General features: G+C 31.6%; 3 protein-coding genes and 1 pseudogene across 3 annotated transcripts; 1 reads left to right on the top strand and 3 right to left on the bottom strand.

Moving 5' to 3' along the window:
- Positions 1 to 14,829: 14,829 nt before the first annotated feature.
- LOC113849989 (putative disease resistance protein At1g50180) lies at positions 14,830 to 17,804 on the bottom strand. The gene is made up of 3 exons (XM_027480277.1): positions 17,384 to 17,804; positions 15,800 to 17,231; positions 14,830 to 15,076 (listed from the first exon to the last, which is right to left on the bottom strand). The coding sequence occupies exons 1-3, from the start codon at positions 17,802 to 17,804 to the stop codon at positions 14,830 to 14,832; spliced, it is 2,100 nt and encodes a 699-aa protein (XP_027336078.1).
- Positions 17,805 to 19,629: 1,825 nt separating this feature from the next.
- LOC113849990 lies at positions 19,630 to 24,989 on the bottom strand (annotated as a pseudogene).
- LOC113849991 lies at positions 21,330 to 33,838 on the top strand. The gene is made up of 3 exons (XM_027480279.1): positions 21,330 to 21,340; positions 32,959 to 33,114; positions 33,231 to 33,838. The coding sequence occupies exons 2-3, from the start codon at positions 33,107 to 33,109 to the stop codon at positions 33,814 to 33,816; spliced, it is 594 nt and encodes a 197-aa protein (XP_027336080.1). The 5' UTR covers positions 21,330 to 21,340; positions 32,959 to 33,106; the 3' UTR covers positions 33,817 to 33,838.
- An 11,439-nt stretch (positions 33,839 to 45,277) lies between these two features.
- On the bottom strand, positions 45,278 to 47,527 carry LOC113850445 (rhodocoxin). The gene is made up of 2 exons (XM_027480999.1): positions 45,677 to 47,527; positions 45,278 to 45,554 (listed from the first exon to the last, which is right to left on the bottom strand). The coding sequence occupies exon 1, from the start codon at positions 47,436 to 47,438 to the stop codon at positions 46,968 to 46,970; it is 471 nt and encodes a 156-aa protein (XP_027336800.1). The 5' UTR covers positions 47,439 to 47,527; the 3' UTR covers positions 45,278 to 45,554; positions 45,677 to 46,967.
- Between the last annotated feature and the right edge of the window lie 24,562 nt (positions 47,528 to 72,089).

The following is a 72,089-nucleotide window of genomic DNA, read 5'->3' as shown; positions in this document are numbered from 1 at the left end:
TAAAAAAAAAACAAATTAGGTTTCAGCGTTAGTAGCTTAGAAGTTAGGTTAGGCCAAACAACTTGAATATATGATACATTTTGTTCAATCAAATACTGAAACAATTTATAACTTTAATCCACAACTGACCAATTTTATCTATATGCATATGAATTCAAAGCCTGTTTATTCTAAATTTTAACCCAATCTATCCAAAAAGTTAAAAATTGAAATAAGTTTACAGATTTTTGGTTGAATCATAATTTCTTGCCCACCTATAACTAGTACTAATAAACAAATTTCTACCCCTAAAATAGATGTGAAAAAAACTTTCCCTGTAGCCTTTCTCTTCCTCCTCTCTCCAAGAACCCTTTTCCTACGTCTTTCAAGAAAAGGCAAAGGTGTCATTATCTCTAATTCCTATACCTATAAAGATAAAGTATTAGAGTCAAATGACCTAGATCTAACCCTAAGTGATAAAAAAAAAATTGTCAAGTTTGTTTTAGATGACCTTAATATTAATCCTAAGGATGAGGAGAATACTGAACCATTTGATGTAAAACCTTAAATTTAATTTCTAAAATAAATAAATTTCACAAAAATGGGAATAATAAAAAAATTTCATTCTAACGATTTCTCAAGGCATAGTTCAGCAAAATATTTCAAAAATAAGGATGGATTACAATTTAAGTCAAACAATCGCTACAGGACTTAATTAATACATTTCAGTTTTAAAACAAAATAAATATTCTAACTCCTATAGTAGTTCCATCCATCCCTTCATTGAGCCCGGTGCTGATCATTTTGGTTACCTAAAAAATAAATGTAAGGATAAGTACACTACACTATCTCACACACATAAACAAGCATAGAGTCTCTCCTTACCCATTCCACATATTTTCTAACATATTTTAAATTATGCATCAACAAGTATAAGGCATTAATTCCATCATTTCCTTCTCAATCACAAATAGGTGCATTCACTACACCATCAAACATTCATCACACAACACCCATGTGTGCTCACTGTGGCACTGTGATCACAGATTTCTTATGCCCTCAACCTCAAGCAGTTACTCAATTCACACCATGGATGGTTGCTGGATAGCCCTGTCTCACAGATACAACGTGTGTAGTCATGAGTCCCTTGGCAAAGATGTTAGTTAGAGGCCGAGTCAGGAGAAGAGTGTGTGGCATGTAGTGCACCCACACTCACTGTTGGTGTCACCACTACCCTCTCTTCTCCAATGTGTTTCTACCACCTCCATCTTTCACACCCCAGTGTATCGCTGAATCATTCATAACTTCCAATATATTCAAACATATTCATAATCGCATTTAACATACCATTCACACATATTTTTAGCCATTCAAATTATTCAACATCCAGCGATGGCATGCTAACACATAATTCCATCCATAATATTCAATCACACAGTTTTCATCATAATTTCTCTTCAATCATTTACTTCATCACACATGACATTTACTATTCATCACACACATTTCTCAATGCCAATAACACTAAGTTCCACATAAGATTTTCACTATACCCTATTACCATCAAGTCATTTTCATCCAAATGCACACCTTTCTACGTGATATTTTAATCACAACTCTATAAATAACAATATAAATGGATTTTCAAGCAAAATGAGATAGGGTAAACTCCCCCTTACCTCAAATCGAAGACCCACAACATAGATCAACAATGAAAGTGTCCCCCACATGGATTTCATCCTAAATAGATAGAAAAATTTCATGAGAACTCAAAGAGAACTAAGAAAATAGAGAAGAGGAACGAAAACTAAAACCCTAGCCATTGAAACTTACCTCCAAAAGCTTCAAACGTGATTACCACCTTCAATCTAGCTCCCAAACGACTTTAGAGCTAATTCAATCGATAAGAATAAGTTGGGAATTAAGAGAACAGGGAGAGATCTCGAAGGGAATAATGGAAAATGAATTTCTCAAATCCTAAACCCTTCAAATACCCCTCTGGTCGCGACACTCTTGCTATAGTGAGATATTCTCGCTGCAGTGAAAGGACCTCGCTGCAGCAAAAATCTCATTAGAAACTGCACTCTAATTTCTGCAGAATCTCGCTATAGTGAGACTTCACCCAGAAATGCACCCCTCTCTGTTGCCTTCTCGCTACAGCGAGAAGCCTCTCACTGCAACAAGAACGCAATAGAATCACCCAACTCACCCAGGGCCCTCTCGCTGTAGCTAGAACACCCCTGTATATTTCAAACAATTCTAGCTCAATCACAATTCAAACATGTTCAATCTCCATCCAAAATCAATATTATCATCCATACTCTCGCACACATAGTCATACACTTCCACGTCATTACATATATTTAAACCATACATCACATACACAAACACATGCATATGTGTATATACACATCCAAACAATAACTCACGTATTTACATTAATAATCAACAACTTACAAAACTCAGGGGCGTTACATCTAACATCTCCCCTAATATTAAAATCCCTTTAGATGATTATGAATAATAGTATTATCCTTGGAAGTTCACACTTATTGTTAAACTCTTAGGAAAATCAATTATTTTTAGCTACTTAAACTAGAAGCTAGATAATATTTGGGGAAATAAGGCGTTAAAAATTCTTGATCTTTAAAATAATTTTTTCTAATCAAATTTGATAGCATAGATGATTATAAACAGACTCTTTTTGAAAAACCTTGGTTAATTTTAGATTACTACCTATTAGTTCAGAGATGTCTCTAATTCATGTACCTATAAAGATAAGGTATTAGAGTCAAATGACCTAGATCTAACCCTAAATGATAAAAAATTTTCAAGTTTGTTTTAGATTACCTTAATATTGAGCCTAAGGATGAGGAAAATACTAAACCATCTGACATCTCCTAAAATTTATGCCCTAATATTAAAATCCCTTTAGATGATTACGAACAGTAGTATTTCCCTTGGAAGTTCACACTCATTGTTAAACTCATAGGGAAGTCAATTAGTTTTAGCTACTTAAACTAGAAGCTAGATAATATTTGGGTGAGAAATAGGGTGTTAAAAATTCTTGATCTTAAAAATAATTTTTTTGTAATCAAATTTGATAGCATAAAGGATTATAAATAGACTCTTTTTGAAAGACCTTGGTTAATTTTAGATTACTACCTATTAGTTCAGAGATGGACACCATTGTTTAGGCCAAAAGATTATAATCTAAGAAAGATAGCAATTTGGGTTTGTATTTCAAATTTACCCTTAGAACTTTATAATAACAAATTTGTGTGGCAAGCTAGATTTTGTTTAGGGTCTATGTTCAAGGTTGATCCCCACACCTCCTTGATATCCAAAGGTAAATTTGCTAGGATTTGTATCGAGATAGATCTAAGAACAAAATTGGTTCCAACCTTTAAAATCCTAGGTCAAGAATTTAAGGTAGAGTATGAAGGTCTGCATCTGATATGTTTTAAATGTGGAAAATATGGGCACAAACAAGATCAATGTACTAATAGCTTTAGCTGTAGTCAGGTTGAGGTTGACTAAGGAGCAAATTGCACAATAAAGACGATAGAGGAGAAAAAGATGTGTTAAATAATACTGAGGTAGTCAAGGATTTCAAAATGGTTGACCAGGACAGTAATTATGGGTTAGAAAAGGAGCAGTTTGGCCCCTGCATATTAGGAAAAAAAAACCTGTTAGGAAAAAGGCAATCTCCCCCAACTAATTGGAGCCCCTATGAACTATAGCAGAAAAAGAGATTCCCTAGTAGGATCTAAGTTAGACATTCTTGGAAAGGCTAATCTATCTCAGACTCAAGATTTAAATACTAAAAATTTAAAGAAATTAAAACCTCTACCTAACATTAAACCAATTACTAGGGATCAGGGAAATAATAAAGTGAACTCAAAATAGTCTAATAGCCCTAATTTGAGTGAAACAACCACAAAAACCCTAAGTTTCCACACCTAGAGGTGGGAAAGCCAATAGAAAGAAAGATGGTATGATAAAACTGGATAAGTCAGAAAATCTAAGCAAGAAACAGGAAAAGCAAGTGACAAATGCTGAGAACGAGAGTAGGGATACCTTTCTGCTAATGAAATATTTCAAAATATAGTTCAAGAAAAGTCTAAGATAAGACACTCCATACAAGACCTCCTAGGCATGAATTCTGATATAATATGGAAAGACCAAGAGTCTCAAAAACAAACGCCAATAGAAAGACCACTAGATGTTTCTCTAGCAATGAACCTTGATGAAACAAATAACTTAGACTTTATTAAATCTATAGATGTGTTAAATTTGGATAATCACAGGCAGTTGTCTCAGCATCGTAAAGATGCAACTAAACCTAGTTAAATTGTTTATCAATTACCTTTTTTGAAACTATAGGGGAGCGCGAAGTAAGACTTTTTATAGGCTTATAAATGACCTTATTAGAATATACATACTTGACTTTATTACTCTTTTTGAACCTAAAATCAGCTTTAGTAGGGTTGACATGTTTTTAATGAAAATAAACTTAGATGGGTGTATAAAGATGGATACTACAGGGTTTGTTGGGGGAATATGGTGTTGTTGGAATACTAAAAAATTAGAGTAAGTACTTTAGAAAAAAAAATATACTATACACCTAAATATCAGTAATGGACAATGGAGTTGGATATTATCATCTATTTATACTAGTCCCCAAGAGAGACTGAGAGCTAAGCGCTGGAACATGTTATTTGAATTCAACTCCACTGTAGATAAACATTGGTGCCTTGCTAGAGATTTTAATTCAGTTCTTTACCAACATGAAAAATCTCGGGGAGGGGGGGGTAAACTTGCAAATGTCAGTCTAATCCACCAGTTTGCAAATTGTCTGGATACCTATGGGTTACATGATTTGGGTTTCAAAAGAAACCTTTTCACTTGGCTTAAAAGGAATATAAAGGAAAGAATTGATAAAGTTGTGGTAAATGACTCTTGCAGAATGCTTTTTTAAAACAGCTCCCTAATCTACATCCTTATTCTTAAATCTATCCATGTAGGCCTCTGTCTTTAAGTTAGAGATGAGGATAGTTTTGAGGCTTATAACAAATCTTTTTAAATTTCTATCCCATTGGATACATCATAATGATTTTGCTAATCAAGTTAAAAAAATTTGGTAGCCTCTAAATCATGGAATGAAAACATAACCTGTTTCCAAAAAAACTTAACTAATTGGAATTTTAATATTTTTAGAAATATTTTTAAAAGGAAAAGGCGGTTACTAAATAGAATTAGGGAGAGATCTCCTGTAAACTAACCCTAGGTGAAAATCCCTGCCTAAGCAACCTTATGAAAACTTTGTGAATTGATTACCAAAAAATTCTTGACTAGGAGGAAATGTATTGATCTTACTACTACAAATCAAAGTGGATAAATATGGGTGATAACAGTAACAACTTCTTCCATAAAGCTACCTTAAATCGTAGGCAAAAAAACCTTATTGAAGCCCTTAGAGATGACTTCAACATTTGAGAATTGACCCTAAAAAACTCCAAACCCTGGCTGGAAGTTACTTCAAAATTTTCTATTCTAACCCTTGCTCTAATCAATGTCTCATCTTTCTCACCTCTAAAGGAATTTGAGAATGTTGTCCTAAATTATGATTTGTCTTTGGCTGAGATAAAAAAAATTCCATGTTAAGCATAGAGAATCTTAAATCCCCTCGTCTAAATGGTATACATGCTTTATTTTTTTAAAAATCAGTGAAAATTTTGAGTCCTCTTCATCTATAATTTTGTGTCCAATATCTTTAATAGCCCATCTAAGGTTGCTAAAGGTAATGAGACGTCTATTGTCCTTCTCTCAAAAACTGAAAACTCTGATCATATCAAAAAATTCAGGCATATCTCTTTGTGTAATGTTAGCTATAAAAGTATTAACAAAATTTTATCCAATAGAATTAGAGGAGCCTTACCATGTTTAATTTCTAAAAATCAAACCAGCTTCATCCCCAGTAGTCAAGGCATAGATAACACTTTAATTCTCCAAGAATTAGTCCACTCTTTCAATAAATTGAAAAGGAAAAATGGATATATGATGCTTAAATTGGATTTAGAAAAAGCCTATGATAAACTTAAATGGAATTTTATTAGGGATACCATTAAGAAGATTGAGCTAAAACTTGAATTGAATGAGCTTATTTATCAATGTATTTCAACCTCTTCTATGTCCATCATTTGGAACAGTAGTAAAGATCCTGTCTCCCCTTATCTTTTTGTTCTCTACATTGAAAAACAGGCCCTTATCTTTTTTCTGATGATCTAATTTTAGTTGCTAAAGCAGATGTGATAAATGATGAATCCATATGATGAATTCATATTTTACTAGTATTTTAATATAGTTTTTAACCCATTTGATAAGGAAAATATGTTAGAAAAAGCAGAAAAACTTATAAAAATAGAATGATTGAATGTTTTTCTTTAAATACATAGTTAATTAGCATTTGTGAATTTTTTGTGTAGAATTTAAGACATTTATCATGTTTTTATAGGAAAAATCTGAGCCAAGTGCATGAAGATGGAAGATCAATGGAATGATAGAGGAAAAGTGGCAATCTTGGACTCCAAGAACAAGATTTATGGAATGAAAGCTAGGCATAATCACTATTGTTAGTGAAAGTGATCACTCCAGAGCATAAATGAAGAAGATAGTCTGGGCGCAGTCACTCTTACCAGCGAAAGTAAGTGTTCTAGAGAGTCTCTCAGAAATACACACTAGGCGTTATCACTCTTGCTGGCGAAAGTGAGCTTTTCAGAGAACTTAAAAATCAGCAAGGTTCTACATGGTTACTCTTGCTGGCGAAAGTGGATGTTCCAGAGAGAAGTGTATCAAGACAAGTTGCACTGGCAAAAATGAACACGCGCACCACTAGACCTCCTGCGTTGCTACTTTTATCAACAAAAGTGAGCCTTTGTGGCTGTAACGCCTTATATTTCTTTTCTCAATATATAATAAATTTTCATAAAAAGTTAAATAGTAGAGTAAATTTTTCTTTCAAAAACTCTCTAAATAGAAACAGACATGGAAATGACATAAGGTTCATAGAGTAAAATTTCATTAATTCATAAGTACTTTAGAAAAACAAAGATTCTAGAATTTTCATCAGCAATAAAAAGAAATAGTAGTTTTACAACTGTTTCAAAAGAACGCTATAGAACTGAAAATATTCATTACATAACTCAAAATAACTAAGTCCTATAGCAGTTCTCATCCATCCATGCACTGTGAGCCTGGTACTATTCAACCTGGTTTCCTGAAAAATGTTGTGTAAGGGTGAGTCTCTACCCTACCACTCATACATAACATATACATTCTTCACAAAACACATCTTATCACGATTAACGAAAACATCATGGCATTACATATCACAAGGTTATATAAAGCATATTCTCATCTCAACGCACATTACATTACACAGATTCACAATTTCTTTTACTTTTATCCGCGCTTACCGCGCCCTGTGGCCACAGTTATCCGATGCCTCTATCTCGAGGTCTTACACATCCATGTAAATAGTCGCCGGATGGCCCAATGCAATACGGATACAACGCATGCAATAGACGGCCCCTTAGCAAAGGTAATGGTCAGGAGTCAAGTCAAGAAATGAGTGTGTGGCCATGTGGTGCATTCCAACACAATATTCCGTGCACAATCCCGAATGTCACTCACCACCCTGCATTTCCCCAAGATATCCCATATCGTCTCCATCTTCCACTTCCCCAGTGTATCTCTGTAACTATTTACATCATATCTTTTTCCATCTCATACTCTTTTGAGCATATTCACATGTTCACATATTCCATTTATCATGTTTACACATATTTTTCATTATATTTCCACATACTTTTCATCATATACATCAAACCATGGCACATTCACAATACACATCTTTTTTACATAAAACACAATATATTCAAACATGAAACATCCATCTCTTCGTATATTTTATATCACAAAATCATAAAATCATATCAACCATCCTCAATATACCTTATCATGCCCTATTTGAACATAATATCCCAATTTCACCATGTACTCATCATAAAATCACATAAACAACTAATTATTCTCACTTTTCACCGATTATTTCTCATAAAACAGGGATTATTTCACATATAATTACATACATGACAAGATCTATGAGAATACAAGTAATAAACATAACAAAATGATAAAGTAGAGCCCCCCCTTACCTCAAAACAGAGCTTTTACAAGGATTTAACCGAAGGTTTAACTCTAGAACGGAGGTTTTCCTAAGAACATCATGAACATCTATAAGAAGAAGAAAAAGAGAAACGAACGGTAAATCTAACTTCAAACTTAGAAAAACTTACTTGTAATCCTTTAGATCGAACGTAGAATCACAGATCTGAAGAAAAATCTAAGTTTAGGAGGTTTAGTATGGGAGAAAATGGCGAGATATGACTTTAGAACCTTTGAGAACCTTGGATAGGAGTGAAGAAATGAAAATTTCGTCTGCAACCCCCTTTTTATAGAAAATTTTCGAAGTTACTGTTCACCGCGGAATTACTGTTCATCGCCGGGAACACTGTTCACCGCCTTACTGTTCATGCCGAAAACACTGTTCGCGGTAACTGTTCACTCCGGAAACACTGTGCACACGTACTGTACACGGATTGTACGCGTACTGTACGCGGATGTGACGTCAGCCATGACGTCATGCGATGTCATTGATGACGTCATCGTCACTGTACAAAGGCGGTTTCACTGTTCATAGGCGGTTTACTGTTCATTGGCGATTACTGTTCATCGACACTGTTCATAGGCGGTTTTACTGTTCACTTTTTTTTTTTTTTTAATAAATTCTATCCAAATCTGTTCCAATTATACTTTAACAAACCTCATTTTATTTAAATCAAAATATAGGATGTTACAGTGGCCACTCTTGTGGAGCAGAGTGATGACGCACAGAGCAGAAAATTTTATACATACCAGAACAAGCTCAGATCTCGGAGTCTTTTGCTCATTTTCTATTTTTCACTTCATTTCTTCATTGAGAAAGAGTCAGAGAAAGGATTAGGGATGAACATCAAGCTCCAAGAAGAGGGATCGGATTGGGGATTGTTAAAGATGGATCTTCTACGTTCTTCTCTTTCTTCTTTTTCTTTCTCTTTCTTTGTTACAATGTTTGCTTAATTCTTTGTAGTTAGGAGTTTATGGACCTTGAATTGATGTATTGATTCGACTTTTTCTTCTGAACTTTGAGTTCTTCGATTAATTGAGTTGTTAATTCTGTTGTTCACGTAATCTTTGAGTGAGAATTCAATTGATTAATCAAAGAGGAACCTTTACCAATAGGAATTGGATTTGTTTCTCTTATCTTAATTAGCAACCAAAATCAGGGATTTCTTAGGGATAAGGGAACTTAATTATGCAATCTTATGGTTCTAATTCTTAATGCAACTTGAAATTGAACTTCACCTAAGGGATTAGGGTGGTTTAGTTTATTGTTAAGGTCAATGAGTTAAGGGATTAACCTTTGACTATTAATATGTGAAACTGATTGTCAATTAACCGAGTACTTGAATGTTCAAAGGTTTAATTGAATTAATATTGATATTCTTGTGAAATAAATTCTTAACTATCCTTCATTCATATCTCATCTCAACATCAAATTCTGTACTCTGTTTTCTGCAAGTTCTTTACCTTTTAATTATTCTTGTTTCTTGATTTCTGAATGTTACAACTCTTGCAAATTCTTATAGCTCAACTAGTTATTGTTCTGTGAATTGATAATTGATTTCCTAATTCCCTGTAGAGACGATACTCTGATCTTAAAAATTACTCATTACTTGCTGCAATTCTTAGTGCACTTGCTTAGTATTTAGAATTGTAACAACAATAAACACTGATATAGTCAACTTTTTCCTTGGTGAATTTTGATCTGCATTTGGCTTGTCTATTAATAAGGAAAAATCATGTTTTCTTTTTCAAGAACTGTGATTCTGAGTTATCCCATGAAATTAGCCTCAAATTAGGAATTAAGCTCTCTTCCCAGTTTGAAAAATACTTGGGTATCGCTATCAATCACACCAAACCTGTGAAGCAAGATTTTAGCTTCCTAATTTACAAGATCAAGAAAAAACTCCCTTGCTAAAACATGAATATGTTATCCATGGTTGGTAGGATTATTTTGGCTCAATCTTGTATTATGAGCATCCCTTCTTATTTTTTGCAATCCATGATCATCCCCAAAGCTTTTTGTAATGAAATTGACAATATATACAAAAATTTCATTTGCGGATCCTTGGGAGGTAAGAAATATCACTTAATTGGGTGGGAAAAAATCTATAAATCTAAAATTGATGGGGGGTTGGGCTTTAGAAAAACTAACCTAGTTAATCAAGCCTACATTATGAAATTATGCTAGAGGCTCATCAGCTCTTCCCCCCCTCCCCTCCCATTTTCCTGTGGGCTAAGGTGATTAGGAATAAATATAAATTTACCCTTAGAAAGAACCTTAATACTGTAAACTATCAGAATTTCTCTCACCTATTGAGTAGCATTCTATTTATGTGGAACCTATTTTATAGCGGGCTAGGTTGCATCTTAAGTGATGGGTTAACCTCTAAATTTTGGGTTGATAGATGGGTTGACACCCAAAAAGCCTTACAAACTCTACCTTGCAACATATTCATGTGATTGAGTTAAATGAGTCTGTTGCTATGTTTGCCCATAATGGCTAGTGAAATTGGGATATTAAGACCCTACTCCCTGAATCCATATGCATTTTAATTTCTCATAATAACCCACTAGCCATGCAAGGGGTCAAGATCTATTATTTTTGAATTCTACTGGTAATGAAATTTTCTCCATTAAATCTGCATATAATCTCATTTCTTCCTCTGTTCGACTGCAGGTTTCATATCAAAATATCTTCAACCTTGTTTAGAAATGGGCAAGTTCCCCTAAAATCAATATTTTCCTTTAAAAATAACACATAGCAGACTCTTTACAAATTACGAAAGATGCCTTTGTGGGTTAACTAATTCTGCTATTTGTACCAGGTGTAATGAAGTTGTTGAGTCCGTTATGCATGTACTTAGGGAATGCTGGGTGGCACAGCAAGTTTGGAACTAGTTAATCCCTCCTGGCTAGTCTTTATTCTTCAGTAAAGGGCTATTAGCTAGTTGACCTTTAATCTATCCAAATGTAGTTTTCTTTCGTATCCTAGTAAGAATTTATTGTTTGGAATTTGTGAAATAGCATGAATAGGGAGATCTTTTAGAACTCTTCCCTTAACAGTGAATCTCTTCTTCAAAAATTTAAATTTTATTTTGATTTCCTTATCTTTTGTGGCAGGGATAACCATAGGGTGAGATCTAATTAGCACGAGATTGAAGCTTTAACCAAATGGTAGCCCCCTATGGAAATGTAATTTAAGCTAAACGTTGATGGAGCCTCATCCCAAGCTGCTCGAACTATTGAATGTGGTGGACTCATTAGGGATATCAAAGGCAGGCTCATTGCTGATTTCCACAATTCTTTGGACCTATGTTCCCCCATTATTGTTAAACTTTGGGACGTGTTTTGGGGTTTATAACTTGTTGTGAGTAAAAAGATTCAACTTATATGGATTGAATGTGATTTTAAGGAGGCTATCTCTCTTATAATTAATCTTCAGAACTATAATCACGCTCTATTTTTTGTTGTTAGTGAAATTAGGAAGTTACTTACAGGGATTAAGTTTATTTACTTTTGCCATGATATTAGGGAAGCTAATCAAGCAGCGAACTGGCTGGCAAAAATTGAGTCTAACTATGGAGTATCTTTTACTTATTTTGAGGAAACAATTTTTTATTATCCTTTTTAAATCTAAATTTCTTAAATTTTTGGGTGCCTAAAATTGTAACCTAATTCACTGTTTTTTATTGGGCTTTTAGCCCCATTTATAAACAAAAATAATAATAATTTATTCATCTTTTTTTTTTACATTAATTGATTTTAGAACTAATGTAAAAGTTATTTATTATATTAGTTTAGTTATAAAAGAACTAAGGTAAATAAATTTTTATAAATTTTTAAAATATCACCATCTTTTATTTTATATCAATACTTTTAAAATTGATATAAAATCTTATTATAAAATAATATTTTTATGCTATTATTTATATATATAATTATCTATTAATTATTATTTAAAATTTTTAATTTCTTATAAAATTTCCAATAATCACTTGTGAATTTAAATAATCAATTAGACAGTCAAAACTAAGTTTGACTACCAAAGAAAAAGAATGCTTAAGTAAAGAATGTTAATATCATAGCCATTTAAGTAAATTTTTTTCACATATTTTTTTTTATTGACCAATCTTTTAAAAATTTAAAATAATTTTAAAAATAATAAATGTATGAGATAAGTATTTTTCATAATTTTAATAGAATAATTAATCAAGAAAGTATGTAAAAGAAACTTTTTGCTGTTATTTTTCAAAAATAAAGCAACCTAACATCTTGCGAGGAAACAGGGATATTTGGAATTTTTCTTTTTAATGAAAATGTTATATAATCTGAAAAATATTTTAAAATATTTAAAATTTATTAAGAAAAATATTATAGTAAAAAAACTATTTTTAAGATTATTTTAAATCATTTTTTAATATAACCTACTTATCCTTCACACCAATTTTTTCACTTATCTAAACAATGAAATAATTTTTTTTTAATTTCTTTGGTTCTTGTTTTTTATATATCCAATCATCATTTTTTTTTATTTTTCTGTATATTGTTTATTTATATTATTGCCATATCATTTGTGCTTACATGATAAAATTTAATTAGAAATATAAAATATATTAAATTATATATTTTCAAAATTAATAAAAGTATATTGTTATAATAACTAACAAAAATATGAGATAAAGATATATTTATGATAAAAATAATTTATTTATAAATAAATTAAATTATTAATGCATAATATAAGTCTTATTAATTATAACACAATTAGTATGAAAAATTAAAATTATTTAATACTTTTGAATGAATATTTCATATCATAGTTTAACATAATTTTTTTAAAATTTTTAATTTCTTGGTATAAAAAAAGTTTAAGTGATTTTGATTTTGATTATAGATAAAATTTATTAACAAATTTAATTTTATACATCAAATATATAGAATAAAATTATTTTTTTTTCTTATTGCTGATTAATTTTAGTAATGTGATATTTATACAAAAGTTTCCTTTACAATGAATATTTTGTTTTTAATATTTCTTCATATTTTAACATGAAAATTTATAATTTATAATTTCTTGTTATCAATAAATTTTAAGTGATTTTTTATTATATATTAAATTTATTAACAAAATTATTTTTTGTACATCAAATATATAGATTAAGTATTTATAAAAAAATTTAATTTGAAAAATATATATGTATGATATTATTTCACAATTTATTACTTGTTTATAATTTTAAGTAAAATATTATAAATAACATTTAAATATTAAATATTAGTAGATTAACTTCTTAATTCTATCGTCTCCAACTTTTTTTTTTTGTTATTTCAAACATAACAAAATATTTATTAAATTTTATTATATTAAATTTATAAAAGTATAATAAATAATTTTTAATAAAATTGTATCATTATTAATTATTTATCTCATCTTTAAAAATTGAAGTTAATAAAGAGTTATTACCTCCAGTCCATTTTATAAAAAAAAAGACTAAATTTCTAAAATTAAAGAAAGTAATTAAATCACTTATATTTTCTATAAATATAAATTTTATTTTAAAAATACCTATGATATTAAATGTTGTAGTAGTAATTTGTACAATTAATGATACTAATAAAAAAATAAAAAAAAATTAACAATTAATACTTCTTAAATCTATCATTTATTTTTTATAATAAAAATTAAAAAATTATTTTATTTTATTTCTTATAAAAAAGATCGAGAGTATTTTATAGATTTAATTTTAAAAGTGTCCTTTCCCTCCTGTCCTATTCGGAGTTTTATTTATTTTTAATTATGTAACCCTTAACGTTCTCCTCTTCCTCGATGTCTTTAGTTATTCTTTTTACTAACATTGGATTTCTCATAGTTTGCTTGTCATGCAATACTTGTGCCAATTCCAAGTAAGAATAAATAAATTATTGGCTAAATAGGAAGTTAAAAGAAAAATAATAAATTAACTCGTAAAAAATAAGTTTTGGCAGTGTCCTTTTCATAGTTGCTCCCTACCTTTTTCTCTCAACAACCCCATGGAATCAAGTATGAATGAAAAAGAGGAACAAGAAGAGAGGATGTCGCTCGTAGTTACTTTCATAGTTTTTTTCCTCTTCTCTATGATTATGTTATCACCTGTGAGAATAAAATCTCAAAACTCATGCGCAATCTTGCCAGATTCGCTGGTGGGTTAGAGAGGGAAAAGGAGAAGGAAAAAAGCATTATCGTGTCCAATTTTGAGAAAAAAAGAATGTGGTCTTATGTGATCATTATTTGAAATGATAAATTGATATTTTATTCCATGTTATCCCATACAGTGTCGGCTTTCGCAAACATGTTTTTACTGAATAAGTATATATCTATTTTAAATTTTAAAATTATAAACGTTCGTCAATCTTTTACATTATAAAAAATTATTTTATTTTTTAATATTTTAAAATGATTTATCTTAATTTGTTTTAATTTTTTATTATATTTTATATAAAAAATATAAAATAAATATCGTTTTAAAAAATCAACCACTAAAATAATCAGCATTCATAATTTAAAGAATTATATTTACTCTCTTTCAATACTTGGCCTGGAACGTGCAATAAGTAATCTATCTATCATATTCTTCTAATTACTCACTCTACTACGAGTTTACAGCCATCCATCACTTCAACAATTCTTAGCATGCGAGCCATTCCTTGTGAGGGTTGCTGAATCTGCACTTTTCTTAAGGATGTCAAAAACCATATTTCAGATGGGAGATCATCCAACCAATGACATTTGTCGATGAGCAGACTCTGAAGGCGTGGCATTGAACCTTTGCCCAATGTCCATTTTCGAACAGCCAATTTTTTCATCTGAAACACCTCAAGTGTTGGAAACTTGTTTGCCAAGCATTTAAGATCAAAGTATGTAGTCGCTGAACCTCCGAATAGTCTCAAAATTTGGAGTTTGGTGAGGTTTCCCAAAGCATTCACCCCGTCATCATTCAAGTAACTAACGCCTGTTAATGTTAACTTGGTAATGTTTGGAGGAAATGTGGCCCCACACATTAGAAGGTCCATGGCATTGTCAACTGTCAACGCACTCAAATGACTCAATGGCTCTAAGCTTTGTAACAGTTCTTGTGGCCTACAATTCACGTTCCTTTCCATGCTGGCCCGTTTTGAGGGATCTGAGCTTGTATAGCTCTTCGATCTAAGGACAATTTGCAACTTGTTCAAATGACTTAATTGTTGAAGGGTTAGCAACAATTTGGGCAATTTATCCTCCTCGCCATTTGGATAGAAATACAACCCCAAATTTTTCAGTTTGGGGAACCCACCTTCCTCTATCATATACGTCGTTCGTGCGTTGAGTGCAATGCAAGAGATGGTTTGAAGATTCAGCATAACTTTGTTGTTGATTTTTGTAAAGTGTCCTCGTAGCACAATTGGGCGATTTGTATACAAATGCCTTAAATGCTTGAGCTTCCACATTCCACTGGGGAAAGAAATACTGTTCCCACGGCACCACTGCCCCAAGTCCAAGGTTAATAGGTTCTGAAGGTTGAATAAAGAAGCGGGAATATTGATGTCTCGATAATCCGACTCTATTCTCAAGTACCTTAGGTGGATGAAACCCCCTACGTTGGAAGGGATAGTATTGCAGAGGTTCCTCCCAAGATCTAACACCCGAACCAATTTGAAGCCTTTGAAGAGCCATTCCCACTCGCTACGAGAAAACTTGTAGGATAGGTTGTCCAAGTAGAACAAAGAACGAACACACGAGTGGTTGTTGTTGTTTGAAGAAATATAGTGGTTTATGCTACAATGGATGGACAACCTACGGGGTTTTGTCGGAGTTAGAACGTTAGTATCCATGCAAACTTCAAAAACCTTGTCCTTTTCGCTCTCGGATATGCAGAGGTCCCGAAGAAGATCGTGGATGCGACACTTTTTCACACCTCCACTGACTTTCAATCGTGCCACCTGAACCAAACTACGATCAATGAGTTCGTACAAGTAGTCTTCAGCAACATCCTCAGGATCCCTACTCCCCGATTCTTGAATAAACCCTTCAGCAACCCATCGTTCCAACAAAGGCCTTACAGGAATTTCAGAGTCTTCAAGGAATATCCCAAAGTACACAAAGCACGGCTTCAACCTTTTAGGGAGGTTGTCGTAGCTGAGTTTGAGTATATCCTTGACGCGAGTCTCATCTCGAGTAAGATACCAGTTGACATGACCCACCACTTTGGACCATTCTCTTTGTGACTTTTCCTTATTTGCTAGAAGCCCTGCCAGTACCACAATAGAGAGTGGCAAACCGCGACAACTTTCAACTAATTTTTTGCCCAGAGGAACTAGGTCAACAGGATATTCTTCTCCCCTGAACACTTTCTTGGAGAAAAGCTCCCAACTTTCTTCTTCATTGAGAAATGGAAGGAGATAAGGAGGGTCTCGGCTGGTATGCGAGGCCACCTCTTTCAAACGACTTGTAATCAATATTCTGCTACCTCTGGTGTCATTTGGAAAAGCATCTTTTACCTCGTCCCAGTCTTGGGTTTTCCACAAGTCATCCAGTACCAGTAAATATCTCTTCTTCTTTAAGTATTCCCTCAGCATTCCCTTCATTTCGTCTTTGCTCAAGCTAGAAATGTCTGCAACCTCGAGTTTATCTATTATTTCCTTATGCTTCTTGCTTTTCCATCGCATTTCTTTTGCTTCATCCTTGCTCAAGCTATCGCGAGGTTTATGGCTCTGCATCAAATGCTTCAGAAGGCCAAGCATAAGTTCCCTAGCTCTGCAATCATTAGATGCATAAACCCACGCGCGAACGTCGAAGTGTTGTTTCACTTCGTTGCTGTTGTACACCTTCCGTGCAAGGGTGGTTTTTCCTAATCCACCCATGCCAATGATTGAGACCACGCCACGCGCCGAACCCCCTTCCACGAGCCGCGTGATGAGTTGCTTGGAGTCACGGAAAAACCCCACGACCTCGTTTTCCTCCACGTTTCTTCTTCGCTCGTGGAGTGATTGCACCCTCTCCTCGTCTTCTCTTGCTATGGATTCTGTTAGCAATCATGATTAAAAGAATAAGATGGTACATGAGTTGCAAAGATGAAATAACATGGGACAATTATTTGATATAAGAATTATTATACTATTGTAAGTAAGTATTTGGTGTGATTAATTCTTCTCTTCCTACCTCTGTCATATTCTTCACCTTCTTGGAACTGGAGGTACTTAATTCTGTTCTGGCAAATTTCATTGATAGTGGCTTTTGTCTTGTCTATTTTCTCGGCCAAGTGCCGAAGCAACTTGGCATGGTTCACGACGTGAAGCGTTCTCTCCAGGATGCTTCTCTTCTTGTGTGCGGCCACGTTGGCGATGAACGTGTCCACAACGTCTTCAGCTTCGTAGGCAACGTCTCTAATTTGGTTCACAACTGTTTGCTCTATCTCGCTCTTGTGCTTCTTCCTCCCGAAGGTTTTGAGGATCTCGTTTATCATTTCGAGTTCGTTGTGGAGGGATCTGATTCTGTCCTCCACGCCAGAGAGTAACTTAGCTTCGTGTGCTAGAAGCTGGGACAAGTGATCTAAGAGGAAGGCAACCACACTATCTGCCATCACACCAATAAATCTGTGCTTAGAAAGTGATGAAATTTCGGTGGTGGTGAGGAGTGAGGAGTGAGGAGTGAGAGCTCAAGAACCAAGGGAAAAGGACTTATATAGTCTCCTTTTCTTGTAAATTTCTGATACGTGGCTTGATATTGTAGCTAGCAAGTCAATAGGATTATATCAGGAAATTGCGTGGAAAGTGTAGAAAGTCTGGAAAGTTATCCAACTGAAAGACTTGGAGTCAAGACGCCGTGGCAACAGTCAATGGAACGTACGGTTGGGTGCGTCAGTTGCACCTTCGACCTATCTACCTACATTATATGCGCTTAATTAATACTTATTTTCGAAGCTTTCTAATATATAAGAACAGTACGTAAAGTCTCTATCCATGTGGGTTGAAGAAAAAGCACGGTTTTAATAAAAGAAAAAGAGGGAGAGGGACTTTTTGTTTGGTTTGCAAAGAAAGGAAATGGAAAATAAAATAATTTAATATACCCTACCTCTGCTGTGAAATATTTGTTTAGAATATCTATGGAATTTGACTCGTGTAAGCTAGAGTTATGCCGCTTACGTACAATCATAAAATAACAATTTGAGATGCCGTACTACTACTTCAATTGGTAGTGATACTCTTAATCCCTCATTCTAGGGGTTTGATTTTGCTTATGGTACTTCATTTTTATACTATAATTTCTTCCTTGATGAACTTTATAAGTTGGATTCAAGGACGATGAGATTATAAAGTGATTTGATGAATTCCAGTGAACTTTCTGAGATTATGAAGTTGAGAGGTTCTTCATTTTTCATTATCTTCACTTAGGGGATATTCAAGTTCCCTCAATTATGCAGACTCATCGAAAGGGGCCCGGAAAACAAAAGAAAGAATATTAAGAAGAGAAGTAAATAAAAAGCGTACATCTCTCTTAAAAGGGACAGAAGAATACATCTCAAACATAAGACAAAGGTATAAAGAACTTAATTGAATTTTCTTTTCACTAATATTAACCCTTCATGTGAAATATCGGCTGAATGCGCACCACATAATCCATCGAGTATGAATGAACCAATTGGCAGATGAAGGTTTTTGAACGTGTCCAAGCTGTATAGAGCGGTATAGAGCCTTCAAGACGCAGCATAAATGACCCTTGACTGGAGATTAGGCAGCTAAAAGTTGACTTGATGAATATTTTCCTTTTTGTCTAAGAATTCTTACATTACAGTATTAGAAATTGATGCTGCCACTGCTTACAGTCAATTTTCTTATCCGGAATTTCAAGCCCATAATTGAGAATTTTATCTTTTATTTTTTTTATCAAATAGCGTAATTTGTAGCAAATTCTATAAGATAAATGTCTTTCGTTTATTTATTCTATTACCTTGAGCGTGCTAACCCGTCAAATTACTACAATTTACGACGTTAACTTCTGCACTTCAAGGTTAAGTTAAATTTGACCCCAAAAAAAGGGTTAAGCTAAACTAAAACTCCCAGACCCAAAGGGTTAAACTGAAGCTCCTGATTCGTATAACACCTAATGGAAAGAAGTTGTTACCTAGCAAAATATACATTTACTGAAGTTGGAAGTGTTCTGAGTCATTACGAAAGAGTCTAGCAAGTGCTCCAACCCTTTTACAACAGTTGATGCCTTACGGTTTCACTCCCTCCCATTATACTTGTATGATTCAACAGTTGCTCGCTACTTTTAGGTACTATGTATCTCTTTCCACTTTTCCCTTGAGCGGAAAAAGGAAACGAGCAAGGAACAGATTCCAATGTGTAATGGTGTATCATAGGTAGTGAAATTATTTACTATATTCATCCATTTATACACTCAGGCTAAGCACCAAGGCTTTCTGTTCTGGGAACATTTTCGCATTTCAGACTCGGCTCTCCGTACATTTTCAATAATGGGTTGAATTCTTTTGGACAGTTCCTCGGTTTCCTCTTCAACATTGTTTATGAAGCTGAGTAGTTTTTCTCGATACACAGCACACAGTTGATCTTGGCGCTCTAACTCCATAGTAAGTTCTGCAATTTTCTTATCTTTATCACCCTACAAGTAGAGGAAAAATGATCATTTGGAAAGGCATTCACCCCAAGATCTAATAGAATTGGAATAGAAAGTGAAAGATAATAACAAAAAGAACAAAAAAAAATTGGTCACAAAAGGTTCCTCCTCAGAAGAATTAATTCTAGAGAAACCAGGAAGTTGAGTTCATATGTAAGCTTTTTTTCTCAGTAAGTATATGCACTTGATAGGAATGGGTAAAAAGGGCCCAAGCCCAAATAGAGGGATGTGGAAATTAGCTCCAATTAGGGTGTGTATGTAGCATGTGGAAGGGAATGCAAGGAGAGAGGGAATAGAGTGGATACAGCATTGTGGTGGTTTCTTGTGAAGCAGTTTTGCTTGGCAGAGAAAGTCTAGAGCATTTCTCTGATGGAGCCAGAGGCTCTAGGCTAGTTAGAGTTTACCTCTACTAGAATATTGGTTCTGTAATTTGCATTTTAATCAATACAATCCTAGTTCTCAGTATAAATTTGAGGGTTCTAACAGTAACTTTATGTACCTAGCATCTAATTTAATATGTATCTAAAGTCATCTATAACTCTCCAACTATATGCATTACTTATTAATTATCCACCCCGGGCATTTTATATAAAGAGCAGAAAGATAAGATAGCACTATAATTCAACAATGATAACCTCATTTCTCAGTAGATTTCCTAGGATTGAATGAATATCACTTGGTCAAAGAGGTTATGAACCATGTTAACCACCAATCCAACTCAAAAGCTTAAATTGTTAGGTGGAAGCACATCATTGCTAAGATTTCCATCACCATTCTCCAGAAAAAATCCTTGTGGGGTCACACCACAGGGCTTGAGGTAAGGCAACTAAGTTTAATTTTCTCCTTTTCTAATAAATTTCCTATTGCCAACAAATTAAGAAAGTCAATCATGTGATGAAGGGTTGGCACCATTGCTACCCAAAACTAGAACATGGCTTAATCTCATACTCTTTCACTGTCATTCCAAGCTTGATTTCAATTGTAAGCCTCATAATAATACAAGGCATCTCTCTCCTATATTTACTCTCACATGAGCCTGCCCTTGTTTTTCTAACTGAAACTACTACTTTTTCTTATTTTTCTCTCTCACTAGTCTTAAAAAAAATAAACAGTTATCATTTTTTAAGGGTGAAGGATCAGATTACCACATAAACTACAACTAGTTCTACTTGAGCTGTCCAAGTCCATTCCCAATCATCTTCCAATAATTAGTAGATAACATCTACTTTATGCCATTACATTTTGTTGTTACTTGGTAGGGTAATATATAAGAAACAAGTAACTTCAGTCATTATCTACTAATGAAGGTTGATTATGAATGCTGGTAAAAAAAATGGACGACAAACTATTTTAAATAGTAAATGTTCCTGCATTCTTTTTTGGTATAATAGTTTTTTCGAATTTATATTTCTACATCTTCTTAGTGTACACTATGTATATATTTTTATCACAGGCTTGTTAATTGTGAACTCAAGGATGGTATACTATATGATATCATAGCAAATTTAAGAGTCAGGTGATTTTAACTTTCAAATTCAAATACATGGATGGGAAAAATAGTTTCAGTTAGCCAAGATAAGGGCAGGGGCGTGTGAGAGTCAATAGAGGAGAGAAGGTGTAGTTGGGATGATGAGTGGAAAAGTCAGAGTATTAATTAAATTGGAAAAAAAATGACATTATCCACTACTTTAAATTGTTTTAACACAAAAGGGTGCGTTTTTAATCCAAGAGAAAATATGGAGGATGATAACCTACATATATATGTATGGAGGTAGCAATCATCTGTGTGTGTATGCCTATTATCACTTTCAAATTGTACACAACAAGTTTACACCTAATAAACAATGTAGAATTATTTGAACAAGAAGAAAACACACCTCAGTGCTGAACCCATTAGCTGTAGCAATTAGAGGATGGTTGTGATCCTTTATAAATCTTGTGACAACCCATTTCCCAGACTTTTCCAACTTCACCAAAATTGTTGCCTTGCAACCTTCCCGGGCACTAGGTCTTGGCTTTTTCTCTGGCCCCAAAGTTCCCTTGTTATTTGGTGAAAATCCTTGTTTGTTACATCCAAGTCGGCGAGCAAGAGTCCTACCATCAATTCCAGAACGCCGTCGTTGCATAATGCGTACAACAAATCCTACCCGTCTGGCATATTCAACATAAAACTTCCTAGCAGCTTCTTCAGAATCAAATTCCATGCCCACATATGGCTCTTGAACCTCAACTCCTTCAAATATACTTGTACTCTCTTCTAGACAGCTATATTCTGCTTCATTTACCTTGTCCAAATCCACTACCAGAAAATCATGAGTCTTCCATTTTGTGTCATCAAGATATACGTTTTCAAATATTCATGGTCTTTTATACATAAATATTCAGTGTTTTTGAGTTAGCAGATGCATTATCAATCCACCATAAGTGTGTCCCACAAATTCAGTGAAAATTTGAAAATAAACCTTGGCTTAGATATATTTCATGTTTACTGAGTTTAGAAAACATACAAATGAAATATCTCCAGACTATTCAGAAATTTATTTTCAGCTAGACCAAGACAACTTAACCTTAGTGAAAGCTTGCTTTGAAGGACCAAAGCATATGAGAAAGGGAAAGGAGGAAGCAAGGAACAATAAAATGAATTTCATTTTAAAGAAATTGAGTCAAATTAATACGTAATACAAATAATGTAGTGTACAGGAATGTGCTTAGCTGGGAATTTTGTTTCAAAATCTCTCTTAGGAAGATTAGCAAAAAAAAAATGATTATTTCTTTAAAATAAGTAGAAGTGTTAGAACCATATATGTACCAGATATTTTGTCCTAGAGGAAGATTAAATGGCATAATAAATTTATCCAATGGAAATCCACTGATCCTGGCACATCCATCCCTCTATTTCCCTTTGGAGATGACAAAAAGACAATAGAAATTATTACAACCAACCTAAAGATTTACAAAAGCTGCCCATGGATGCAAGTACACAATGTTTGTAGGAATTATAAAAGAAAAGGATAAAAACTAAGCCTGTTAAAGAACAATGGAATAGAAAGGATAGAAAAGCAAGTTGTTTCTACTTGTTTATGTTATTTAAGCAGAAGACAATGATAATCTGACATTTAGTGTTTCATTTATTTTCTTTTTTCTTTTTTTTTCTTCTTCAAAATTTTGGGGGAATTTTTCTCAATATATTTCAGCTTACAAGTGCTTCTTTCTATTGATACCCCTGCCTCATCTTGAAAAACCAAGGGTTGGTTGATTATTTTATAACTAGTCAGTAAGGCATAAGCAAATAATTCCAATGTAAATGCTGCCAGGTAAGCCCGGGGCTGACATCCCATTTGTCCAGTTGAAGCAAGCTTACTAATGGGTAGTCATGGGCTCACATCAGGGATAGACAATATCCCAGACCTGTTCATATTCATTTGTCACCTATGAATCAACAGATTAGCAACCCTGCAATTGCCAACTCAGTCATGATTAAAAGCAATGAATTGGAAGGGGACGGAACAATTCTTCTCTTTCAACCTAGTTATGTTATGATTCTTTCCAAGCCAATGCACCTAAAAAATTGATGCTAGTATTTGAAACATGTAAAACCACAACTGATTCTTGATCAATATGCCTAGCAAAATAACAACTTATTCTGCAAACCTTGTAACAATATAACAAAACATAGTTTACTCACTTTTGCAAATTCATGGCAACCAAATTATTGGAGATCAAGGACCTAGACCTAAATAGGAGCACTTTTCATACTTTTCATTCATGTGGATTTATTTTGCCAATTCAAAATGTTTGATTCAGTATCTTACTCTTTCTTAAAAGTGAGAAAATCAAAAGGGACAGAGATCACTCTATGTTTGCACCCTCATGGAGTTGACATTGAAAAGATACAAGTAACGGTTAGGTGGATGAACAACTTAGGGCTTAGATTGAATACTCCTCCTAACTAAAAAGTATACTTGTGCCAGTGGATGATTTCAATACTCTTTCCTTTTGGAAAATATTTGACATGATCATCCCAAAAATCACTTAATAACATCCTAAAATTCATGGAGGATAAAACTTGGTTGTTGTTGCTGGTGATGATGAAAGTTGAGAAAACATTGTCCATAACTTTATACTAGCAGGCTAAGGCTGAAAGACCAGATGACCTGAATCTGCCATATATTTATGTGTTCAAATCTATAAGGGGTTGTCCCAAAAAAGAAGTCCATGCTTACAGCCTTGCACATTCGGATAAGCCCGAACAGAACAGCTATGCAAAAAGAACAACTGATGACTAACAAAAATAACGAATTTTTTTTAAAAGAAACAGTGGAAACATCAATGGAACAAAGCGGTCCAATCCCTCTGCATATCTGTTATAAAATTCCACTGGAAAAGACAATGACCAAAACCCTAATCATCCGCTTCAAACAATTAGGAAGCAGAACTTGATTATTAAATTGCTTGGATTGTCTCTGCCAGAAACTATTTAACACCTATTCTTCAAAATCTGCAACATTTCAACTTCTGAACTAATGTTACCACAAATTATCAAATCTTCAAAACCTGCCACAAATGCCTCATAGTTCAACGTTTTCTAAGACGCACTCACACTCTACCACCACAATCTTACGTTCTTCTCAAATATATTACTGGAGAGAAAAGAGAAAACGAAAATTTCTTTCTGATAAAATCGAATTCTAACAGACCGTGAGAGAAATCCCTTTTGACAACGAAGTAAGAAAACTTACGTAACTCACTCTCTCTCTCACACACACACGCGCGCGCACAAGCACGCACACACATAAATATATGTAAAGGCTTCCCCACAGATAAACCATGTTTGGTAAAGTGCAGAAGGTGAAAGAGGAAAATCTGAATAAGCTGTTAAAAAGAAAAACTGTGCCGGGAAAAAACAAAACAGAACAAACATGGCGCAACTTACTGTGAAACAGCAGAGCTCGGCAAGACTGATTTTATTTTATTTTTTCACTGTGTCACGTTTTGTCGATTGTTGGGAGCAAAGTAGGAAATTGAAGAAATCGGAATAACCATTAAGAGAGAGCGATCTTGGATGTTGTATTTATAGGTGTACCGTATAACAATGAAACGAGGTTTTGGGCAGTTCAGTTTTTCTGTTTTGGTGGATTTTCGGGGAACCCTTGTGCGGGAACCTATTAGAAACAGAGACAGAAGCAAATTTTGGACGAGCCCACAACTTTTTATATTTGCACAGGTAAGTGTTCAAAATTCAGTTTGCCTTCTTATTGCAAAATCATGTTTTGTGCCATAATTACGGCTACCCACACCGATGGGGTTTACTTGGTGTTACAAGATTTTGATGTCATCAAATTATTCAGAGATTATTTTGATTAGCTGTATTAAAAGAAATATACTTTTGTAATTCTATTTCAACTAATTTATAATGAATTTAACGCTACACGATTGGATTGAAAATAATTCATTTTTTAATAACTCAATTTTTTAAAAATATTTTAGCAAGATAGATAGACTATAGGCCATTAAAAAAACTATGCTTGAAAGTCAACAGTTTTTAAGTTTTTAGCAGCTCATATAAAGTTTAAATTTTTAAATTTTTAAATATATAAATGATTAGGCTTTTTTATTTAAATTAAATAATTTTAAAAACTATTTTCAAAAATAAAGTTAATTAAAAATTATTTATCAAACTTGTACTTTTTTTGACACGTCACTTGGTGTATTGAACTACATGAGCCATATAATTTTTTTTTTATTTTTTAAAATAATATCGTATATCTCATTTCAATACTAGTATTAATGACATACAAGTGCAAAAGAAATTTATCTTTTTCTTTGGGAAATACTATAATTTTTACTTTTGTGACGATATTACTGTGGTAGATATTATGCGAAATGTTTACACGTGACATTAATTTAAAAATATTTAAATTTATAAATTTTAAAAAATAAAATTAAGAATTATAAGAATTTAATTTTAATTTTAGCATTAATGATTAGTAAAAAAAAATAAGTTGTGATAAGTTTAATGACATATTTTTTATAATAATATAAATTAAATTTATAATTGATTGAGTTATAAAATTAAAAATTTTAAAAATAAGAATATGAATTTTAAAATAAAATTAGGAATAATAAAAAATTCTTATTATAGTTAATTTTTAGTAAAAAAATAGTTAAAATAAATTTAGTTGACATAACATGCATAAAAATAAAAATTAAATTCATAATTATCTCACTTATTAAAATTATAAATTTTAAAAATATTATTAAACATTGTAAGATATTTATTTTAATTTTAGAATTAATTATTAATAAAGATAATCTTAATTATTTTTTGTATTCATAGTTTTAAATATTTTTTTAAAATTTATAATCTTAAATATTTTTGAAATTCATAATGTTAAATATTTTTAAATTTAAATCTTAAAAATATTTTAAATTTATAATCTTAAATTTATAAATTTAAATATTTTTAAATTATAATTTTAAATATTTTTAAATCAATGACATGTGTCAATATCTCACCTAATATCGCACTTAACAACATGGAGATAGCATTATCGTCCAAAAAAATGACTTACTCGTTTTATACCTATCATCTAAGATATGCAATACCATTTAAAAAAATAATAAAAAATAGTATTGTTCCTAAAAATAATACACTCTGTGATGTAGCACACACAAGTTGTAGATAGATAATTATTTTTAATTAACCTTATTTTTTCATAAATAATTTTTAAAATTGTATTATTAAATAAAAAAAACCTAAATAATTATATTGTTATACATTTAAATGCGTGTTTACACAGTTGTGCATAGGTTCGAAGCATGAGCATGTTTATCACGATATGTTTGACTAATTTTTCAACATTTTGTACTCAAAAAGTTTCAATAATTAATCAAAGTTCTCAAAATACTAATTTGCAATGATTAATAGCATAATCAAAATAAAGCTTTATCAAATAAAGAATAAATACATACAAATAAGCTATAAGAGTATTCTAAAATATAAACTTATTAAAATTTAAATGCATGTCAAGCATTGCAAGTCTTATTACTTCCATCATATTATAATATTTAGTCTATCTTAAATTTTCTCTAAATCATTTTTCTTTAAGGTCGATCATTTATAAATATTTTTTCTAAGATAAAGTAAAAATAAAAATAAATAATATTCTCACTAGTACTTAAATTATTTTTTAGTTTTTAATATGATTTTTGTAATTATTTCTTTATCATTTATGATATGTATTGTTTAAGAACAAGGGTTAAATAAAAAATAATAATTTATAAAAATACAGGTATATATATATATATATAACATGCTATGTATTTATAATAAAACTCATAATATAATTATGAATAATTTTCAAATTAATAACTATGATATGTTTATTTTGTAACTATTGATATTTTAAAAAAAACTATGGAAAAAGTAATAACAATTGATTAACATAATTTATAAAAAAATATTTAAACTTATAAAAGAATATTATGTAAAATTTCTTACATCTATTTAATATGCTCTGTATTCATAACGAAAAAAACTATAATTACAATATTTTATCAAAAAGTAACTATGAATTGAATATATTTATTTCATAATTATTGATATTTTTAAAAATGAAAATTAATTAACATAATTTGTAAAAATTATTTGAAAATAAAAAATAATAATATTTAATTAAAATTAATTAAGAAATGTCAAAATAATGAGATTATTATGATAAAAAAATACACAAGAAGAAATAAACTCTATAAAATTCTTAATTATATCTTACATATATATTGATAAATAAAATAATATTTTTATTTTCATTTTCCATTTACAATTTGTATAAATTTTTTAACAAAATTATTTTAAACCAACAAATATATGTAAAATTAGCTATCTTATAGTATTAATATAAAATTTAAAAATATATTAAATACATGATAAATTAAAATGCATAATTATAAATTTGCATTACATAAAATTGATAAATTAAATAAAAATTTAATTATTAATTTTTACTTATTTTTGATTTATTTAAATATTTATTAGTTATTATTTAAATTTTATAAAATAATTTTGAAAAAAGAATTACTACCCATGTAAAATTCACTAAAAAAATTTAAAATAAAAAAATGTTAATATTAAACCATTTAAAAGAATTTACTAGAAAATATAATAAAATTTGTATCTAATAAACCATTTAAAATAAAAATCAAATGTATCTTCTGCTTGGGAAAAACTTTTGATTTTTTTTTAAAATAGATTTCGGCTTCACAATCAATTTTTAAAAAGTAAAGCCTACATTTTCTTCAAAAATTTTACTTAGGTTATAATAATTTACTTTGGACTTTTTTTAGAGTTATAGAAATAGGTTTTAGACCTAAATAATTATACTCTAGTCTAAGATTTAGTGGGTTCAACATGTGGCATAATAGTCTAACATAGGAAGAAAATACGTAGTCCATTCAACCTCTAAAGTAGGGTTATCAATTTTATAAATACAGTCTAACATATGAGATTAGGATAGCGAGTACAATTATTCAAGTTTTCTTTTTCATCTTCAATGTTATCTAACTTAGTTCTTTCTTTGACCATCATGTCTGCTTCTCCTTTTCTTCTTCTTTATCAACTCATCAAGTTTTCTGGAACTATTTTGTCTTTTTTCTTTTTTTTTCATAATTTGTTAAAGATCATTATAGACTTTGATTTGTAACACTTCTAATTTTGTAATATTAATTATTTTTATTTATATAAATCTAAATGTATATTCATGTATGTATTTTTAGATATATGTTGTGAACATATGTATATATATATATGTGTGTGTGTGTATGCATAACTGGTTGGGCTGAAAGTGGGCTAAGTGCCTAAGAGCAGGGCGTAATACTGGGCTGTTCTTGCTGCAGCGAGAGGATTCTTACTGTAGTGAGAGGGCCCCAAGAGAAAGGACTGAAACTGGCACCTTCTCGCTGTAGCGAGAGACGTCTCATTGTAGTGAGAAAGCAACAGTTTTGTGGTGCATTTCTAGGTGCAGTCTCGCTGTAGCGAGATTCTACAAAAATCAGAGTGTAGTTTTCTCTGATTTTTTCGCTGTAGTGAGAGGGCGTGTCGCTGTAGCGAGGGGACCTCGCTGTACCGAAAGTGTCGCGACCAGAAAAGGATTTAAAGGGGGTTAGGGTTTGGGGAGAGTTATTTCTCCCTCTCCCTTCGATTCTCTCATACCCACAGCCTTATTCCACTGATTAATTGCCTCCAAAGCCGTTCGGGTGCTTGATTGAAGGTTGAATCTGTGTGGGGAACGCTTGGAGGTGAGTTTTAAACGGTTGAGGTTTTTATTTTCCTTCCCCTTCCTCTGTTTTGGTGATTCTCGGGGTTCTCATGGAATTCTTCCATATGTTTAGGCCGAAAGCCGTGTGGGGAGCATTTTCGTGGTTAAGTTCGAATGTGGGTCTTCAATCTAAGGTAAAGGGGGACTCTACCCTACTCTTTTATGTGTGATATTATGATGTGGTTGAGTAGAGGGTAGGAAATTGCTGAGATATGTGATGTGGGCACTTGTGCCGTTCATACATGTGTGTGTGTATATTGAATGAATGTTGTGTGAAATGCGGGCTCGAGGGCCGTGTAATGTGAATGGAAATAGGCTATGTGCTGTGTGTGTGCTGTGAAATGAATGTGGGCCTAGTGCCGTATAATTGAATGAAATGTGTGTTGTGTGCCATGTGTAAGCATGATTATTGCATGCGTGAATGGAATATATGTGAATGGGGCGTGTAACGCCGTTGTAATATGTTGTGAATAGTTCAGCGATACACTAGGGTGTGGGAGATGAGGACAGTAGAAATACCTTAGGGAAAAGGGAGTGATGGTGACACCGACTGTGGAATGGGTGCACCACGGGCCACACACTCTCTTCTTCTCTATATCTCTGACCACTACCTTTGCTAAGCGACCTGTGACTGCCCACGTGGTATCCGTGAGGCAGGGGTAATCGGCGACCATTCATGGTGTAAATATGTGATCACAGTGCTGTAGTGAATGTGGCTAGCGTGAATATGCTTGAATTTGTGTTTTGTACTTATGGATGTGAAATACTGTCTGTGATTGTGTTTGTTTAATGTATGGAAAACGTGCTGGAGGTGAGACTCTACGTTGATTGTGTGTTTTTGGATGTAGAGTACTCACCCTTACATTCATTTTTCAAGTAATCAAGACGATCAGCACCAGACTTAGTGAAGGGATGAATGGAACTGCTATAGGACTTATAATATTATTTTGAAAACTGTTGTATTTGAATAAGTCTTATAGCAACTGCTTAATACATTTTGTAATCCCTTTCTTTATTTGAAATGTTTGATGAACTTGGATTGAAAATGAAAATTTTATTATTTTGAAAAATTTGTGAAATTCCTTATTTATTGAATTTAAATTTAAGGTATTACATGATTAATGGCAGAGATGCCTCTATTAATGTTTTGTAATGTCTTCCTTTATTAGTTTAGTATGAAGCTTTATTGCTGAATTAGTAGAACCATTGAATCCAAATAAAGCAATAATAATAATAATAATAAAGTTGTAGAAAATTTTCTTATGTATAGCGAATAGTTAAGAATTACAATGAATAAAATACCTGACTGACATTTGTAAAATTTACCTACAATGGATAGAGTATTTACTCACTACATAAATATGAATATAAGTATGAGTAAACACCTGCAAATTTTAATATATATACTTGAACTTTGTTCTACAATTATATATTGAAATTTTGTATTATTATACTACTTATGTGAAGTTATATAAGATTAATATAAAAATATATTTAATAATAAAGTAAACAAAAAAATATTTTAGTTTATATTTTTAATAGAAAAATTTATTTAATATTTTATATCATTTAATTAGGCTAATACAATTTAATATTACACAGTTGATATGAGATTGACTTTTTTTTATAAAAATATTATCTATATATAACATACATATAAAATATTTTTCATACCAGATATTTTTGTTAATAAAATCATATTGATATTTAAATCATAAAGTGAATGATAAATAATAAACATATTATAAATATTTTATAAATTTTATAATCACCTACTATTATTGTAAGATTATTTATTAATATTTAAATTTTATTTTTATATTTTAATTTAAAATAATATTTTTCTATGTAACATGTGTATTACAAGTACAACTATAATATATTAAATCTAAATAATATTATTCTTACTATTTATTTACGTTCAAAAAAGTTTTGAAAAAAATATAAAATATAAAAAAATATTGTTGATTTTTATTTTTTAATTTTTTCTTCAAATAAAAAGTATAATTTTTTTATATACACGTATATTTCTTTATTATTGTGAACATTTATCTTTTATTCAAATTCTTTCTTTTAAAATTTATATACATTATAAATATTTAATCCATTAAAATAATTTATAAAAAAATTATATTTTTGACAAAATACTTTCGTATAGTGCATGAGTTAAAAATACTAGTATTATATATATATATATATATATTAATTATATTATATTATTTTAATTAAATTCATTATTTTTCTTACAATTTCAAATTCAAAAGTTAAAAAAAATATATTTTATGTATCCACTTTTTGTTATCGTTTAGTACTTGAACTTCTCTGCCTAACTCTACTTTCATTCTCAATCTTTGTTCATTAAAACTTAGCAATTATGAAAAGTTATTCATTAGAGTTAGTTGTCAATGCTTCTACAAGTGATCCTATACGAAGGGCGACCCACTGCGCAAATCTATTTCGTTGTCGTTTTGATGTTGCCGATCGATAGAATCTCATACAAGATATATTTTTCTTTATAAATATTTTTTTTTAAACAAGCGTGAGTAATGAGTACAAGATGAGTATGCTGGTACTTAGAAAGTACAAGTACATGAATTAATGTTTATACTCACGCGAGTATGAAGTTATGTGCGAGTAATGCATGAATGAGTATGGAGTTAAGTACAAGTATTTTTTAAAATGCGAATATTGGAATGGGTACTATAGAACCCTACTCGTACCTTACCCATTACCATTCCTATGAATGATTTGAATCTAATAATAAAAGTACCATCTAAAATAGTGTCTTTGTTTTGTTTGATTTATTTATTTAATTATTTATTTTGAGTGAGCATGCTTATGTTTCAACGAAAGAATTGTTACATTTGATCAAATCTATTTAAAAATTTTGTTCTTTATTAACATAAAGCCTTTGCTCTAAAAATTTATTACCTATACACAAAAGATTAGATAAATCATGATGACCTAATTAAAAATATAATTTTCCATGATATTTAACAATGTTATAACAAAATAATTAACTTGAAACAAAAATAAAAATATTAAAAATTTAACAAAAATAAATAAATAGATGACGATTTAAAAAAAAATCAAGGTCTAAATCACTAATTTTATAATTTTTTTAATTGAAATTTACATGAGAGGATAATACACAAATTAAGAAATGTAATTAATATTTTTCATATTTATATTGAGTAAAATATTTATGAATTAAATAAAAATAAATATATAAGTAAAAATTTAATAATTGTATTATCTTAATTTTTAAATGAATAAATAAATAAATGAAGGAATTCAAAAGTAACACTTTTTAATAATATTTTCAACACATTTATTGTAGTTGGTGTTTGTTTTTTTTTTTTTTAAAAGGTACTTTCTCTGTATAATTATTCGAGTCAAGAACCACTTAAACCAAATCTTGTGAATATAAACATATATATTAAAATTTATGTTATTTAAACACCTTAAAATTGCTACTGCATATTGTTTCTTTATTTCTCAGGTCTTTATTTTTAATACATATATCCCAAAAATTGAAAGAAAAACCGCTAAAATATATCCCATTCTAACAGTACAAATAATGGTTTCCATTTTGTTGTGACGGTGAGAGTAACATAGATACAGATTACGCGTGTAGTGCTGAAAATAATAGTTGTTTCGAGCGTGAAGGCATCGTTTTATATATTGTAATGCAATGTCCTTGTCCTGCCACCGTTAATTTTCCTTTCCTTACGTATACCTTCCCTTTGCACGTTGAAACGTTCAGAAAAGCATAGAGAGCAGGAAAAACAAACAAACACAACCACTCCCGAAAACGAAAGCATCAACCTCTCCCCTAAGCAATTCTTGTATTGTTAACCCTCAGACCCAAGCAAGCAAGCCAAACCCTTCCTCTTCAACCCTCTTTCTTCGCCGCCATTGATTCCCCCTCATGGACGAGTATCTCTCTTCTCACTTCCCCCTCCACGCACACTCTTTTGACGCATCAACTAATTTTATTTCGCTAATTGGTTCTAATTCAAAGCACTTTAATTTTGGTTTTTTGAAATTGACAGATCAGAGCAATATCCAAAGGAGTATTACACGAGCGAACAAAACGGCATCAGCAGAAGGGTTTCGTCTTCCTCATCGTCGTCGACCACGAGCGTTCATGTGACGGCGCTGGACGGATTAGTGAATGTGAACTCGCTATTCACGATCGCGGTGTTCGTGGGGCTGTCCCTAACGACGCCAGGGCAGCGAAGCCTCGAGAACCGTTCCTCGTGCGATGCTGGTGATGACGTGGCAAAGAAGCTTCTTGTGTTCGAGGTGGTGTCCTTCAGCTTCTTCCTCTTCTCCTCTTTGGTGGCGCAAGGGTTGAAGCTGGCACTCAACTTGCTCAACAGCAAGGACGTGGATGAGGCCTTCAGGGCCCATATCAACCTAAAGGCCCTAAGATTGGGGATGTTGGGCTCCGCTATTGGGTCCGTCATGGGCTGTCTCTTCCTGGTCCTTTCTATGGTCAACGTCATCGAGATCCGCCTGGGGATGTTGTCTTGTGGCAGCAAATCCGCTGCTCACGCTGTTGCCGCTATGGTTGTTTTGGTCTCTTCTGCTCTCCTGCTTTATATTTCCACTGCTATCTATGCTTTCACCCACTAAAATTAAAAACGAAAAACAAAACTGTATGAATATCTTACTTGTGTTTCAAGATTTGAAATGGTTCTTAAATTTTATTTTTTTATGATTTCGTGTCGTCTTCATGTTTCTCTCTCATTTGGTTTCTTTTCTTGAAAAAGAATTGAAGTATTCCCAGAAAATTGTTTTGGTCTTGCTTTTGTATTTAGTTAATGGTGGTTCCGGGAAACTACTTCAATATTGCTGCTGAAATGAGATTTGTAGGTGAGAACTGAGAAGTGTTTGGGTTGTAATCAGATGCTTAGATGATGCGCTATTTGGTTTTAGATTGCATTTTATTGGTAAAACCTACTGCAATGTGGTGTGGTGTGATTTTGTTTAGACTTTTTTCAATATTAGTTAAGGTGGCATGAGAAGATTTGAGTAGGTGCTGTGATTGGGGGCGTAAGGTTTTCTTGTGGAAGTCACTAGAGGAAAATTTGATAACAATATATATACGGAAGGAACTTATTTTTTGTTCTAAACTGTGGTTGCAGGATTTCATCAAAGCTTTTCTCCATTTAGAAGATTGCTTTTATATGCTTAATCATCTATTTGGTAATGATTTTTTCTGTGGTTAGAATTTAGAGTTATGGTTCTGGTTTTCTGTTCATTAACATTTTAAATATCTTAACGGAACAGAATTTCAAGTTCATTGGATGTGGATTATTATTTTTTTTTAATGAAATTTTTTCGTTTTGCTTTATTACTTTGTTAGTAGTGTACTGCTGGGTTCGTAACTTGTAGTCCACCTCATTGTGATTGCATTATGATTTGTAGGAAATGAATGCTCAAGTACTTGGCAATATGATATTGTTTTGCCTTCTGTTTAATGATCAAACTTAGTCCATTGACGAGTGGTGTGGTCAATTGATTTCTCCAAATTAAGTTTATTGTGGCTCAGGTTTGAGTAAGAGCATTAGGCATTGTCTTGATTTTTTTTACATCCTAGTGTACCTAAACATCATGCTTAGTGTTAGTTAAGGATACTTATGAAGTTTAGGCTTTGCACTGTGATTGGCGGAATGTTTCTCTTGAGGAAACCACAAGAGGGAAATTTGATAATCATAATTGGGACTTACTTTGACTTAATTGAGTTTCTGGTCTGAACTGCACTTGCAGGACTTCATGAAAGTTACTGAATCTGCAATTGAGAAACAGATTTTTCGCATGTGATCAAAGCTTAGTTCTGGTTTTCGATTAACATACATACTTGTAATAGTTTGATGGCTGAGAAATTAAAGTTCGATTGATGTGGAGTTTTCACGCTCAGTAGATTGTTGAATAGAATTAACAAAACTTAGGTCCTGGTTCCTTCTGAACATCTTTATGTAGCTTTTGACTGATTGCCTCTTTTAAAGGGTATGTGATTAGATATTAAAAAAGCTTAAACGTTCATTTCCAATTCCATTTAGTTTATACTATTGGTGTGATTCAAAGCTTCAAGCAGTTGTTAAGGCTATATTTCTATTTTCTTTTATGCTACCTTATACTGAGGCTTGCTAAACTTAATTGGTATGGTGGATTGCACCATGAGGCAATGGTAGTATATTTTAAAATTTATTCTGCTTAAAACTTCTAATTTGATCATTGGTTATGTTCTTAATATCAATGAAATTCTAGTATTTTAAGTCATTAGTATTTAGCACACCTCAGCATAAAGTGCCATAAAAAAGTTGCTTCTAGTTTGCTTGGTCGCAAGTGAGAATTTTACGGTCAACCAAGCTAGTCAGCACAAGCTAAAACAGAAAAGAAGTCATGAATATCATGAATGATAATTTATCAGGGATGCAACTGAACCCAACTTGTTATTTTAAGGTAAGAGCCTCTGAGTAAGTGGAGGTTAAGTAGCAGTCATTAAGTGTGGGTATATTCACGTACCTTGAGGAAATGATAGTAAGAGAGTGATAGGATAGAGAAATGGAAAAAGTTAGGATATGATAAGAGAATGATAAGTTTTTATTCCATGTTTGATGTATATTAGGGAAATAAAATAGATAATATTATGTCATTATTTTTAATGTTTGAGATAAATAAAAAATGATAAAATAAAATATAAATGGTATTTAAATAAAATTTTACTGTTTTATTCAAATTAATATATTTTTCAAAAATAAGTTTTATTTAAAATTTTTACTTTTCAATATATATATATATATATACTATTAAAAAAATTATGTACATGTAATATTAAAATATAATAATTTTATTCAAATTTTTTACAACTGAAATATATTTTTAGGAAAAAATTATAATTAGAACAAATAATTATAAAAAGGTTTAAAATATATTTTATAAAATGATTAAAATATTGTTTACAATTTTTTTAAAATATACTTTTCTTTAAAAAAATTATAAATTTTTAAAAAATATATAATTTTTAAAAAATATTTTTTATTAAAAAAGTTTTCATATAATTTTTTTAGTAAAAATATTAATATTATATATTTTTAAGAATAATTATTTTTTTATAAAATTTTGAAAAAGGTATAAAATATGAGTAAGAATGTAATAGAGAAAAAGTTATTATATTTTGATGGTTTCAACCCTAGTACCTTTAAGGAAAGGAATTTGAAATATGATAATGGGATGAGATAGGATAATTTAGCTCACTGAGTCATGAATGTGTCGTCATTAGATCTAAATAAAGTAAGTAATTTGTATTTATTGTATTCAAATATGACAGGTAAAACATTCTCTTACATTAATCCATCGTAATTTTAAAGTTGCACTATTGAATTTCTCTCGGCTTTAGGTAACAAAATGAGAAGGAAGGTAAGGGAATGGATGTTTCCTGTTAAGTTTCCAAGGCTTTTACGTTTAGTTTGATGGAGCCTTAGCTAGGGGCTCAAGGCCTTGATTAATTTGTCAATATATTTTTGAACAAATAAAATATGTTAAAACAACACTCTTTTTGGTGGTGATTTAATGGATTCCAGTTCTCTTTGTACTTTTTCTTTGATTAGTAGTATCTGTTAATTTGCAATACGAAGTCTCATGTTCAGGTGCTTGGACTTAGATAAGGAAGGGACTTTGGTCGTAAATTTTGGATCCTTAGGATATTAAAAAGTAAAGTGCCAGTTTGAAAGAGCACAACCCTTCAGACCAAAAAAAGAAAGAGCAACAACTCGTAAGACTGTTGAAAAAGAAAAAGTAAATGAAATAAAGGCTAAAATTTATAAATAAAGTGACAAAAAAAGAGTAGGCAAGTGATTTCAATGATTCCAATAACTTTTGGGCCATCCATGAGAAATTACAATTAACTCATAAATAAAATATTATAGCGCGCGCACACAAAAAAAGTGGGTCGTCCCTGTTTCTTAGCCTTACGATCTAACTAAAATCACCCTAACCATCCCAACTTCACATGAACAATCTCCGTTGTCCTTCCCACTCTGCCAATAACGAAAAGCTGGTTCGGTGGTTGGTGATGGAGGAATACAGCAAAGGACTAACAGCATGGGCTCTGATGGAGCGTTGCATTGGGGTCAACAAGCATAGTGAAAGTGTAAACTAAAATTTTAAATAAGATAAATGACGATAATTTAATTTAACAAAAAATAGATCTTAAAATGCAGATATATTAGGTATACAAAAATTAAGGAGAGTAAATCATGAAATAGACTTTGAAAATATTTTATTATATTAATATAATTATCATTTTTAATGTACCAAAAAAAAAATTATCTTTAACATATTTTTAAAGACTAAACAATCCCTCTCTACACAGTAAAAGATTTAACATGACTATTTAAATTGAAAATTACAAAATTATGTTAAAATTTGAGTCCATAAGATTTATGATTTAATTCTTGTGAGCTTAGATTTTGAAATGTATAAACCTCTCAATTTTATTGTTAAATTCCTAAATCATATGTCTTCCATCTTTGACCTACAAATTTTTTCCTGAGAAACTAAATGACATTTTCTTTTTTAATTGGTATTACTTCAACATAATTTCTTACAAATTCTTTCAAATTTATAAAAACTAAAAAGAGATTGAATAATAGATATTGATATGATAAAGATACAACAACAAAAACATCAACAACCAATCCTTATTTTATTATGTGAGGTTAGTTATATAGATTACACAACGCCATTGAATTCAATTAAAAACTAAAATTTTAAAAATATAGTTAATCAAAAAGTCTTTTTTAATAACTTTATTTAAGATTTTTTTAAGTCTTATTCAACTCCTTTTTACCGAATTATGAGTCATGTAATCTACTCTCCTTTTTAGTGCTTCCAAAGATCTTCTTTACACATGATCAAATTATCTTAAACAATTTTTAGTCATCTTCTCCTATAGGTGCTACTCCAATATTCTTATATACTATTATTTTGTATCATGTCTTTTTTTGTGTGCTCACTTATTCACCTTAGCATTTTCATTTTTGTCACTTCCACTTTTTTCTCATGTTGTTCCTTTAAGGCCCCACATTCATTACCATATAGGATATGTGGTTATATTGCAGTACGATAAAACCTTACTTTTCTTCCAGGTCGATAGGTATTTTATGGTCACAAATAAGTCTTGATGTTTTTCTCTACTTTAACCACCTAACTTGTATTCTATGAGTAACATTTTTATTGAATTCTCTATTATTTTGTATAATCGATCCTAAGTACCTGAAACTGAAAACTTGTGGTATAATATCATCTTCAAGTTTAACTTTCAACTCATGATCTTCATCTTGTTTTTTAGCTAAACCTACAATGCATATATTATGTGTTACTTCTACTTAAATGAAACCTTTAGATTCTAAAGTCTCCCTTTATAACTCAAGTTTAACATTAACCCCTTCTTTTGAATTTTTGACTAACACTATATCATCTGCAAATAGTATGCACTAAGGGATAATATTTTGTATGTCATTTGTATACACATCTAAAACTAGATTAAACAAGTAAGGGTTCAAAGTGGAGCCTTAATGTTAACCTATTCCAATTGGGAAGTTCTTACCCTCTCATATGTGTCTTATATAGCCTAAATATATGCTTCATGGACCCTTTTCTTTTCTAAAGCTTTCATAGCACTTATATTAGTACTCATCATATGCTTTTTCAAGTCAATAAAAACTATGTACAAATCATTTTCTTTGTATCGATATTTTTCTCATCATTTTTTGTAAAATATATATAGCTTATGTTGTAGACCTTCTTGGCATAAAACCAAATTAATTTTTGCAATTTCAATTTCCTCCCGTATTCTATAGTCAATCACTTTTTTCCACAACTTCATAGTGTGACTCATGAATTTAACCCTTCTATAATTTGCACAATTTTAGATATCATCCTTGTTCTTAAATATAAGAATCAAAGTGCTTTTCCTCCATTCATCTAACAAATTCAAGATCTCAAAATTTTATTAAAAAGCTTAGTAAGTCCTATAATTATTTTCCCAAACTTGTTCAAACTTATATAAGGATGTTTATCAACCAATTTACCATTCTCTATACTCTTAAGAGCTTCTTTTACTTCTCAAACTCGAATCCTACGATAATACGTTAAATTTAGCTTGTTCGTTTGCATTTATAATCTTCCTATATTTCCACTTGCTCCTTGTCCTTGCTAAAAGGTTTATAGAAATGTTTCTCCCATTAGTCTTTGATGTCTTGATTCGAAACCAAAACTTTTCTTTCTTCATCCTTAATACATCTAACTTGATTTAAATCTCTAGATTTTCTTTCTCTACTGTTAGCAAGTTTATAAATCCTCATTTCCTATACTTTGACTAATGATCTTGATAGAACCGTTTAAAAGCCTTAGAACTGCTTCACTCACTACTTTTCTTGTCTTTTGATACCTTGTTCAAATTTCAGCATTATTGTATGCAGAGTTTTAAAGTACACTATTTTTCCTCTAATATTCTATTGCACACTTTCATTCCAGCACCATGATTCTTTGTCTTTTGATCCAAAACCTTTAGATTTACCTAAAATATTTTTAGCAATTATTTTACCTTCATAGCCATATTGTCCCAAATGATGTTAGCACTATATTGTGTTGACCAACATGTCCACTAAAATCCTCACCTATGAAAATATTTTCAATTTGTAGGATGTTTTGGATCAACCCCTCTCAATCCTTCCAAAACTTTGCTTTCAAATGGACTTCCTATCCAACTTGTGGAACATAAGCATTAATGATATTAATAGTGTCTTGTACAACCAATAACTTCAAAGACATTATCCTATTTTCAATCATTTTGATCTTTACTACGTTCTTTCTCTAATTATCATCCACAATTATGCCTATTATGTTCTTTCCCTTGACATTTCCTATGTATTAGAGTTTGAAACTTGAAATATTGAGCTCCTTAGCCTTATTTCCTACCTATTTTGTTTCTTGAAGGCACATGATGTTAATCTTTCTATGAATTAGTGTCCATCACTTCAAATGACTTTCTTATCAAAATACCAATATTCCATGAGCCAAACCTAAATATGTGTTTCTAAACTAACTTCTTTATCCATATTTGTCTAGCCAAATGTTTGGACCTTTACTCATTTAACATTACATCTAGGTATCAAGCAACGACCCTAACTCATTTGACACTAAACTCGATCCACACAATGTGTAAATTTCAGGTGACGATTTTAGCTCTAACATAATATTGTTCTGTCTTGAGACCGACTAAGAGGTCATAGGCACAGTTATATTGATATAATAAGGGTAAAATAATAATAAAAACTCTTTCTAATTTTTATACTATTTAAATTAACTCCTTATTATTTAAAAATCTACTAGTGAACTCCTTGTAGTTTTGATTGAAATAAAACTCTTACCTGTCTTCATTTTATTTAACAATTTTATGCTAAATTGATTTAATAACCTCTATATAAATTAAAAAAAATTAAACTCTTCCCTATCTATACTTTCAAATGGTGAAAAAAGAGTAAAGAAAACAAAAAATAATCTTGAGAAACCCTAAATTCTATAGGGTCAAAGTTTAAAAAAATTTGTAGGAATTTTCAAATAACTTAATATTCATTATAATATTATATCTTGTAGTGCAATGTGGTGTACATCATGTTAGTAGTTGTGTTGGTTATGCACTCCCTCTCTCTCTCTCCTTATATAAAGTTTGTGAGGACAACTAACATGGGTGAGTCATTTTTATTTTATTCTTTGTGTAACAAAAGATAAGAAAAAAGAACTAGTTGAAATACACTTATATTTTGGAGGCAATTTCAGAACAATCAAACATTTCTCACAAAAAATTACAAAATAGGCATTTGGAAGGGGAAGATCTAAATAAATTATCATTGATGCGATTATTCAATATGCTAAATCATGTGGAACCTGATGCAACTAATGCCACCTTTTAGTGGTGTATTCCTAATGTAAATATGGAAGATTGTGGCATATTATCCCTTATAGAAAATAATGATATTGAACTAATGAATGACTCACATCATTATTTTTATTGCAAGTGGAGAACAAGAATTTGAATTACCATCTCCACATATATGTAACATAACATTTCAAGAAAAAAGGTATGAATATTGGTCAAATAGATGATAATAATGAAGATGTTTTGCATGTGGTATAGTTGAAGCTAATGTAGAATAAAGCAAAAATAATAATAAGCCTAATTGGTTAGTAGGTTCCGAGACAATAAACAATGAAGATATTTTTATCATGAAGTGCAATGCTGGTGAACAATTATTAGTTCATATTGGGGATGCATTATGTGCTCATAGTGAATAAATAGACAACAAATTTGAGAGAAGTGACTGGAATGAGTCAACAAACAATTACTGATTAAGAGTTGGTAGACACTACTGAGTTTGATGGTGAGAAGCTTAATGAATATCTTGACTTGGATCCCAATGTGGAGTTTAATAAACATCAATTTGAGTTAAAGGTAGGCAAAAAATTTAAGAACTTTGGCATATTTAGGCAAGTTTTAAAGGAATGGAATATGATAGAGGGGCACAAAGTTAGCTAGATAAAAAATGATTCTTATAGAATTATTGCCAAGGTTGCACATGGGATCTATGCTTCTTAAATTCAAAAGACTACCACTTTTCAAATCAAGACTTTGAAGGGGGAGCATATATGTGAGAGAAAGTATAACAAGAAGCATGTCACAACAATGTACTTAAGCCAAAAGTATCAATTTAAAGTCAGAGATGACCCTCAATGCAATTTAATTTCTTTTTATAATGATGTTCGAAGAAATCTAATAATGGATGTCACATCATCTAAGGTGTATAGAGCAAAGAGAAAAGAGAAAGAAGATATACACAATACAAACATGGAGCAATTTCATAATTTGTGGTATAATCTATGAAGCATGATGAAGATAGAACTTGACAAGTCATCCCTTATCGAGAATGATACATTTGAAAAGATGCCTTCAATCTTGCAAGCAAGGATTCTTGGATGGGTGTAGACCAATTATAGGTCTAGATGGTTGCTTTTTGAAGATTTGTTTTGGTGGGTAATTACTATTTGTTATGGGAAAGTATGACAATGATAATATGGTGCTAGTAGCTATGATAATTGTTAAAGTTGAAAGGTATCACTCATGAAAGTAGTTTTTACGATGGATGATGTGGGCATGGGATAGATAATTGGACCTTTATTTCAGATAGGGAAAGAGGGCTAGTTCACGTTGTTAAAGAGCTTTTTTAAATTCTGAGCATAGGTTTTGTGTGTCCCATATGTATCAAAACTTTGACCAAAAATTCAGAGAAAAAGAATTAAAGGACTTCTTTTGGACATGTTCAAGTGCAAGTAACAAGCGTGATTGGAGGAGTGCGATGGAAGCATTGGAGAATGCTAACTAGATGAGCTTTGTGATGACTTCCTCAGCTCAGCGTCATGGAGAAAGCCCACATTATCTTCTTCCACGTTCCTTCTTTACTTGTGCAGTGACTGTACCCTCTCCTCGTTTTCTCTTGCCATGGATTCATTGCTTTCTTAGAACTCATCATACTTAACTTGTTCTCGCGTATGTCATTAAAACTAATTGTTGTCTTGTATATTTTGTCAGCTACATTTCGAGCAACCTTGCGTGACTAATAACATGGAGCAACCTCTCGAGGATGCTTCTCCTCTTGTGCATGACCACGTTGGCAATGAATGTGTTATAACATCCCGAGCTACCTGTGCAACATCTTTGATTTGGTTGACAACTTCCAACGTCTGCTTATAGAATTAAAAAATAGTGGACTCCTATGCCACTAGCTATGCCCTGCTTGGTCCTGTTTGTTCCAACATCCTCTATGCCACAAAGCAACTTAACATAGTGTGCCAACAACTGTGACATGTTATTTAAAATAAATGTAAACTACATTGTCTGCCATTAAACAATGGTGGAGTGATTGGTACCATTTCTGCCGAAAATAGAGTTAGATAATGCTAATTTATAGAGGGAACAGATAGTTGGACAAAAAAAATAAAAAGAATATAATAATTCATCTTTCATATAAATTTGCTTGGATTTAGAGTGAGTCAGGCAGGAAATAGTATTGAATCGAAAACTAGCTTGGAAAAATATGAAGTAGTTACTAATTTAGAAAGACTTGAAATCAAGACGCAGCATCAATGACAAAGGTCGCCGCCAATTGCAACATTTAGTTGAGTGCATTATTGCACCTTCAACTAATTTACGAATTCAGATCTCGTTGTGACAAGAACTAAACATTCAATTCCTTATTAACAAAAAGACATTTATTGAAAAATAATAATTAATATTGCCTTAAATTATATATGTACAGATAAATGAGAACAATTTTTCCTCTCTAAACCGAAATAGGAACAATGGCAATAAGACAAATGTTAAGAGTATTGGTTAAAAAATATTAATATACTTCTAAACATTGACGAAAAAAACTTTTGGTGCAAAGGATTGGTAAGATTTGAATTAAGGGGGAAAAAACCCTTCGTTATGTTTCCAAGAAAGAGGAGCGGAAAAAGAAAAGTGACTTGTTATTGTAAGACCATAAGACCATCAAGTTAAAATAATAATAAAATTAGAGTTCCTTTTACAAAGCTTTCTACGCACAAGCGAAATAAGAAGGTTAAGAGACGTATGAGATAAGATGAATAATGTAATCGAGAAATAAAAAAAAAAAATATTGTAGAAGTGTTACGTAGTATAAATTTATGTAAACTGATGCCAAATGAAGGAATAAATTCATTATTATCAGCTTTTATATAGATAATAGCTTCTCACTTATCAAACCAAACAGGTACATCTTAAAAGGAAAGCAATCACCCTGCTAAAACATTCATTAGCATGTTGACGTGGTAGACTCGTAAAGAATCCTTTCGTATGACTACCAATTGAACCTGAACTGGAGATCCAAACAAATTATCAAAATTCAACTATTTGATCAAGACCGGGATTTATTACCGGGGGGTTGTGATTCGTAATAGAAAACCAGAGTCACATATCTTCCTTTGCCCAAATAAAATTATATTTTTTAACAAGTCACAAAGTACATGTTTTCCCAACGCATGTCAGAATACAAAAAGCATCATAAATCATAATATCCACGGATGGCCTACCCAGAAAATGCTATTACAGGATAGTAGGATGAACATTGTTTTCAAGTTGAGATAAGCATTACATAATTTATGCTACACATACATGTTGAAAAATTATATATATATATATATATTAAAGACATTCATAACTAGTGTTCATAAGTCATAATATCAAAGAGAAGACAATACCCCCAATTAAAATAAAATATAGGGACGAACTTAGACAGGAACAAAAAACAGATATGAATAACTTATTTCAGAGATGAAAGGATAGAACAAAAGCATGGATAAAACAGAGCAAGGTTATTCAGGTGATGAGCTTGCCAGAAAATGACTGCACAGGGGATGGTGGGAAAGATGCTGGCAAAGGGTGGGGGTTCTTCAAAGATTTAGGATTTCGTCACAGGTACTGAACATAAATGTGGGTGGGAAAATACGGTTTTATATGAAACCACACGCCCCAAAAAAAAAAAACACACAACACTGTTGCAGATATAAAATAAGGCATTGCACCAAGCATAGTGCAGCACCTATTACACCTGTGGAATTTGATAATTTCCAGTGATAGCTCCACCGCAACATAATTCCTTACTATTTACAAAAGCGTTATAAATAGGAAAATATTGAGCTGTATGTAATTCTATTCCTATTCAAAGTATCTCTATCCTAAACGTATCAGGCAAAATTTTCTTTTACAAAGTAAAATATTCCTTGGATACAAGGTGTATCATGCACGTATTAGTAATTACATTGCCATTTTGGGAGTTCACAACTTCGTAAGAGAAGGATGGACCCAACCAAGCATGGGTAGGGAATCAGTAACAAATTCAGGTCCAGGTTCTAACCCACCTCATTACAAATACTCACACCACAATACAATGACTAAAAATTTTGGACAATTCACAAAATGATATGCAATGTCACTCTCTTAAATCTTAATCAAAAATCGATTTATTCTATATTCATTAAATAAGACTTAAAATTGAGAGGAAGCCATAGTACCTTTAGCTACACATAGGATATACAATCAAGGTTAATTTGCAGCCTGCTAGCAAATTACATCAATTGTGACTTAATAAATCATCACTAAATTAAATCATCATTATATTCTGAAGGATAAGCAATGCACGGAAGGTTAATAAAATTTATCACAATTTTTTGTTGATTTGTCACATTCTTCATGCACTAGTATATAACACTTCTAGAAATTCCTGCACCTGGAAGGGCACACATATTTTCAAAAGAAACAAGTGCTCCATTAAAATTCAAAACTACTTTAAGTAGCTTAAAGCACACTAAGTCAATCAAGACACACAATTTATATGGTTGAGATCCTCACATATCTTAATAATCACAGATAAAAGATGCCTTGCTGCTGCAAATAACAAACTTCTTTAATTAACTGCAAAAACAATTGCACAGCTCAATTTCGTTCAATAATAGGTTTCTGCATTATAGCTTCATACTGTCCTGATTCTACTTAATCATTCCCCAATGCATTTCAATTTTATACGCCGATCCTTGAGACAATAAGCACAAGATTATTCATGTTAAAACTTAGGCTCAGTTTGAATATATTTTTCAATAAATACTCAGTCAAAATTTAGTGAAATGAATCAAATTCCTCCCATAAGTTAAAATCAACTTATGCTTCTCTATTTTTTGAGAAGTTCTTTCATTTAACTTCTCTAAAACTTCAGGCGATAAATTGTTGTGAACTTTTGAGAAAAGTTTTATTCATTTTTCATATTATTTTTCTTCTCTTATAAGAAATCATCTACAAGCTCACCCAAACAAGGCCTTAGCCAATACACGAGTGTTTCAAAACAAGTTGCAAGGTTAATCTTCCAAAATTAATTTTAAACTGCAAAAAAGCTACGTTCAGAAACCGTTTGGATGCATCTCTTAAATGCCCTTAAGATTTGAATCTCCGGTCAAATATGTATATACTATTTTGCCACTGTTTCTCTCTAGCAGCCATGGTGTATAAGATCAGACATAATCAGTTTTTTCTCACATGAATGCATAGGGCTAACTATGGGCCTTCTCCCAATTTTCACATAAACAAGGGGAAAAATATCATCACAAATACGCAGACTTAAAATTAAGGATCCAAGGAAATATATACATCAGACGACTAACCAAGAGAGTGGTTAACATCATCCAAAGATGGCCAACGCATTTGCTCGTTCAATCACACTTGCAATCAACCATGGTACACTGCAAACAGGTTCATAACGAAACACTAATGCATAATTCTCCCAAGAAATAAAAGCTCTCATTGCCCATTTGCAAATTCCTCCACCTAAAAAAGGATTCTACATTTTCCCTTTTTCTACATCATCAAAAAACATAGGTGGAAGAGAATCAAGAAAAGCCACAAAACGACCTCAAAAGTCAAAGCAAGAGCAGTGGAGCCATCATTAACAATTCTACACATAATAATAAAACACACGATTTCAAAGAGTTATTCATAGCGGGCCAATCACAGGCTAGGGAGTTTAAAACGCCCAAAATATAATAATAAACCAATGCAAGGTTCAACAAGTTCTGCTCAGCTCTTTCTTCAAACGATCGCATTATTGAACAGAAGAAAAAAAAAAGATCAATTGCGGTTTGGAGGGAGCAAACTAGGAAGTGTCCCAGGGCTTAGGTTTGGGTAGGGCAACGACCATACCTTGAAGGTCGTGGTTGAGGAGAACCTGGCAACCGAGCCTGGAGTGTTTGTTGAGGACCCTAGCTCTGGAATTGCGTTTGAGGACATACTCTTCGTCGTAGGACCTAGGGGGGAGCTTTTCGAGCCACTCTTGGGCGATGTTCACCTCGCACTCCGCGGAGCAGGCGTCGATCTCTTCAAGGCGGTGGGCGTTTGGGTCGATGAGGCCCTTGTTGATTAGGGCCTTCAGGAGGGTATGGCCCGCCAGGCCCACCACCTCGTGCTTCTTCCCCTCGAAGTCGATTGCTGAAAGCTTCACGATGCGGTCTGATACCTTCTTCGAGGAGGAAGAGGAGCTTCGAGATATGAGGGATTTCGAAAACAAGGAGAGAGATTGGAGGCGATGCACTTGCGAGGACAACCTTTGCAGATTCGCGACTGCCATTGTTGTTAGAACTGTCGAGAGAGAGAGTTTGCCTGTGGTCTTCTGATTCCTAACAAGGAAATGAAGAAAATGGCGATGCCGTTCTGGGCCTCTCCACGGGCACTCAGAGGTTTCTCTATCAATTTTTTGATTGGGCCAGGCCATTATTCAATGGGCCCAATGCAAAGGATCTAACAAATGCAATTAAGGGGACTTATTTTTTTTATTTTTTTTACTAAAGAAATAAAGGAGCTTATTTTATTTTATTTCATTACCTACTTTCTTTTTTTAGTTTGCGAACTGATGTGCACAATAATTATGAGTTGACATGAATGAAGAGTAACAGCAACTGTATTAAAATATATGAATATGAATATAGTATAAACACCACCAAAGGTTGATATTTTGGGGGGCATATCCCATTGATCAATAGAATGTTGATAACAAAATGGATGGTGAATGAGTAAGCTATGGAGATAAAAAAAAAAAAGAAAAGGGGGGATAGTTTCACACTTATATTATACTTACTTTAAATCCTTTTTCAAGAAAATTATATATATTTTTAAAAAAATACCTATTAATTCAATAAATTTTTATTAGAGGATATAAGAGAGTGCAGAAGAACTACTATGAAATGAATATTTTTCTTTCAAATTTTTATCAAAACTATTTTTTCATGTTCAATTTTTTTATATGCCTATTAAAATTTTCTTTCATTTATGAGAAAAAGCAAGCCCTTTGTATTTTTACCGTAAATGAAAAATATAAGAGTTGAAGTCAAAAAATTAAATATAAAAAAAAAATCATTCAAATTATAACTATATAAATAAAAGGAAGGATTACGTCTCCACCCTCATACAAGTTTTAATAATATTTTGATATATATTTTTTATCCATTTTATACTTTTTTATCTTTCTTATTCATTAATATAGTCAAACCTTTAAAAGATAACTTAGTTATTTTATATAGGTGTAATTGTATTCAAGAAGAGCAGTAGATTTTTTTTTTCTTCGTTTCTTTAAACTAAAGTGAGTTATTTGTACAAGTTCCATGTAGAACAACCTGAAAAGGAAAAAAGTTTAAAACGAAAACATGTTATAAATAAAAAAATTATTTTGTATTTACTCCCTAATTTTGTCTATAAAAAATTATAAAATAATAAAATTATATTGAAAGTTCATGAATATATGCAAAAAGTATTAAATAATGTTAAAATTTGTGCCTTTTTTTTTATCTTTTTATTTTTTTCCTTTTCATGTGAGTGTTTTTAAGGATATAAAATGCAAAAGGCTAGTCATAAGTTAAAAAGTATAGACTAAAATTAAATTCTTACTATATATATATTTTTATTATTGTACAAGCAAAGACTAAAATCTTATGTTGTTAACAAAGATGTCAAACACATGTTAGTCAATTAGGATTTTTCTCTAAGTTTGAATAAGTGCTTTTAAGGATGTCAAATATAAAAGGTTAGTCATAAACTAAAAAATATAGACTAAAATTAAGTTCTTACTATATTTCATTTTTATTGTTGCAAAAATAAAGACTAAAATCTTATATTGTTATCAAAGATGTCAAGCACATGTTAGTCCATTGAGATTTTTCTCTAGATTTAAATTATATTCAACATACACTATAGATTGAAAAAGGCACTACAAAAGTTGAATTCTTTTGACATCATACCTACGAAATCTTCTCTTACTAACTTAAAGTAGGTATAATCTATAACTCTCTTTATTTTCTTAGTAACAATATTGACTTAGCCTCTCTCCTTTTTTGGAGGAGTAGATATTGAAAATTATATACATGTTAATGGCAATGAAACATAAAGATTCTCAAAGGTTTATGCAATTATCATATCTCAAAGTGTGCATACATGATAAGTCTTTATTTTGACATGTTTTGTAGCATATTTTTATGTGCTTGATTCTTACTTAAATGGATTTTATATTGATTGTTATATTAATTGTACAGTTTACATGAGAAAGTTACAATTGAGTTTTATATACATTTGAAAAATAGATCAAACACACTCATGCCTCAACAACCAATGCATCATGCTTCGAAGCATATGCACGACCATCCGTATTAGCGTGCATAAAGTATATATTTTGACACGTTTTATAGCTCACATATTTATGTTTGACCTTTATTTTAATTGAGTTTTACACTTTTATATATATATATATATATATATAATGTAATTTAACATAAAAAGGTCACAATTAAATTTTTGAGCATTTTGGACCCAAATTGGTTGGAAAATAAAGTTTTGCGGTAGTTAATACTAGGACTATCCAAAAATGCTAAGCCTGTTTGAAATCGGGTTACTCGAAGGCCCAAAACATGGATAGGGTCAGTTGGTTTTTTTAGGAGAAAAACGGATAAGAAAAAAAATGGGTTTAGATGGTTATATACGGTCAGATTCGGGTAAGAGAATTGAGACTAGAACTGACTCGACTACTTATTAAATCCTAATGATGCATATTTAAGGCTCCTTCTAATCTTCAGCGTGCCGCATGCCATTTTTTTTATCGCCCTTATTCAATTTCATTCTTGTGCTACGATTTTCATTCGTAATGGCCACATACTCTCATACTTTTGATCTTTCTCCTCTCATCCCTGTTCCTAAACTCATCTCACAAACTTAGTCATAGAACCCTAGCTGTCTTTTCTTTCTTCTCCCTCTTTTATTTTCGTTCCTAAAGTAAGTCCTATGCCTTTCAATCTTGCTTTTTAGAAAGGGAAAGACAAGGGATATTAGGGATAACGATCCAACTTGGAAAGATGAATAGGTGTGGTCAGAAATGGCAGTGTGTTTGGTGGGTGGGGTTAGAAGGTTCGAACTCAGTTGACCTTCCATATTGGAGATGATATTCAACAGTATCCCAACTCTGATCTTTTTTGCATAGCGACTCAGACTCATTCAAGTTCTCGTCTTGTTTGTACCATAGGTCATCGCCATTTGAATCTACCACCCTCAACTATTGCCGAAGAACAAGTTGTCTGTTGGTGTTCTCATGCCGCATAACTTACCCAATGGAATCCAAGTAATTTCATGGCTATTTTTTTTCATTTTATTTATTTTTACTCTTTCTTGCCATTTCATGGCTGCTGTGGAGAGATTTTTCTGCCATTTCCACTTTCCTTTTCCCTCATCCCTCATTTGTGATGTGGGTTTTTCTCTGCATGTTTCCTTCTTTGATCTTTCTTTTGATTTATTGTTTTTGTTTCCCACCTGTGAGTGCTAACTCCAAAGAACTTCATCTTCTTTCACCGTCGAATGTGAACCTTTTCCTTTTCAAAGATACCCATGTTGGGTCAAAAGTAGAATTCAATTTTCTTTTTACTATTATATGCCTTTACTATTCCCCCCAGCCTGTTTACTATTCTTCCGTTGATTTCTTCCTTTGTTGGGTTTATGTTAAGCTTTTTTCCATCCTTAGCCACAATTTTTCTTTCTTTTAAAAAGGTTTACTTTTTAGCTTCCTCTTCTTTTTCCAAGTTCTCAAATATGTAAATGTTTATTTTTGTTGGTCGAATTAGTCCATTTGTACCTTCCAACCATCCTGAAACTTCATTTTCATTCACTTGATTATTTTATAGTGTTGATATTTTTTTTACATTTCATATTAAGATCAATTATGTTAGAGTAGCTTCTTAAATGTTTTTCGAATCATTGCATAAAGTTTTCATGGATACTTCTGAATGATTTTGCAGTTGTTACATAGAATAATAATATTATTATTTGTGATTTTGGCCATTTTATCAACCCCTGTAACCTTCAAATATTGTTCCATTGTCTTGTTGAATGGGAAGTTATTATAACAGACACCATGACATTAGATTGTATATAACAATTTACAAATATTATACTAAATGTGAAATAAAATGAAACTCTGAAAATTTTTTAAGGGTTAATGATTTATGTTTTATATAAAATTATTATTAAATTAAATTTGATAAAATCTGTTTGGAATTTTATTTAAAAAGTTTAATTTATGGTCTATTTTCCACCTTTAAAAACAAATAAAGTCTGTTATTTCTTATTAGAACACTTTTTGTTTATATGCAGTATTCAGAAGAGTTTTCAATGATATTCTTTACCATTGGATGCTTTGTTGTAAATCTAGCTCGCAATATTTGTTACAAACTTGGTTTGTTTTACTTTTTATGATATATGTGTTTTACTTTTAAAATTAGACGTCTAAAATATTTTGGTCTCGTTAAGGAGTTAGAGTCTTTTTAGTATGGTTGGCAGGGGTGTGACCTCATGTTCCTCTATGACCCTCCTTCATTTTACCCACTCCTTATCCTCCATTAAAATGTATGAACTTTTTTAATTATTCAAATGGCAAAGTTAAACCATAATTCCTTAGAATTAAAGTTTGACGCTAACATTAAAAACAATTTATAGAAGTCATTTTAGAATGAAATAAGAAAATTAAGTGCTAATTTGACTAGTCTTTCCATTGTATTTTCTTCAATTGTGTTAAAGTATTTTATTAATTTAAAATATTGGTTTGATAACTCTTTTTTTTTATATGTTTCTTTTTCAGATTGGTTGCCCAATCATTTCTGTAACACCCAGGCGCTAGGTAAGGGCGGGGAGTGATCGCCGATGCAATGTGGCATGGCATGGACAAGGAACGGCTACCTGGCAGACTTCCGGCGGTAAGGGGCACATGAATGAATCGAACTTACATCATAATGAGAGAGAGATCCAAAGATTGTGTATACAGTTAGGGATAACTTAAAGGAATTGATTAGGACTACTTATACCAACAAAATGCATTTACTTTTTGGTGGCCTATCACTTAAGAACTCCAAAGTTAAGTGTGCTTAACTTGGAGCAATTATGGGGTGAGTGACCTTCTGAGAAATTTTCGAGAAGTGTGCGAGTGAGGACAAAGCACACTGAAAAGTTTTGTGTTGGTTTGTGGGGATAGTCATCAATCCTGAATAAGTTGCTGGGCTGTTACAATTTCTATCCCAAGGTAATAATATTTAATTTGTTTACTTTATTTGAAACAAAGTTTGAGTTGTTTAGTTTCTAATATTTCTTTTTTTTTCTTTTCAATTTGTTATGTTGAATTGATGCAAGGTGACTTTGACTGAAGGTGGTTTTGGATTGTTCATTATTTAGCTTCAACCCTTATTGTAGAAGGCGAACTTTAGCATTTTGGAGTTTAGGTTCTATATTATCATACTTTATGGTTTGATTATTTGTTCATTGTTTAATGTTGTCTACCATTGTTGGTTAGTTATATGTTAATGACTGAGCTGACATACATGTATATTGTTATTTACATATTTGTGATATATTCTCTGAGATCATTGCATGTTATCTCTCTGATGTATAATGGTTGTTGTCTTGATTCTATGTATGTATGTTGAATGCCCTTCTTTCTCTATTGTTTGTTCAGTAATGGTTTTTGAGAGCTTAATCTTTTTCTGATAGATGATGTTTTTTGAGATCTTGTCATGTCTTAATACCTGCTCTTCTCTCTCTAATCAATGATAGCTGCAGCCTAAGATTTTTTGTGTGTTGTGCATGCTACAAATTCTTAATCTGTTTGTAATCAATGACGTTTTCTGAGGACTTTTATTCACTTGCCGATTTTCCCCCCTCTTCCTTTATTGTTTGCTCAATTATAGTTTTTGAGAACTTAATTTTTCTGATTGATGATGTTTTTTGAGATCTTGTCATGTCTTAATACTTGCTCTTCTCTCTCTAATCAATGATGGCTGCAGCCTAAGATTTTTTGTGTGTTATGCATGCTACAAGTTCTTAATCTGTTTGTAATCAATGATGTTTTATGAGATTTTCATTCACTTGCCTATTCTGCCCCCTCTTCCTCTATTGTTTGTTCAATTATAGTTTCTGAGAACTTAAATTTTTTTCTTCTAATTGATGATGTTTTCGAAGATCTTGTCATGTCTTAATACCTGCTCTTCTCTCTCTAACCAATGATGACTGCAGCCTGAGATTTTTTGTGTGTTATGCATGCTACAAGTTCTTAATCTATTTGTAATCAATGATATTTTTTGAGATTTTCATTCACTTGCCTATTCTATCCCCTCTTCCTTTATTGTTTGTTCAGTAATGGTTTCTGAGAACTTAAATGTTTTTTGATTGATGATGTTGTCTGAGATCTTGTCATATCTTAATACCTGTTCTTCTCTCTCTAATCAATGATGGCAGCTGTATGTTGCAAGTTCTTAATCTGTTTGTAATCAATAATATTTTCTGAGATTTTATTCACCTTCCTATTCTGCCTTCTCTTTCCCCCTTCCTCTCGTTATTAGTTAAGTGATGGTTAGTAAGATAGTTACTATGAGCTGACAACATGCTTAAGATCAGTGATTATATATTAATACATAATAATTTTTTAATAATTGATAAAACTTTAAGTAATGTTAGTCAACACCTAAATATAACTAGTAGTTGTTGACCTAGACTTTTTCCATTGAAACAGAATAGAGGAGTTCGGTTAGCACATGTAATGTCCAAAATTTTAAGTGTCTGTTTTATGCTATTAATTGATTTTCTCGATTAATTTACATGAATAAGGTTAATAAGAGATTAATTGAATATTTATTAGATTCAAATCTATGTTAATTAGGTAGACTAGAATTAAAAATTTATAGTAGAATTTCCTCTTAGGAGAGAAACAAGTATAGTTTCAATAGTTTAAATTATCAGAATAAAACAATATTATTTGCCCTAGATCGAATGGTGGAGAAGCCATCCACCACACTTTGATCCAATGGCTCATAATCAACCTTGTGGCTCATTTGAGACCACAAGGTTTATGAACCAATCAAAATTTGCCAAGTAACTCCATTCATCATGGCCACTTGGATATTTTGCTTTTCCTTATTTCTTTATAAATTTATCACTTCTCTCCCTAATTCCCTTCTCCATCTTTCTCCTTTTCTTACTTCTATAAACTTTTCTCTCAAGCTCACCTACACTTGCAATTTAGAAACATCTTTAGAATCAAATTGGTGCTCAAAGGAGGTAGGGTTCTATCTTTGTTGTTATACTTATATGGATATGTGTGGCTGCCTAGCTTATGTTTTAAATATCTTAATCCATGATTTATGTTGTGTTTTTATTATGTATAGCTGGATTAATGGTGGGTTGGGTGAGTTTGAAGGTAGATCAAGTAGAAAAACAAAGAAGAGAAAGAAAACAACAAGTCTGAAAATAGAATTTTCTAGGGTTTTGTACAAATACACTATGTCAACCAATTATTTACCATTTAAATATTATGAAAATATTTTAAAATTAAACTAGACATCCAGAGCTTTCTATACATATAAATTATTAAGCAATTGAATTAGTATAGAATTAGTTATGAATTTTTGAAGCTCGGTTTAAGTTTTTGATTTTGATTTTGGGCAGGTAAGCTTGCATAAGACATAACTCGTTCCACATTACTTGGATTGAGGTGAAACAAAATTTGTTAAGAAGATAAGATATATTAGTTTATACCATAAAAATTTCAAAGTCCAATTCATTTTGAGCAGTTCCCAGAGTTTTTCTGAAGTTACCCCTAATGCTGTTGAGTTTGAAACAGAGAACCTATAATAACCAACTTTAGAACCTTATAGTTTGAGTTCTATTTAACCAAATGAAATGAAACTTTTTGGATAATAAAATTTGATTCCTTATTTAAAATGACATAAATTTAGCAGTCATACACTTAGAATTCAAATTTTGGTGGATTTTAACATTTTTGAGTGCTATTTTGGCTAATCACAAGATAGGTCATAGTAGAAAGCAAAAATCTTAAGCTGTAGTTGTCAAAACTAAATGGGACCAATTAGGTTAGAAAATAGACAAATAGAGCTTCAACATATACAAAATTCAGGTCTATTAAAGTCATATAGCAATAACTATAGTAAAAATAATACAAGGCAAAATTTATCCCTTTAAGGAAAGAATTATAAATTTAAAGGTTTTATTTATTTACTATGATATATGAATGTTTGTCTGTTAGCTGGCACTATTCATTGGAAAGCAAATATGATCTGTTATGTTGCACAAAGTTTGTAAGAATTATGGATAAATTGTAAAATTTCAAAGAGATATGTGAGATACAATATGAAAGTTATGAAGGTTTAAGATAATTGAAAGTTATAAGAAAATCCTATAGCACTTGGGCCAGCCCCGGATAAAAAGTTAAGGGGAATAAGTCAGTGGGAGCGTTGGGAAAAGTAAACCTGACAAATCCTGTATAAGAACGAGCTCGATTCTAATAAGCAGACTATTACTTAGGAGTCTTATGATCAAGAACTCTCAGGGGACCAAGGATAAGAACATATATGAGAAGTACATTATTATGTGATTGAAAGTATTTTAATTAATATTAATTCATTTCAATGTTGCTTTCAATTACCACTTTAAGTATTGTTATGTCACATGTATGATTTATGTTAAGTCTTTTAATCATTTATTTAATTTCTTGTATATGTGTATTATAATAATTATGATCTTGTGTATTATAAATGTTAGACATAAAATTTACTTGCTTCGGGCCATGTTTTCAATAATCATAATTGAAAGATTTCCTTATTGGTTTAACAACCTTTTTCTTTGTTAATAAAAATCTAAGCAACTGAGAATGAAAACAATGTCATATAGAAATACACAGCCCTACTGAGAATTTTCAAAATTCTCACCCTATTTAGTTTCCGTTTCATTCTTAGATCTACATGATGGATGCAACAATAGTGATCTACATTGAGTTCCTGGATATGTAGCTACACTATGATCCTACCTTTGACTCTTTTTATATAGTTGGATCGTGTCATTTTAGGGTTTATTTCTTTAGTAATAGGGACTTTTCTGTACCTCTTTTTCATCCTGCATTCAACCCTGCTACTCTATATTTCACATTTTTACTGTTTGTGACACATCTTGCACCTACAGATCATACAAAACCTATATCTGTTTTGCCCATACAGATTCTTGGAGATCCGCTTGAATCTGAGAGTGACCCATTAGAAGCCACAAACTCATCATCATCCTCCTCTGGACCTGACGATTATACTCTTGCTGGGCTTGCTATGGCCAATGGCTTTCTGTCTGAGTAGTTGGTGGAGTAGCTAACTTTGTATAATATGGCCCTCTTTTGGTAGGATAGTTTACTGGGCCATGAAAGTAGTTGTAGGATACTAATATTAGTTCTAAATTGTCCTATGAAGTCTCGTTAGGACTGCACTTTGATGACATGGGTCACTGATCTTTTTGTATGTAGTGGTCTGTATATGTATTACTGACTATATGTAAATAACCTTGTGTCCTATATATATAAATATGTCTAGTTATCTTTCTGTAAAATGTATGAGTTAAATTAATTTCTATGTTTATCTAGGTTATTCCATATTCGATTTTCTTTTATTTTTGTTATTATAACGTCTCGCTCTTTTATACATCCGATAATTACTACAAAATCAATATGAAATGAAGGAGTGGAATAAACAAAATTTTTATTAATGTAATGCAACTACTGCATTTAATAATTATGACTTAAGCATAAACTAAATACTGTAGGGTGTTATAACACATGCCTCTTGAAACCTAACAACCAGTAAACCAATTGGCTGTTCCCACTAGTTTTGCATCAACCTTTGCAAATCATGATGGTAATCCTTTAGATGCAAGAGCTCCTACAAACAAGAGGAGAGAAAATGCAGGTGAAACCCTTCCAAATGCTCTAGCAAAGAAGAGGAGAGCAAATCCAAGTGCTCCCAAGTTGACTTCAAATGTTTGAGGTCATTTCACCAAACTACCTTTATCAAATGATGATGACATTCCCTAGGCTACATGTAATTATTGCAAAAAAGCCTTCTATTATCACTCTAAAATTCATGGAACTTCTAGCTTAGAAGTCACCTTCGTACTTGTCGTAAATACACACATGTCCTAATAGTGACCCAAACCAAACTGTTTTGACTTTTGGGTTTGATAGTGATGTTTTAGGTGGAGCTAGCCTAAGATTCAATTTAGAAGCTTGTAGAAAAGTTGTTGCAAAGTTTGTGATTTTATATGAATAACCTTTTAGAATAGTCAAAAGTGAGGGATTTAGGTTACTTGTCAGTCAACTTCAGTCTCAATTCACCCTTCTATCTCACCAAACACTCACTAGGGACTATTATTAGCTATTTTTGGATGAAAAAATTAGACTTAAGGCTTTTTTTTTTTATGTTTGATTGCAGTAGAGTTGCACTCACTACTGATTGCTGGACTTCAATTCAAAATTTAAATTACTTAACATTAACGGCTCATTTTATTGATAAGGAGTGGAACTACCATAAAAAAATCATTAGCTTTTCAGTTGTTCCCAATCATAAAGGTGAGACCATAGGAATGCATGTTGAAGAAATTTTGAGAGAGTGAGGACTTAGAAATGTCTGTACTATTACTGTTGACAATGTGTCTTCCAATGACGTGGCTATTAACTATTTGAAAAATAGGTTGGAGCTCTTCAATGGGCTAGCCTTGGGTGGGGAATTTTGTCACATGAGGTGTTGTGCACACATTTTAAATTTAGTGGTGAATAATGGTTTAAAGGATATGCATGCATCTATACCTAGCATCAGAATTGCAATTAGATATGTACGGTCATCTCCTCAAAGGTTAGCCAAATTCAAGGAGTGTGTTCATCTTTTAAAAATTCCTTTTAAGAAGGTAATATCTCTTGATGTTTCCACTCATTGGAACTCAACATACCTCATGTTAGAAGTTGATGAAAAGTTTGAAGCTGCATTTGAGAAGTTAGATTTTGAAGATAGTTGTTTTAGACCCTTCTTTACAAGTGTAACTCCTCCATGTAGTAGTGATTCAAAGAATGCAAGGGTGTTTGTTAAGTTTCTATAAATCTTTCATGATGCAATAAAGGTTCTTTCTGCTTCCACTCATGTCACTATTCATACTATCTTTCACTAACTTTCTGAAATTCTCATTGAGTTGAATCATCCTGCAATGAATCTGCACACAATTCTTGCCACCATGGGTTTGGAGATGAAAAAGAAGTATGAGAAGTATTGGAGTCAAGTAGAACACATAAACCAGCTTTTTTATTTTGGAGTGATTCTTAATCCTAAATACAAGTTGACTTATGTTGACTGGTCTTTTAAAGACATGTATCCAAAAGACGTTGATTTGGTAAGGAAACTACCTATTGATGTCAAACATAAGCTTTTTCAATTGTACGCTTGGTATGCTGTGCTGCATGAGCGACAACATAGGGCTACACAATCTTCTTATGTTTCTTCAGAAGAGAATTAAGTTCAAACCTCTACTCCTCAAGTTGTAGCCTGTTTTGTAGCCTGTTTTGCAAGGGCTGATGCTTACCAACAACATTTAAGAGAGAAAAGTTCAATTGATGAAAAAAATGAACTTGAGAGATATCTTGTTAAATCATGCTTGAGTTTTAATGATAAATTTGATCTTCGATTATGGTGAAAACAAAATAGTTCACATTTTCCAATATTATCCACTTTGGCAAGAGATGTACTTGTTGTTTCAATTTCAACTATTGCATCTGAAAGTGTGTTTAGCACTGAGGGTAGAGTGCTGGATAGTTTTAGAAGTTCCTTATCTCCATAAATGACAGAAGCGCTCATTTCTACCCAAAATTGGTTAAAATCCTCTCTTTTCCATTTTAAGGATAAGGACATCAATGAGGACTTTAAAATTTTCAAGACTATTATATCATGTAGTTAATTGTTGTTGTTTTTGGTAATTTAATAAATAAAAATGTTAGTTGTTGTTTTTGGTGATTTAATATTTTTTTTGCTTGATCTTATACAGTTAAGACTTGTCAATTGTTGGAGGAGTTGCACTTGTGGCTGGAGGGATTGGACCTAAAAGTTCTATTGGTCTATTTCAGCCAATTAATATTAGCTAAAGTTGCCTATAGGGTAAGTTGTTTATTTTTTTTAACATACTACCTTTGTTTATTTTTTACTTTTTTTATTTAACTTTGTTTTTGTAACTTTCTTCCTTGGTATTGTTTTTTGTTTTTTTTTTTAGCAATCACTTTTTGGAGCTTGAGATATGAAAAGGCTATTTTGAATACATGCTATTTTTGAATGGCATATCAATTGGGTTTATTTTGGATCGAGGACTATGTGGAATCCTTAAGGACAAAGTGCAGGTTCTTGTCTTTTCATTTTAACATTGTCAAATGTGCAAAGTGATTTTCTGAATCAATTTTGAGATGATCTTTAATTTATTTTTATGTAGATATTTTTTGTTTTTGTTGAATTATTTTGGACAAGAACCGTTCAAGCCTTTTTATTTTATGTTGTTTATAGTAAGATGATGCTCCCTCTCTACTAAATACATTCATGTATTAATTTATAATATGCATGTCACTTTTTTTGTTTCCAGCTATCTTATAAATTTCACTTTTATGCTCTCAGCTTGAGGGTCATTTCAAAACCTAAGTCAAGATTTGCTTCACCATATCAAATCATCATTCTCAACATTTGCAACCATTATGGATAGATAAATGACTCATTTCCTTTTAATATTCATTCTCTTCATGTGCTGAACTTTATTACAAGTTAAATTCATTAACCTACTAAGGATTTTTATCACTATTTTACAGTTTTCCTCCATGGATTTACAAATAGGAAGCTAAATGAGAGCTAATTAAGGAGTTGGAGGAAATTGTCTTTTGCTAATCAATATGTTGTCAATTAATATTGACTCTGTTGGTTTGGTATTTTGATTTATTTTTCTACACTCTTTGAAAAGAGGTGTTATGTGTACTTATTATTTTATTTGAGGACTAAATTTAGGACCTAATTGATATTTCTAATTTTTCCTTCCTGAGATGCATGTGCATGAGTAAATTTGGATTGGTTATTATTTCATATAAAATTTGGTATATAAGGCAGATTTGAATTTATTATGATTTTAGTTTTATTTTTCAACTGAATTATGACTTGATTTTAATATAAAAATTCGTTCTAATATATTATTTGCCATAAGTTATTTTTTCAAAAATCCTTATGTACCGTAATTTGTTGGGAAAAAAATGCAATAAAAAAATAAAACTGTGCTTAAAAATGAACAAATAAGATTTTTGATAGTTTTTTATAAATAAATCATTTTGGGCTTAAATTGGCCTAAACCGCTTGTTCGACCCACTTAAACCGTAACCCGTCTAATTCAAAATTCGTTTAACCTGACTTTCTAAATAGACGGTTACGACTTTAATCATTTAGCGTCGGTTTGAGTTTTTTTTTTTTTTAGTTTATTTACATCTGAAATTGACCGAACCGACCGAATGGACAGCCTTAGTCAACATGCCAAACCCTAGCATCCAGCATAAGCTTGCATATGAGGTTGCACGACTGTGCTTAGCTATGGTTATCCAACATATTTAGGATTTTCAGACTTTATTAAAGAAGCCTTAAAGGCAGTGGCTAAGACATCCTTTCGAAGAAACCTTCTGATCTCTCTCTTTCTCTATTCTGCTCTCGATCCAATGACATACTCTTGGTAGAATTTGGAGCTTCAAGTGATTGTACTTGAAGACCAGAAACTCTTCTCATTCTCAATCTCTAAGGATAATCTAGTTTGCTTTTTTTTTTTCTATGATTTATTTATGATTGTTTAAGTTTTTTCCTTTAACATTAGTAACTAAGCGCATAGCTAGGGTTGTATGAATTCTTGTCATGAGTTTATGAGATTTTGACATTTGAAATTAAGTTTAATTTCTGTTCGTGATTAGTGTTTATCTTATTATGTATAATTGTAAATTGTGAATTAACCACTTGTTACATAACTTTAATTAATTGTACCTCAATTAATTAATGGATGTACCAAACTAATCTTTTCTTCCAATTGTTATTAAATTAACAAGTTCATAGGTGTTTTATATTTTCTTGTATTGATATTTTGCATGACCATTATGGATGTTAATTTAGAGAAAAAAAATATTAATATTACATGACCATTGGTGATGACAACCACAAACTGTGTCGCCAAATTAAACGATCTTGAATTGGATTTCACACAATAAAAACGAAATTATTAGGGCACAAGTAGGAATTGAAATAAGAAGATTAATAAAAAGTGAAAATAGAATAGAGATGGAAAATGGCGCCACAATCGCAAGATTGATAAGCCAAGGAAAGATCGCCACAAGAGTTTTGACCTCTTGATAAGATAAAAAAAAAATTGGCTCACTCAAGAACCTAGAGTCACACGCTCTCACAAGAGTATTAAATCTCAAATTGTATTCAAAACTAATTAAAAGTGTGTTTACAAGAGCTTATATATGCCTAATGCTTGTAAACTAATACTAACGCAAACCCTAATGGGCTTCTTGTACCAACAAGCCTAAATTCAAATAAACTAAATAAAATAACAAGTAATGACTAATATTAAAATAAATAAACTAAACATAATAATTAAATCCTAATAAAACTCGTTAGAGTTTAAATCTTCTAAGCATATGTAATTGATTATCTTGGGCTTTTCTAACTCTAAATTGAGCTCCCTTTCAAATAAGGCAGCAACAATATTTTCTAAGTCTCCATTTATTCTTTTTGCCCTTGCCCTTGTCGTTGGTCCTTGAAGCTCTTCCAATGCCTTCAAGTCTTTGTCTTCAATGGGCCTTCCTTGATTCTCATCAATCCCTCCTTCTTCAAGAGAATTTGCCCTCAAATTTGACTCTTTATTATCTACATCAAAGAGAGATAAATCAGATACATTAAAAGTAGCACTAACACCATATTCACCTGGTAAGTCCACTTTGTATGCATTATCCCCAATCCTTTCTAAGACTTGGAATGGTCCATCCCCTCTTGGCTGAAGCTTTGACTTTCTTTGTATAGGAAACCTCTCCTTACACATGTGTACCCAAACCCAATCTCCGGGTTCAAATACCACTCTCTTCCTTCCCTTGTTGGCATATTTTGCTTGTTATTCCACTTTCTTTTCAATTTGAGCCTTCACCTTTTCATGCAACTTTTTAACAAATTCAGCCTTGGCATTGCCATCCTTATGTACTTAAGACGCAACATTAGGAAGTGGCAACAAATCAAGCGAGGTGAGAGGATTAAATCCATAAACAACCTCAAAGGGTGAATGCAGGGTAGTTGAATGAAATGTCCTATTATATGCAAATTCAATATGAGACAAGCATTCATCCCATGATTTGAGATTTTTTTTTACCATAGTCCTGAGGAGAGTAGTTAAGGTACAATTTACCACCTCTGTTTGTCCATCTGTTTGTGGGTGACATGTGGTAGAGAATAGAAGTTTGGTTCCAAGTTTTTACCACAAGGTCCTCCAGAAGTGACTTAGAAACTTTGAATCTCTGAAACAATGCTCCTTGGTAAACCATGCAACCTTACAACCTCTTTGAAGTATAGGTCTGCAATATGTGTAGCATCATCTACTTTCCTACATGGAATAAAATGAGCCATCTTTGAAAATCAGTCCACAATCACAAATATGGAGTCCTTGCCATTCTTTGTCCTTGGCAAACCTACAATGAAGTCCATAGAAACATCAATCCAAGGGTAATCTGGAACAGGTAATAGAGTATAAAGGCCATGAGGATTTACCTTGGATTTAGCCCTCTTGCACACAATACACCTTTCACAAAATTTATAAACATAATGTTTCATTTTAGGCCAAAAGAAGTGTTCTTGCAATATCATTAAAGTTTTAGGTACACCAAAGTGTCCCATCAAACCACCCTCATGGGCTTCTCTCACAAGCAAGTCACGAATTGAGCATTTAGGCACACACAATTTATTCCCCTTAAACAAATACCCATCATGCTTGTAAAACGCATTATGAGCTCCCTTTTCACAAGATGCATATAATTCAGCAAAGTTAGCATCATGCACATATAGTTCCTTTACATATTCAAATCCAAGCAATTTTGTATCAAGCATAGAAAGCAGCACATAACGCCTAGATAATGCATCAGCCACTACATTCATTTTACCTTACTTATGCTTAATAACATAAAGAAATTGTTCTAGGAACTCTACCCACTTAGCGTGCCTTTTATTTAATTTCCCTTGACCCTTAAGATATTTCAATGATTCATGGTCACTATAGATCACAAATTCTTTAGATAAAAGATAATGTTGCCATGTTTGGAGTGCCCTAATCAAAGCATAGACTTCTTTATCATAAGTAGGATACTTCAAGCATGTTCCATTAAGCTTTTCACTAAAGTAAGCAATGGGATGTCCCTCTTGCGTCAAAACAGCTCCTATCCTAACATTAGATGCATCACACTCCAATTCAAAAGATTTAGCAAAATTAGGGAGTGCAAGTATCGGTGCATGCATAAGCTTATTTTTTAAAGTATTAAAGGCTTCCTGTTGCTCCCTTTCCCATTTAAAACTCACATTTTTCTTAACAACTTTATTTAAGGGTGCGGCAATGGTACTAAAATCTCTCACAAAGCGCCTATAAAAGCTTGCTAACCCATGAAAGCTCCTCACTTCACTCACAGTCCTAGGGGTTGGCCAATCTTTAATGGTTTTAACCTTTTCCTCATCCACATGCACACCTTTAGAATTAATGACAAAGCCAAGAAAAATTACATGATCTTTACAAAATGTGTATTTTTCAATGTTTGCATACAATTGTTCATGTCTTAAAACCTCCAACACACACCTCAAATGCAACATATGCTCATCAAAAGATTTGCTATAAATTAAGATATCATCAAAGTAAACAACAACAAATTTTCCTAAGAAGTTCCTAAGCACATGATTCATTAAGCGCATAAAGGTGCTAGGTGCATTAGTCAACCCAAATGGCATAACCAACCATTCATACAAGCCATATTTAGTCTTAAAAGCTGTTTTCCATTCATCCCCTTCCCTTGTTCTTATTTAGTGACATCCACTCTTAAGATCAATCTTAGAAAAATAACAAGCACCAAACAATTCATCAAGTAAATCATCCAAACGAGGTATGGGGTGTCTATACTTTATAGTAATATTATTGATGGCACGACAATCAGTACACATCCTCTAGCTTCTATCTTTCTTGGGTACCAAGATGACTGGTACAGCACAAGGGCTTAGGCTTTCCTTCACCCATCCTTTCTCTAACAATCATTCTACTTGTTTTTAAATCTCTTGAGTTTCTTGAGGATTGCTCCTGTATGCAGGTCGATTGGGCAAGATTGCCCCTGAAATCAAGTCAATTTGATGTTCTATCCCTCTAATTGGAGGTAGGCCGTGAGACACTTCTTTAGGGAAGACATCTTCAAATTCCTGCAAGGGAGAAGAAACACCACTAAGCAAAGTATTATTAGCAAAAGAATTAATATAATCACTATGAGGACTTTCATTACATAAAAGTAGATACATAGGCTGAGAGGCCAATAACGCTTTTCTCACTTCTTTTTTTTTTACAAATAAATTTTCTCTCATTTTATGTTGATTTTTTTCTTCACTTTTCTTTTCACTCTCATATTTTTCATTTGGAAGTGTCCTCACTTTTTCCTCTTTCTTTTTTAAGTTTCCCCTCAAGCTCACTCTTTTTCTTTTCATCTTTTCTCTCTTGCTCTCTTCTCAACCTTATGACTATTTGATCCTCACACACTTGACTAGGAGTCATAGGCACTAGAGTGATTGTGCACCCTTTATGTATAAATGTGAACTTGTTGGAATGACCATTATGAATAGCTTTCTTGTCAAACTGCCAAGGTCTTCCTAAGAGTATATGACTTGCTTCCATAGGCACTACATCACACAAGACTTCATCTTTATACTTGCCAATAGAAAAAGTAATTAAAACTTGCCTATTAACAATCAACTCCCCTTCATCACTCAACCATTGTAACTTATAAGGCTTGGGGTGAGGAGTAGTAGTAAGGTTCAATTTCTCAATAAGTCGAATATTAGCCACATTGGTACAACTACCACCATCAACAATAAGAGAACAAACCTTTCCAAATACCAAACATCTTGAATGAAAAATATTTTCTCTTTGTGTGGTATCATCCTCCTTAGCTAAACTACCCAAGAGACGCCTTACTATAAGCAAATATCTCTCGTGGCATAAAGCTTCAAACTCACTATCCTCTTCACTTGAAGCGTGTGATGATTGAGATGAACTAGCACTTGAGATCTCACCATTCTCTCTCAAAATCATGGTTTTCTTGTTCGGACATTGTGATGCAATATGACCTTTTCCTATGTCGAGAAGTAGAAGAAACAGAAGCATTAGTAGGATTAAAAGAAGTTTTAGGTGAAAGTTTACCACTTTGGACAGTCATGTCCTTAGTTAATGTTCCCTCCTTCTTCACTCCTTCCTTCTATCCTTTTGAGTTATAGGAGGAGATACTCTTCCTTAAAGTACCCTTTCTCTTTAGTTGTGCTTCTACTTTAATAGCTTGGTGAACCAAATCTGCAAGTTCCACATGAGGATGAAGTTCCACTATGTTACGGATGTCATGGTTCAATCCATTTAAGAAACGGGCCATTGTTGCTTCTCTTTCTTCAAATACATTAGCTCATATCATGGTGACTTCCATTTCTTTATAATAGTCATCAACACTTTTGCCACCTTGCCTCAAACCTTGAAGCTTTGTATGAAGCTCTCTATTGTAGTATGTAGGAACAAATCTCCTACGCATTAGGTTCTTCATTTCAATCCATGTATCTACAGGCTCCTCATCATATCATTTGGTATCAGAGCCTGGGCCGGAGCCGGTGGACCTTATCAGCGTATCCATGGCGGCTTAAGTGCTTTATCGGTGCGTCTGTGGTGGACTCTCTCGAAGAGGGAGGGGATGATGAGTCCCACATCGATTGGAGGGAGTGACTTATCAGTCTTTAAATAGTTGTGGCGTCCTTCCTTCTAGCATGAGGCCTTTTCCTAGTGTGTCATATCTGGGAGAAACAAAACTCTGAGGGATTAACCCCCAAAGCGAACAATATCATGCTAACCGGTGGACTAGGTGTATCATATCATGTTCTAAATTTTATAATTGATTTTACAATTGAATTCTTATTTTTATTTAATTTCACATCCTTTAAGCTCAAACAATTAAATAAAGAAATTCTTAGTAATTGAAAACAATCCTTATAGGTGGGACAATAATCTTGGAAACTTAATTTTATAACTCCTTTATTACTTTTCGACGGATACAATTATCCACGAATAATGTCGTGCTCTTTACTGACAGAATCAAATTAAGAGAACAATCACACATACTAAGGTTACGTATATATTGCCCTCTTATAACAAGAAAAATTTTAATGAGCATGGTTCAATCTTTGACTCAATTAAGAAATAATTTTAATCCAACTATAATTTAACTTCTTTAGTGAGCTTATTTTTGTGTGCAATATGAATAGTGAGCAATATCTACAAATACATCACTATTTTTAAAAATAAAAAATATTATTAAATGGATACAACCTATTTATGTGATAATTTATAAATTATATGATTAATCTCTTTGTTATCATATCTAATTGAACACAAAACATGAAATGTGTCACCTTATAAATTTTAATTTTATTTTCTTGATACCAAAACAATCATTTTCAAATAAATATCTTATTTATTTTATTAAATATGGTCATACATTTCGTAGTATAACTATATTAAGATGTTTTATAGATATTACTCCCATTATATAGAAGGAACAAAACTTGTTTAGATTTCTCACATTCATCCACATAATTTGTTTATGTCTAATTTTCAACTTTATAATCATCATGTTACAAGTGACATTTAATGAGATTAAACATAGAATTTATCATGTAAGAATCCTAATGACTTCAAGTCAAAGGACCTTGTAATATAAAAAAAAAAAAACATGTTTACACCATAAAAAGTTATGGTACAAATACCAATAATGCGAGAAATGGGAGGTAGAAGGGTGATTCTTCCCTCCATGAGAAGAATTTTAATTCATTAAAAGTGACTATTTTTTTTCTCTTTATGTCTGGGAATTTCTTTTTCTTTTTTTTTTCCTTTTTAATCATCTTTTCCCTCTACATCTCCATCTTCTCTTGTCCTCTCATCTTGTGTTCATTTTTTTTTCTTTTATTGCTTTTATCCTCTTGTAGTCACCTTCTCATCTTAAGTTCTGCTACATATGTTTTTTTGTCTCTCCCTCTTTGCATTTTCCCCTTTTGTTTGCTTTGAGTAGTTGTTTCTTTTAATCTTTCATCATTTCTACTCTATTGTAGTAAGGACAACATTATATTTGATGTTTATTGACCTATCCAATAGTTCAATGAACCTAAAGCACAGATAAAATCGATTAGATCGATAAATAAAGAAGTGACAAAAAAGTGAGAAAACTAAAATATTAGCCTCAAAACAAAGATCTATGATTATAAAGACTATTTTGCTCGAGATAGAATTTGGAGATGGTTTGACTATTTATCTTAATTTTTATTTAAATATCTTTGAACAAGCATCCTGTAATTTATAGTTGTGAACATTCAATTTTGTCTGTTTAAAATAATTAATCTAACCAATGTAAATAAAATTTTGATAATAAAATAAAAGCTATAATAATTAACATACTAAAATAAAACATATAAAATAATAGAAAATAAAAATAAATGTTTATTTTAATATAAATCATTTATAACAAAATGATTTATTTTGATTCATGTAATGATTTATAATAGTGATGTATAGAATACTCTATCATTCATTCGAAAGGTGCAGCATAGGCTCGAAGTTGCTAGTCTTTGAAGGGTGTTCATTGTCCTTGGTGGGTGATTTCTTACCTCTTGGTCCATTCCACCACCTATGTCCATTCTCGTGCAGCATTGCCCCTGTTATAGAAGGTAAAAAGTAAAATAGAAAATTATAATGATGTTAGAATTTGCACCTATTTGTATCTCACTTTTTATCAGTCTGCTAGTATCTTTGATTTTACTCGGTCTTAATTTCCAGATAGTTTAGGATAACTAGACGTCCTGGGACTCTCAAACTTGAGTTTGCTAATCCCTTCACCATGCGTAATTAGACTCTCAAATTCGGATCTGGTCAGTAAACCATTCTTTTTTTTCAAAGTTTTTCAAAATTTTGGTAACGACTCCTTAATTCTATACTTTTCTTGTTTCCCATATGTGGTTTTATCATTTTTCATAATTTTTTTCTTATCGTGGCTCCAGTTGCGTCAATAGTGTTTTATATTGTAGTATTACAAAATCATTCTATTATGACCATTATAAGTGTCTTATGGCTGGCTATTAACTTTAGTTCAATAATTTTTTTACCAAAAACATCATATAAATATGATATCAACATTTCCTATAGTTATTGGTTTAATCATGCTAAACCATAAAATTCACATTATTAGTAGGAATGACAATGAATAGGGTATAGGTAGAGTACTATATTACCTATTCTTGTACCTGTATTTTTAAAAAAATACCCGTACTCAACCTCATACCTCTGTGGATAGTAATTTTAATCCTCATACCTATACCTTTTAGGTACCCGCATACCCATACTTACCTCTATTACGCGCTTATCTAAGAAAAAAAATGCTTATAAAAAAATATACTTATATAATTTTATATAAGTAACATAATAATACAAAAATTTGATACGTATCTTAAGAACAAAGTTCAAGCATATATAGAAAACAAATATTCAAAGATCATAAGTGCTAAGTGCATTTTAATACATCAACTTTTAAAACTAAAGTATTTAAAAACTATAAACAAAATTTCACACATATTCTCAAGGTCATCTAAAACAACCAACTCATAAACTTGAGAGTCATGTACTGTCACTCTCCAAGACCTAAAAAAAAGAATATTAGTTAATTATTTATTATAAAGTCAAAATAATAGATATAGTTAGACTATTTTACTTCTTCATCAAAATTAAACTCTCTAAATGAGAGCAAACACTTATATTTTAGGTATATATATTGCTTTAGTCTAGCAATACCAAAAGAAACTAGAACATACATGTACATAATAAGAATTAATTTTTATATCAACCATGTAATAATTAAATCATATTAGCCTAATTAAATGATATAAAACAGTAAATAAATTTTTTCTATTAAAAATATGAAAAAAATTATTTTTATGATTTAGATTATTGATAAATATTTTTTTATGTTAATCTTATAAAATAAATTTAATTAGATAGATTTTTATATCTTTAAATATGCATTCTTTTATTTGAGTAACATGAATATTTATATTAAAATTTTTAACCTTTTATTTTGCATAGAAAAATATTTTAAAAACAAAAAATTATAAATCAAAAGATAATATTACTCAAAAATTCAAAATAGAGAATTTGTTCATTCAAAAAAATAAAATAATTATGTCCTATAATAGAATTCTAAACTGAGTAAAAAATATAAGACATGAAATTATATAAAATAAATAGTGAAATCTTTATCTTAACCAAAATTTTATAAAAGCATCAACAAAAACTTTCTAAAAACTAAAAGTGAGTTAGGTTTTTGTTTTCTTAAATTCTTAGTTGTTCAATTGTAAGTAAAAAATTATTTAAAAAATATTATATGAAATTAGAACAATAAAGATAATTGGAAATATTAATAATTACTATAACAGAGTTTTAGACTTATTTGTTAAAGACTTACTTAGTATGAAAGTTGTTGAACTTGATCTTTGAATTCTATGAGAAGTGATAGGTTAGACATTTATTTGTACGTCACACTCCTAAAATACAACTTTTGATAGGGCAAGTTGTAGAGCAACTCATATGATTACATAATTGTTAATGATTATAGAGAGAATATAGCCAAATATATAAAGTATTAAGTATTAACCATAATTCTCTCTTATAATGGGCTTTTGGGTTAAGGCCTCCATCATAAAAGTAGCACAATTAATATATATATATATATATATATATATATAAGATATGATCCATTAGGAATGGCAATGAATAGGGTATGGGTAGGGTACTATAGTACCCATTCCCATACCTGCGTTATAAAAAAATATTCGTACCCAGCCTCGTACCAGCGTGGGTAGCACTTTTAATCTTTGTACCTATACCCTCTAGGTACCCGCCCTTTTTACCCACACTTGTCTAAGAAAAAAATACTTATAAAAAAATATGCTTATATAATTTTACTGAACAAAATTCAATTATAGATAGAAAACAAATATTCAAATATCATATGTGATAAGTGTATCTTAATACATCATCTTTATAAACTAAAGTACTTAAAAATCATAAGTAAAATTGCACACACAATCTTTAAGATCTTCTAAAACAATGAACTTATAAACTTGACAGTCATGTTCTATCACTCTGCAAGACCTAAAAGAAAAAAAGAAAATTAGTTAATTATTTATTGTAAAGTCAAAATAATATATATAATTAGGCTATTTTACCTCTTCATCAGAATTAGATTCTCCAAATGACTGCAAACACTTATCTTTCAAGTTTACATATTGCTTTGATCCAACAATACCAATAAAAACTAAAATATACAAGTACATAATAAAAAAATCAATAATTAAGATATCAAATTAAAATTAACAAAAATATTTAATTATATAAATATATTAATAGAGTATTCAGTACCTTCATTTTCATGTTTCAGCTAACTTTGTGCACACATGAGTGCTTCCAAAGTATTCTTATGAAGTCGAGAACGATAAGGACTCAACAATCTACCTTCTGTGCTAAAATCAGACTCTAAAACAACAGTTGAAATTGGGATGGCCAAAATATCTTTGACAATTTTTTGCAATATTAGATATTTGATCCCATTTGATTTCCACCACCCAGTAATATCAAAACTAGCACTTCTAGACAATACCTTCTCTTCGAAGTAGATATTCAATTTAGACTTTGATTACATATCATTTGTATTATTAACAAACGAATCATAATCACTTAAAAAATTGTTAACATTAAGTATATCTAAATTCATTTCCATCTCATACTAACCATGTAATAATTAAATTGTATTAGCCTAGTTAAACAATATAAAATAGTAAATAATTTTTTTATTAAAAATATGAAAAAAATTATTTTAATGGTTTACTTTATTGGTAAATATATTTTTACAAAAGCATCCATAAAAACTTTCTAAAAAATAAAAGTAGGTTAGGTTCTTGTTTTCTTAAATTCTTAGTTGCTTCATTGTAAGTAAAAAATATTCAAATAAGATTATATGAAATTAGAAAAATAAAAATAATTAGAAATGTCAATAGTAATTATAATAGAGTTTTAAGCTTACTTGTTGAAGACTTGCGTTTGAATGAAAGTTCTTGTACTTGATCTCTGAATTCTATGAAAAGAGGTAGGTTAAATCTTTTTTTGTAAGTCACACTTCTAAAGCACAACTCTCAATAGAGCAAATTGTGGAGCAATTCATATGATTATATAATTGTTAATGATTATAGAAAAGACCTAACCAAATATATAAAGTGTTAACCCTAATTTTCTCCTCTTATGGGCTTTTGAGTTAAGGCCTCCCTCATATAAATAGCATAATAATAATAATAATAATATGCGGGTCTGGGCCGGGGTAGATACTTAGGTACCCATACCCACACCCATCCCCATTGAAATTTGTAGATATTTTCCCATACCTATACCCATACCCATACCTGTTTAGCGAGTAAATACTCCACCCATTGAGAATAAATTTTACGGGTACCTATCGGGTACTTTA

This window comes from Abrus precatorius, unplaced genomic scaffold (assembly GCF_003935025.1).
Source record: "Abrus precatorius isolate BTA unplaced genomic scaffold, Abrus_2018 Scaffold9, whole genome shotgun sequence".
Taxonomy (NCBI): Eukaryota; Viridiplantae; Streptophyta; class Magnoliopsida; order Fabales; family Fabaceae; genus Abrus; species Abrus precatorius.
The sequence above is the reverse complement of the archived record's forward strand: the minus strand, read 5'-3'. Positions and strand labels throughout refer to the sequence as shown.

Bases quoted from the DNA above. Each gene is read 5' to 3' on its own strand.
- LOC113850445 (XM_027480999.1), bottom strand. From the start codon at position 47,438: ATGGCAGTCGCGAATCTGCAAAGGTTGTCCTCGCAAGTGCATCGCCTC.
- LOC113849989 (XM_027480277.1), bottom strand. From the start codon at position 17,804: ATGGCAGATAGTGTGGTTGCCTTCCTCTTAGATCACTTGTCCCAGCTT. The intron at 17,232-17,383 runs GTAGGAAGAGAA...CCATAGCAAGAG, and splicing joins AGGTGAAGAATATGACAGAG to AAGACGAGGAGAGGGTGCAA. The intron at 15,077-15,799 runs GTACTTGAGAAT...CTTGGCAAACAA, and splicing joins GGGGGTTTCATCCACCTAAG to GTTTCCAACACTTGAGGTGT.